A 72,089-nucleotide genomic window follows, 5' to 3' on the forward strand; every position below is an offset into this window, starting at 1 on the left:
CCAATTTCAGTGTATCATTGACTCTTGATTGTTTGATGGGTAGATTTTACAATCAAGACAAATGCAATTCACATAGATTACTTAAACTGACTTGATAATCCATACTTCACTTTAGGGACAGCAATTGGAAGAAGAAGAAGATAATTATCTTAACATGGAACCTCGTTTTCTAGTAAGTTTATATTGAATTGAAAGCCCTCTATTTCTGAGATTATTGTGGTATCTGTGTTAGAAATTACATTATATTTTTCTCACAGGACCAAGAAAAGAAAGTATTTTGGCAAGTGAATTCCAGTAAAGACTCCCATCAAACTTTTGCCAAAGAAGGTGAAGATGAAACTTCTGCTGAAGATGAGGATGATCATATAACACAGGCTGAAGATGACAATGGAAGTACCAGTGTTGAAATAGATGATCAATCATTTGTACACCCCCCACCAGTAAGTACATAGTATTCAAATGACAGGTGTCTCTTCATTGTTGTTCTTTCAGCTCATTGTATTTAATCAAACCATTTGTATTTCAGAATTTTAACTCTCCAACACATATTGAAATGCAATATGTGAAACACTACCAACGTCATAGAAAAACAACTTTCCAGCCACTGGTACCAACAGCGTCTGATCAAAATGGTCCCCTCCCACCAGTAACGAAGAGGAAGTCTTTCCGGAAAAGAAGAGTGGCACCAAATCCAACAGGAAGTCAGACTGAAGATTTTGTTGTGTCAGCTGGTCCAAGCAACAAGCAGTACATCGGTGAATCGCTCCCCATCCTTCTAGAGGGCAAGAGAGTGGAGACCCTAAATGATGGCAGAACTGAAAGCTCATCTTCCTTGAAGTCTGAACTTGCGAGTCGAGGATCACCGGATGGTAGAGAGTATAACACACAGTCTCCTATTGACCCAGATCGCTTCAATCCTCGACTGGCTTTGCATTTCGGTTCAGAGGAAGACAATTGTGATGAACAGTCCCAGGCTTAAATGAATGAATCCAATTTGTGACCATGATAAAAATTAACTATATGTGAATATACATGTATATTTGATGACTGGTCACATTTGTGTGAGAAACATTTCGTTATTTTTTTCTTCTCTCTCTTTCTTTGAAGGCATTTCGTGTATAATTAGTTCTCTATCAGTGACTGAATGTACTTTTTTTCTACCACACAATGAATTATGTAAAAAGTTTCAAAATTAAATCTAATTTTAATCTTTCACTGTATTGGTAATTTTGGGGTTTGGTGGCCATGTAAGCTAAAGAGATTTTCCCTATACATGTGTACAAGAACTGAAGGACTAAACATAGAATGTAGAGAATGTTGGTTCCCAACATTTATAATTGGAGACAGAAATTTTTTTTAAAAATTTACATATCTCATCCTAAAATTTTATTAAAATCTACTTCATTTTTCAATTGATACTGTAATGTGTCAATTACCACCAAGCCTGTGTATGCTTCCATACATAAAGAGGTATCCAGACTTTGGGGGGGGGGGGGGGGGGGGGGGGGGGGGGGGGGGGGGGGCTTTTACAAGAGTTTGACAGTTTTCTGGACTCTTTAGCTCGCAAGTGAGTTTTTCTGATTGCTGGTGGCAGCATTAACTTCTCACATTTTCATCTTCTCCATGACCACTGAGCCATTTTCAATCAATGTTGGCACAAATCCTTGCATGAGGGTGAATCTGTATCAAGAAAAGACAAAAATAAGGCAGAGTTGTTTAAAAATCTTTTCTTCAAGAACCACTTGAAATTTACATGTAGTGTAGATGCAGTTTGTTCAAATCATGCCCGCTACCTGGGATAGGGTGGAGCCACAATAGTGGATAAAATTTTAAATGCAGATATATAGGAAAATCTTCTAAGAACCATGGGGCAGAAAAGTGGAAAATTACTCTAAAGCTTTATGACAGAGAGGATTAGGATGTGGGCCACAATAGGGGATCAAAGTCTTGTATATGGAGTTTACAAAACAAATTATTTTCAAAAGTAGCAGGGTCACCCTAATGCCCTTTTTATACGGATGCGTATTAAAAGGGAGCATACCATTTGAGCTGCAAATTCTCTTTTTCCATTTTTAGCTTATCTAAGCCAAAGACTCAAGTGAGCTTTTCTGATCAATAGTCTGTTATCTGTCGGCGACGGCGTAATCTTTTCACATTTTCATCTTCTCTAGAACCACTGGGCCAATTTCAACCAAACTTGGCACAAAGCATCCTTGGATGAAGGCCAAAGGGGCTTTCAAATTTGTTAAAATGAAGGGTCATGACCCCTTCAAATGGAAGATAGTCACAAAAATAGGGTGGGGTCATTTAAAAATCTTTTCAAGAACAATTTGGCCAGACGAGCTGAAATTTACACGAAAGCTTCCTGACATAGTGCAGGTTCAAGTTTGTAAAACTTGTAATCCCTGGGGTAGGATGGAGCCACAATAGGGATTGAAGTTTTATGTACAAATATATAGGGAAAATCTTTAAAAATCCTCTACCCAAGAACCACTGGACCAGAAAAGCTGAGATTTACATGAAAGCTTCCAGACATAGTACACATTCAAATTTGAAAAAAATAATGGTCCCTGGGGGTAGGATGGGGCCATAATAGGGGATCAAAGTTTTACACACTGGTGCACGTGTGTAGAGAAAAGAAAATTAAAATCTCAAGAACCATTGGGCCAAAGAAGTTTACATTTGCATGAAAGCTTCGATCGATCCTGACATCGTGCAGATTTAAGTTTGTGAAAATCATGACTCCCGGGGGTAGGATGGGGCCACAATGGGGGATCAAAGTTTTCCAAGCAAATATATAGAGGGGAAAATCTCACAAACCAGTGGACCAGAAAACTAGAAATTTACAGGAAAGCATCCTGACATTGTAGATATTCAAGTTTGTTAAAATCATGGGGATAGGATGGGGCCACAATAGGGTATAAAAGTTATGCATTCAAATATATCGGGAGAAAGTCTTTTAAAGAACCACTGGACTTGGGAAGTACACATTTACATGAAGGCTTCCCGACATAGTGCAGATTCAAGTTCGTTAAAATCATGGCCCCGGGGGTAAGAAGGGGCACAATAGGGGATCAAAATTTTACATACAAATATATAGGGAAAATCATTAAAAATCTTCTGAAGAATTACTGGGCCAGAAAAGTTATACATGGAAGCTTCCTGACATGCAGATTCACGTTTGTAAAATTCATGGCCCCAGTAGGTAGGTTCGACTAAAGTTTTACATGCGAATATATATGGAATGTCTTTAAACCTATATGTATTCAAAAAAAATATGGCACGAGCTTTGTTTATATAACAACGAATCTCACTTGTAACTAAAAAAAACTGATATTAAAATTTTGATTGACCATTAGAAATACCTTGGTTAAGGATTGTAAACAATAAAAATGGAAAAAGGAAATTTTTAGTCCAATCGCGTCCATACCCCTTTACATGTAAATGTTACTTCCCAATAAATTTAATGCGAAGTAAATTAATGTGCATTGAATTAATTTGAATGAAAAGGCATTCACACGGCAGTAATGCAAAATAAACTTGTGATACCTTTTGTGTAAATAACAATTTTCTATTCTCAGAAGGTTTTATTTTGCAACCGGAGTCACCCTCCAACCCCCTTCCACACATGCCCACTTTGGGTGTTTCGCGTCTCGGTGAAGCATTCGGCTTCCAATTGCCTACTTGTAGGTCCCGTGGGGATCCGGGTTGAAACAGGTCCTCGGTACCCCTTGCTTGTCGTTAGAGGTGACAAAAGAGGATAGACTTAAATTTTTCAGCCCTTCACCGGCAACCGTGACGTATCCATGTGAGAGAAAGATTCTCGAGAGGGACGTTAAACAATATTCAACCAATCAATGCCTACACTTGCCAATGGAGCACAGTACGCCATTGACACGCCTCTCTAATTTTGATTAATGAGGTACTCTACACCTTCATAATGACTGACTTTCTTTTCAAACATGGATGAAAATATAAATATCGGCGATATGTGTCTATTCATTTCAAAATGCATCGCCTAGCTGAGTAGATAAGAGTCCAGCAGAGGTTTTAATTTTTTTCTTTCAAATTGCTATCTGCTAAAACTGCATGTTTGGCTGAATAAAGTAAATTTAAAAGTTTTCAATTTCAAAATATTGTACATATACTTCACTTTTAATTCACATCAAAATTCTCTGGTGTAGCATACATCCAATTAAGTAAAAGGGCACTGTTCCGTATAAAACTATATATGTAATACATTTAATTATTTGAGATGTACGAGAAAATAGATTTTTGCTTGTGTGCAACAGTATTAAATTTTGTTCGAACTTTTACATGTTTGCATGCCTCGGGTTCATCACCAGTACTGGGTGAATTTATAGGGCTTCAAAAAACGTATAGTAAGAAAAAGGACAAATAAAAATCTAAAAGTTCAAAATAAGATCTAATCCATAATTAACACCAACAACATGCGTATCCTTTTAAAAAATGTCAAACTCCGTTAAGATTACGTTTATATCTCTCCGCGACTCGTTAAAAAGTCTTGGCTTTTAAATCCAAAAAACAAACAAACAAAAAAACAAACAAACTAAGAATGCGATGCATATCGCGCAGAGAAACCTATACTGCAAGTGTAGGTATTGGTTTCTCGGATTTGACGATCTCCATTTGCCTGCTCTTAAAGCTGTATGGTCCGAATTACAATATTTTTTTCCATCTCGTAGAAACACTATTAAATCATCACACATATGTAGTTATGAGACTGTACGACATATCATAAATTATTTCACCTGTTTTAACCCAAATAATTTGATTTTAAATCGATGTTTACAAATAACCGCGTCACTCTGCCATTTCAAGTGACAATCACGTGACCAGTTCAAACTTTCAGATCATCGGTGGTCTTATCTGTGTAAAGCTGTGTATTTTGTTATAACAGTACCGTACCATAAGTTTAATAGAAATAAAAATATCAAATACCTCTTAGCAATTCGTTGTTTTACGCTCTTTCAGCTTTAAAACTAGACATTTGCGTATGAATTAATACATCATGTTGGGATTCCCCTGACGCGCGTGGGTCTATTTATAGACGTCTATTATGGGATGATTTATATATGTAGCCACTATATTTACTTTCTAAATAATATTCGCACTGTTTTCTTTTACATGCAGATGTTTTCAAGCATGTAATTAAGGGAAAGTTAATAACTTTATAAAGTAATTAATCTGCTTTAAAGTAATTATGTACAAAAATAATACATGAACATCGGGTCATACAGCTTTAATGAGATCCTAGGCTTCTGTCGGAAATTTGAATGTTTCTTTACTCGATCAAAAAACGGCTTTCGAGGAATACATTTATTATTATTATTTTTTTTTTTTAATTTTTTTTTTTTTTTTTTGCTCTAGCTGTTTCATCAGTACGAGACATGCTTCTGCAGATATTCATTTCTCACATTATCACCAGTGTGAGATCGACTTTACCCATGTGAGACAGCCATGTGAGATTTTTCTGTCTCACACTGCTGCGACGTCATTTGATTGTGACGTCATATATTTTCTATGATTTACGTTACACGGTGAAGATTTACGTTACACGGTGAAGTAAAAATATTTTGCATTGTTATCTTTAAATTTTAATGTAGTATAGCTTTCTGGTGGACAACCTTGGGGTTTTTAGTTTACACTTACAGTGTAAACCATTTTCGGGTATGCTCTTTCTGCCTATCTAATTAGTTTTTGCATCGAAGTTCAAATGAGGATTTTGATAATCTAAAATTTTCTGAAAGCTCCTAATTTTATGCACTAAACTGTAGTTAAAATGTGAGAAAAATAATCCTTCATTATTTACTCGTGTGGGATAGGGAAATTCCACCTCTGGAACAAGATTCGCTGTCTAGGACTCGGCAAAGCCTCGTCCAAGACTGCGAATCTTGTCCCCTCGGTGGAATTTCCCTATCTCACACTCGTACTAATGAAGGATTCTATTATTCTCTTTCTATGTTGATAGCTGACGTCTGAAGTGTTCATTTTCTCTTCCACAACCCTCTAGTCGACCTCGTTTTGGGTCTGGACCTTTTTATCTTAAACCATCATGGGTTATGGATTATTTTTCTTCCGAATTATGCCGCCAGTTTCCTTAAACTCAAATTTACTAACAAAGGAATAGATGACAAAAGCAACATTCGTCGTCATAAAAAAGTTCAGTCTTGTTTTTCAACATATTTCAAGTTCAAGTCTAAACCATGTATTCCTACAAATATACTTTTACCAGTGCGTCCAAACTGTCTGATTATAAATAAACTTTGCAGTGCCTAGATATTGACCATCTTATACTTAATCCACCTACGTGTTTTTGTTCTTCGTCTTCTTTCAACTACATGTATAGTCCAGCTGGACATTACTAATTCCATGTGTTGCTATACCACTTTCAAAAAGTTAAAGCTGAAGCCTTTAGTTTCACAATTAATTTGCGAAAAGTTTCTTCAAAATCTGGCCCATTTACTTGTTTGAAGAACTGAAAGAAATTTTCATGAGGTTGACCTTGAGTCTCGTATCTGGAACTTAATCTGTTAAATGCCTTCTTCAACTTCCATTACTCTCTCTATCTCTCTGGATTCCCCCCCCCCCCCTCTAAATCGCAAATTCTTTATATTTTTCATTAATTTTGTAAGTGTAGAATAGTTTCCTATACCCCTCCCACTCAATAGAGAGTATTGTTGTTGGGTTTGTTTCTCTCTCTCTCTCTCTCTCTCTCTCTCTCTCTCTCTCTCTCTCTCTCTCTCGTTACTTAGAGACTCGTGATGCCTGTATTAGGACTTGACATATTTTGCATCATTGACTGATACTGAGTTGAATGTGTATGTAATCTGAATTCGGGAAACTTTTGCAAATGTAGAAATATTATTTATATATATGAATGATTTTAATCTAGGATTTTAAAATCCAGTGTATAGAGTAGAGCAATCTTGGATGCACGTATTGAATAATAACGTAGTGGATATATGGGATTATGTGATGCAATACAAAAAGTTAATGTGGGGGTGTGTGAGAGCTGATTTAGCATCCGAACTGTGTAATCATAATAAGCAGACAACATATTGTCATCTTCAATCAATATACCGGTACATGTTACAAACGAAAAAGAAAGAATTAGAATGAAAAAGAATTTTAAAAAACCTGTAAATATGTCTGAATATTTGAGAGAGGGTTGATAGACAGATAGAGAGAGGGGGGATTAAACAACGAGAGAGAAGGAAAGGATTATACAGAGAGAATTGATTTATATCCCATTTCCCAAACAATATCTACATAAAAAATCATGACGCTGTCATAAGCAACAAAGAAGTAGTTTAAAATTTAAAAATCACAATGTGGAGTCGTTTAAGAAATTCTTAAACCCAACAAAACTATTTACGCAGTACTGAGTGGAATAAATTAAACAATAAAATTAAGTTCTACATAAAACCCTCTCAGTTGGTACACATAGCATCCATTCGGATGTGGCGATATTTTCTTCCTTTTCTTCACGGGAGGAGAGGATGACGCAGCCTAGTTAACATTACGGTAATAACCTTAGTTAACCGTGAAGCGTAACGAATGTGTACGGCATTTTACCCTCTCCTGTTTCGATAAACAAGATTATCTTTAAAAGGTTTTCGAAAACGGGTGTTGTGGGTAATTTTAGATCTATATGCATTCACAATGTGACTAAGTTCTGTTACAAAAAAAAAAAAATAATAATTAAAAAAAAATAAAAATTAAAGGAGAGTTAGCTGTCGGATATGCCCTTTCTATAAACTGTAGATAATATATGAGACAATTGTCATTCATTATAAGCTCGTTTGGGATACTGGGGTAGTGAAAGTCGTCTCCTACGAGATCGTGAATCTTGTCCCCCTCGGTGGAATTTCACAATCCTACACGTGATATATAATGCATGATTCTACGTTATCAGTCTTAGACATCAGATAATTTATATATAACTAACTACGTTCATCCTGACGGTAAGAGAGGGACTATTTTAAAGTTGTTAAAAAAATTTCTCATTCGTTTTGATTTGGTTAATAAAATATGTTCAAGGCAAAAACAACGGTAGCATATGATACGAAATTACGAAATATTTTATTTAAATTTGGTAGATTGATGACGATATACATATACAGCAGTTCTATTTCGTTGAACAATATTACTAATACCCGAGATTACTAATACCCGCATCAATCCCGTTAATATTACTAATACCCGAGATTACTAATACCCGCATCAATCCCGTTAATATTACTAATACCCGGGATTACTAATACCCGCATCAATCCCGTTTATATTACTAATACCCGCATCAATCCCGTTAAATTGCATTCAGAATGCAAATTATTTCTTTAAAAAAACACCTTTGCATTAGTATACAAATTTATAAACAGGGTTTACTGCAAAATGAAGTACAGGTACACTGAAGGTGATTGCATTTCCGACAAAACATGGTGACTGAATGTATACCGTGTGTTAAAAGAATAGAAAAACAGAAAGATCTTTTAAATTTTGCAGAGTAATTGTAGACACGACATGTCAGTATTTGTCCACGTGTTTAAAAGAATATATCACTGAAAGCACGACCTTCTGCAACAAATGGGTATTTGTAATGGGTTTATAAGGCCTAATCTTTTGAAATGGTTTACGTGATTTTGCAATAATTCTATTATGGAAAAAATAACCCCGGGATTCTTCTTATGTTTTCAGCTTAAACATTGGTAAAGAAACAAATCTAATGGCAGATCTAGAATATTTGATTCCCTTTGGCAGCATGATAGGGGGTGTAACTAGAACATTTCTTCCTGGTCTCGGGAGACATGTTGGTTCTAGTGTACTCAGCTAATTATTCTCTATTGAGTATCTCCATATATTTAAAACGCAAATATGACGTTGAACTTTTCACTGAACATGTACATTTAAACGAACACATCTTTAAATTTCCATGAGTTTATTTAAAGTCTAGGATTACTTTAAACATTTATTTTAAAGATATGATAAAACGACATTTGCCCTCTGAATTGTTTGCATGATGTATTGATATATGGCCAACAGAAGGAAGAAACTATTAGGAGAACTACAGCTTTGTAGAGATCCTCATTAGTGTCATAAACACGTCAACGGTACCTGTAGTGCCGTGACGGAGACAAATCCATAAAAAAATCAAGGGGTGACAACCTGAGATGGCAACTTTTCTTCTTCAAAACGAAATGCAGACTCCAGATTGGAATAAAATGATATGGGCCCAGATTCATAAAACATCTAATGACAAAGATCTCCGGTCTTTTAACTGTCGATAGAACTTTCTCTCTATCATAAATTCTGTCGAACATTGTCAGATGATGGGCTAAACGTGAAAAAAGAAGAATTTGATACCTTGTCAGAATGGATAGAAAGTATAAGAGGAATATTAAAAGCAAGTATTAGACACGTTAAAACAAGAGTACGTACCAGACATCATTTTGTGTATAAGTAAACCAGAAGTGTTAAAAGAATTAGCTAGGTTAAATGAGGAATATGTTTTAGTCCTAGTTATACGATGGTCATTAAAAAGGTATGTAGACTTTTGTCACAACTTTTTTTTCCTGAACGTCATATTCACCCAAAAGTGGTAGACATAATCAGACAACAAATGATTTTAATTTTACTGAAGAAAATTCAGATGCGTTACGATATATATCAGAAAATATTTCAAAAATTAGAATTGAAAAATAAGTTCACGGTGCATGATAAGATTCTGTTTACAAAAATAATCAGGTGATGGTAATTGTCATATCTCTGCAAGGTGAAGATAACGAACAGTGATCAATCTCATAACTCCTACAAGCAATACAAAATAAATAGTTGGGCAAACACGGACCCCTGGACACACCAGAGGTGGGATCAGGTGCCTAGGAGGAGTAAACATCCCCTGTTGACCGGTCACACCCGCCGTGAGCCCCAAGAAATGGCACTAAAATAATAAAATTATTACATCTCTAATGGAAACTGTTAACATGCTGGAAGAGGCGGATGATATGTCAAAAGTGAGTCGTGCTTTAGTGTATAAATGACACAGACGATTTTTTTATGGTAGAGATTCTATATTAGACGACGAACGTCCTGGTAGAAAACAAATCATTCGTGAAGAACTTGTCGAAAGGATAAGTAACGCTCTAGAAAAGGATGACCGCGTCACAGTCGCGGACTTATCAGACATCTTTGATGTTAGTACCGACACTGTTTTACTATTCTTACTGAACATTGTGAGCAAACTGGACAACATGAGAAGAGTTGCAGCCCGCTAGATACCTAGACGATAAAGCTAGAAGGCGCCACAGGCTGTGTGGGCCAGGTAGAGGAGAATATTTTGAGAAACTGTGAAACGTGATCTGTAAAGTTGGGTTTTTGACAGAACGATGGTCCATGGCTAAAGAACATAATGTTTTTAAGATATTTAATAAAACAAAATTTAATTTTATATCCCAGTCAGTGGTACGCATGGGTATCGTTAACGTACCTATAGATACATTGCTGAATCCAATAAATGTTCTACCTAGTTCCTCACATAAATATTATTAGGGGATGTGTTTGCATAGGGTCGATATTCAGCCAATAAACTTTTTATTATAATTTTCTTCTTTATATTTTACGAATTTCTAATTTTAGACGTGCTCCTTCGTTTACATTTTAGGTAGCAAACGAGGTGTTTACGTACAATATATGAGATGTTATAAATGCAAAATTACGTCAAGGGTATATAAACGGGTTGATGTATATAAATTTACCTAGATCAGGATACAAGGCTCACGGCGGGTGTGACCGGTCGACAGGGGATGCTTACTCCTCCTAGACACCTGATCTCACCTCTGGTGTGTCCAGGGGTCCGTGTTTGCCCAACTATCTATTTTGTATTGCTTGTAGAAGTTATGAGTTTGATCACTGTTCGTTATCTTCACCTTTCATGAAGAAAAATTAAAATAGGCATAGGAAAGGTGTTGATGCTTGCTACAGAGGACGGACTAATTCATATATTTCTGTATAAACATATATAAATTGACCAGTGTTTTAACGTTTGATGTCATAATTTCACAGAATGTGTATACACTTGGTCCTTCTCTTCATCTACTATCTCGCACCCCCTCCTCCAAAATACGATGCATTTCATCTAAAATATAATTATATTCGTCTACTAATTAAATTCATCAATTCTAGTGCCAGGTAGTTCACGATGAAGAATGCCAGAGCATACCTGGGCTACGTGATATTTTGTAAGGAGAAGTCTTGATAAAAGCACATTTTTATGTACTTAAGAGCAGTTTTGTGTAATAATAAATGATATCTTGTAGACGAGAGCTGCTCTATTTGTTTAGGTTGTCCTTGCGAATGCAAAGATTTAAAAAAAAAATCAATATTCCGCATGCTGTATACTTTGATCACATTGATGTATTAAAATAAATAAAGACATCAAATCGTTCGGTTGGATATTTTCTTCCTTGAATGTTGACTTGATCTGACAATACCTCACTTATAGTCCAGGGTATTTACCTGTTCAAAAAGTTATTAATTTGTTTCAGGTCAGAATGAGAGCCATGAAAGGAAATTAAAATTGAAATCATCAATCTGCAAAATTCTCTATGAATTTCTAAAATATCAACATTTACTAGTATTATACAATGAATCGTTTAATCCAACGTTTGTTCAGTTTGCAAAACAACACAACTTTTAGTCTTCTTATTTGGAATTTTCCAGACATCTATTTGAGAAGATTAGTCAATGAAATGCTTAGTATTGTGCAGTTTTTGCTTTGAATTAAAAAGAGCACCTTTCCGCTGTAATCAGTCAATACTTTTAAAGAAAAACAGCTAAAATATTATTATCATTATTATTTACATTTTTCTTTCAAGTTCTATGTACATTTATAAGCATTCTATTGTTAGGTATGATGTTCAGAAAACTATTTTTGTAGTCCATTTGACTTTGTTATTTGTAGTCCATTTAAACTTAATATTTGTAGTGCATTTGACCTTGTTATTTGTAGTCCATTTGACCTTGTTATTTGTAGCGCATTTGACCTTGTTAAGATACCAACATCCTTTATGATCACGACTTTTCCAGCTTCCAGCAAGTTATACTGATCCACGAAACTAGAGAGGAAATTTGCGGGCATCAGTTCGCATTCCAATAGCTTCAGGCCAGATAGACATTTCCATGCCAAGGTGAGTGAATAATATCAATTGTTAGGAACTGTTCCCTTTTTACTTGGCGACAATGTCGATCTTTATTTTTTAAAATTAGTTATTGATACACGTTCCCGTAAAACTATTATCTATACATTAATTGAATTATGGGGCGCATATATGCGGAACCTAAAACTGATAGACCAAGTCTTAAATGTGCATTTATAACGACACACTCAAAATATATACCTTGATATTTAGTAGATTGTGATAGAAGAAGGAAAGCATCAGGTAGCTTAGAATAAGGTGCTTGATTACTTTATAAGAAGGAAAGCATCAGGTAACTTAGAATAAGGTGCTTGATTACTTTATAAGAAGGAAAGCATCAGGTAACTTAGAATAAGGTGCTTGATTACTTTATAAGAAGGAAAGCATCAGGTAACTTAGAATAAGGTGCTTGATTACTTTATAAGAAGGAAAGCATCAGGTAACTTAGAATAAGGTGCTTGATTACTTTACAAGAAGGAAAGCATCAGGTAACTTAGAATAAGGTGCTTGATTACTTTATAAGAAGGAAAGCATCAGGTAACTTAGAATAAGGTGCTTGATTACTTTATAAGAAGGAAAGCATCAGGTAACTTAGAATAAGGTGCTTGATTACTTTATAAGAAGGAAAGCATCAGGTAACTTAGAATAAGGTGCTTGATTACTTTATAAGACTTACTTATATAGAAATAAGCGTACACGCGGTATTTAACAAAATATGTTAGGCTACAAAGCATGTCAGAACCAGGAAGATTTTTGAAGTGCTCTTTAAAATCTTAATTATTTTTAAACTTCTAGCCTTCTTATTCAGTGATCAACATGGCGATGAAGTTATGGGTTCTTCTTTTATTTGCTTCATCATGGGAAATGACATACAGTAGAAGGTAGGAAATTTGACTAAAATTACTTTTGATATATAGCTTTGTTGTCATGCTAACTGTATGAATCTTTCAATCTTTATACCGAAGTAAATATTCCTGGTCCCTTTCTATAAGAATATTGCGTATATAGTCATACCTAAGAATTTGTATCCAATATCATTTTTAAAAATCTGTAGGGAAGATGGGTCATTGCAAATGTTACCATGGTAACAAATATGTCAATCGGTTTCATTTTCATCGATGTTCATTTTAGAAATTAAAAAGAATTATTTTCCAAAACTAGATTAATTGATGATCTTTATTTTGGTTTGGTTTCCATTGGAACATGATCAGGAATTGTACGTGTCCCTCTAGCTAAAAAGAATTGTTAAACTTAAAATCTAATGAATGAACACTTGTTTGATTTGAAATTGGTCAATGAAATGAAAAAAACATCTTCATATTAACCTTGTTCATAGACTATTTACATATTTTCAGATGTTCTAACTAGGAAATAGGTTTTGTACAATTTTCAATATTTCAAAATACATGATACATGTAATCATCAATACAGCCCACAATAAAAAGGGAAGATAACGAACAAAGATCAATCTCACAAATCCTGGAAAGAATGCAAAAAATAAGAGTAAGAAAAACACGGACCCCTGGACACACCAGAGATGGGATCAGGTGCCTAGGAGGGGTAAGCATCCCCTGTCGACCGGTCACATTTACCTTGAGTCCTATATCTTGATGAGGTAAACGGAGTAATCTGTAGTCAACTCAACAGATAATGGGTAAGATGTGTCATCTAAAAGTTAAAATTTGTGAGTATGCAAAGTTAAGATGCTTTATATTACAAAATTAGCATTTCACTGGGGTGTTTGTATACATGAAAAGCCTCGAGTCTTTGTTTACATAACACAGATTTAAGGCTAAAATATTGCTATTATTCTTGCGTTCAGAAGGTAAAAAATTTGGCTGTCAGCATTAAATCAGTTATATTTTTAATGTTTAACATCAAAAATGAAAAACAAAAAATATTCAAAAATCGTGAACCAGTCCCTTTAAATACTTATTTTAACTACGGATCATCCCATTTATTTGATCAAGACGAGCAGGGTTGGTCTGCTGGGGGCTCTTGCTGCTCCGTTTACCTGATCAGGATATCTTATACGTGTCATTCATCATTTTAGTATATATATATATATTGACTGCAGATAACTCCGTTTACCTGAATAGGATATAGGGTTCATGGTGGGTGTGACCGGTCGACAGGGGATGCTTACTCCTCTTAGGCACCTCATCCCACCTCTGGTGTGTCCAGAGGTCCGTGTTTGCCCAACTATTTATTTTGTATTGCTTGTAGGAGTTATGAGATTGATCACTGTTCGTTATCTTCACCTTTCACACACACACACACACACACACACACACACACACACACACACACACACATATATATATATATATATATATATATATATATATATATATGACCTACGCCACGAACAATTAAATTAAGGATATCAAATTACAATTTTACCATATTTTCATTAGCAACCTTCAATAAATTCAATATTATACATTCTATGTTTGAAACCTACATTTTCTGTAAATTTTCCGAATCATTACCACAGTAATATTGTTACATATCAAGAAATGTGAGGAAAATAATATTTTCTGTAGCAAAAATTATTAAGCTGTATGAACTATGAAGAAAAGTTATCACTGCCCACCGGAAAGAGAAATGCATTAACTGTGTCAGTTAACTTGTTATCAAAGATACTTTTTTCTACTGTGATGTATAGAAAGGTTACTTGCAAAAATTCGATTCAGTAAATGTGTTTATAGATATTGTCTTCTGATTACAGTTGTCACGTTGAGAGATATACCTATTATACGAAAACGTATTACTACGAACGTTGTGGTTCTTGGAGAAACTGGTGGAGATGTAAAAAATCAAGGTAATGAATAGGATTATTGAATAAACTCAAATCTCTTTCATCACAGTTCTTTTTATGGAATTCTCTTCTAAAATATATACCATACATTCTAAATATTAAAAATCATCTAATTAGTCAAAACAATTTGTACTTGGAGAAAATGCACGGTTTACATGAGCTTCCAAGTACTATTCATCACAGAAAAGACATTTTATGTCATTATTTACAATTATTGACAACCCAAAGGCCATTAATTTTGTTTTAAATTTTACATCGTAGCACCGTTAAGTTGTAGGCCTTCGCTTTATGTGCGATTTTGTAATATATCAAAACTGCAGTTGCTAAATTATTACGACTATTATCAACTGATGAGCGAACACCCTTATATAAATGTGTAACCAGAACCATTCTTACTTAATGAATTCTGTTTTTCTTAAGAAATAAAGAAGTTAAAGGACAGAGGTGCGCCGCCGGATGGACCACGTATGCTGGGAACACGTGCTGTTATGGTAAAGTAAACTCTTTAATTACAGGTGTTCGATGATATAAAAGGTGAAGACAACGAACAGTGATCAATCTCATAACTCCTACAAGCAATACAAAATAGATAGTTGGGCAAACACGGACCCCTGGACACACCAGAGGTGGGATCAGGTGCCTAGGAGGAGTAAGCATCCCCTGTTGACCGGTCACACCCGCCGTGAGCCCCATGTCCTGATCAGGTAAATGGAGTTATCCGCAGTCAAAATCAGTGTGCCAAGAACGGCCTGAGAATCGGTATGAAACACGTCAGACAGCATTTGACCCAATAATAAGTTGATCGTTATAACGACCATAGAATCTGCGAAATGCTGACTTCAATCGAGACTGTTGAAACCCCTGTACCATCAACTTGTTTGTCAATGGCTACGCGTGATTTAAAAACTAACCATACACAGAACAAGCTCTTGCGTATCGAATCAGTTGAGAGATATAAACACCATATGCATGTGATAATAGAATATTGCTACATAAATATGGAAGGTCGACGATGGAGAAGCTGAAATCACCCCGTTTGTCATACAGTTGAGTTGTTAGTTTGCCGTTAATGTCTACTTTCAATAAAATATCTAAGTATGACGCAGAAGTGGACGACTGTGGTGTCTTTTATTTCGAGTTCACTAGGATATATCAAATCGACATATTGATGAAAGTTATTATTGTTAATAGACAAAACGTCGTCGATATATATATATATATATATATATATATATATATATATATATATTGAATTGAAGGCCACAGCAAGAGATTGTTTCTTCTCACGTAGAAGTTTTTGAATAAATTCTGCTTCACATGAATATAGAAACAGGTCAGCTAACAAAGCAGCACAATTCGTGCCCATGGGAATTCCAACAGACTGTTGGAAGACTTAATTACCAAAGACCACGAAGATATTGTCAACGAGGAACTCTAGCCTATTTTCTATTTCAACTTCAGAGTACTTGTTCGTGGAATGAGAGTGATGTTTAACAAAGTAATTTTTTGGATGACTGATCACAAGATATGAATATTTGCATTTTCGATTTTTGTTGAAACAAATGTCTATGATATCAAAAACTCTAGTAATTAGTTTATCTTGAGAAATAGTTGTGTAAAGTGTTGAAAAGTCATAGGTTTTGATGTTATTAATTTTGGAAATGTTTTGCAATTTTAAGTTTACTAAAAGTTCTTTAGAATTTTTTAGAATCCACATTTGCTTAACACCACTTCTGGCATATGTAGTCGCACAGTACGTTTGAAGTTTCTCTTTCACAGCTGTTAATATTCTCGTGAGGAGCAAAGAAGATTCTCTTTGATATTTATCCTATCGTCTGGAAAAATCTTCGACAAAATTCATAATAGAGATGAAGCAATTGAAAGACCAAGGTTCTTTGTATTTAGGACCTATTAGAATATTTGATTTGAGGTCCTCATTTTCAACTATATCAACATCACCAGTAATGACAAGTCCAGCTGGACTATAGTTGAAAGAAGACGACGAACGAAAACATATAGGTGGAGTAAGTATAAAATGGTCAATATCTAGGTACTGCAAAGTTTGATTATTATTAAAAGGTTTGGGTGCAATAGTAGAAGTATACTTGTAGGAAATACTAGGTATGGACTTGAAGTTGAAATAAGTTGGAATACACGACTGAACCCTTTTATGACGAAGAATGATGCTTGTGGTGACGGCATCTATTCCTTTGTTTGTAAATTTGAGCTTAAGGAACTGACGGCATGATTTGGAAGTAATATCATCCATGACCCGTGTTGTTTTAAAGGGCCTGTAATTGGCAACATCCATAATCATAGAGTTCAGTCTATATTCAGGTGTTGAAAAATCCAAGTATAGACTAGCTGTGGTTTCTTGAAATACCATGTAAAACTCTGAATAAGACTTATATTTCATTTGGTCTTTTAAATGAACGTCCATGACTGTGTGTCCGTCTTTGAATATTGGAAAAGAGTCATTCACGTTATTTCCTTGTGGACTAGTCCAATTTCCCACATTATATACATTATCATTGCATTCAGGGTCCTGATCCAGTGATTTTCTCGTTGTGTACGAAAAGGAGTGCTTAATGCTGGACTATTTGATTGATGATAGTTTTTTCCCAAACTCCTGACCTTCATGGGCAAGATGGAGTGGTCCGGTGAATTAAAATGCATGAAAGAAGTTGGTTACCAGCATTATTTATTTGACACCTGTGCCCCAATATTCTTTTATTAAGTAAATTTTTAGTTTCTCCCACATAAATCAAGCCACATAGGTTACACTGAATAGCGTAGACAACATTAGAAAATTTACAAGTCAAATGATCTTTTTATCAAATTTTTGTACAGAAACTACGTCAGGTGAGGTTAGTACTACATGAATTTCTAGTGATCAGTATATCACAAGATTTACAATTTTTTACGGAGCATTTTGAGATCGAGCACATGAGATCTGAAAAGGAATCATCAAAATATCTCTTAAATGAACATGACAATCTTTAATTTGGGTAGATATATCTTTCTCTTCCTCTCTGTTTATGTTAAAAGACTGTATTCAAGGCCAAGTAGGAGCGAAAGTGGGTATCGATGTATATATTGGTTTTTTAATAAAGCAATTTGGTCCTGGATTTTCGGAGAAAAAACCCTTAACAAATTTTGACTGCCCAAATACAAGATAACTCAACCGGTTTCATTTCAACCTCAATCGCTTAGTTACATATTTACCAACATTCTCTCAGCAGAAGGCGTGTTACGAAAGCTTCACGGAACCCTGGGTAGAGAATGATTTTATCAACAATTTACATGATCCTACTTCTGGTATATCCAGGGGTCCGTGTTTGCCCAACTTTATATTTTATATTGCTTATAGGAGTTATGAGATTGATCACTGCCCATTATCTTCATTCATTCATCAAAGGCCCCAAACTATATTTACGCCTTAATTTATTGTGACATCATGATATAACATTATGAAGTAATACGGAAAATTCAGAAAGCACAGTTGACTTCTGATCTGTGCAAGATGTAAAATATACAATATGTACAATAGTAATGGTAAGTTATATTTGACTGAAAAGACATCAAATGACCTCAAATCACATATTCTAAAAGGCGCTAAATACAGAGAACTACGGTAATTCAATTCACGACAGAGCTTCATCTCTATTATGAATTATGCCCAATGTTATGCAGGACGATGGGCTAAATTTGAAAAAAAGAATTTCATACATTGTCAGAATGGATTAAAAAGTGTAAGACGAATATTAAAATCCCGTATTGGGCATATTAAAACAAAAATACGTACCACATATCCTTCTGTGTTTAGTAAACCAGAAGTGATAAAAGAATTAGATATGTTACATGAGGAATATGATTTGGTTCCAGCTAACAAAGCTTGTAACATTTTATTTATTTGTAATGCTCATTATTACAACTGTATTTTATACGAACTTGGCATTAATTCCACTTTTCGTAATCTTACTTATACTCCAACTGCCTTTTCAAAAGATGAACATCTTCAAGACCATGCATCCCAGTCAATGGGTCGGAAGAATATGAGTTACCGTACCTATACTGGATTCCTAAACTACATAAAAGCCCTTACAAAGATACATTGCTGGGTCCAGCAAATGTTCTACCACACCCCTATCTTTGTTCCTCACGAAAATATTAACAGGTGTGAAGGAGAAACTGCAACGTACTGTGCGACTACATGTGCCATAAATGGTGTAAATCAAATGTGGATTCTAAAAAATTCTAAAGAACCTTTAGTAAACTTGAAATCGCAAAACATTTCTCAAATCAACGACCATACAACTTTGCACGACCATTCCTCACGATAAATTAAAAACTAGATTATCATCTCAGACAGTTGCTTCTGCAACAAAAACGAAAATATTAATATCTAGTGATCGGTCATGCAAAAAATCACTTCGTTAAACACCACTTTGATTCCACGCGCAAGTATTCTGAAGTTGAAAAAATATGCTAGAGTTTCTCATTGACAATATCTTTGTAGTATTCGGTGGTAAAGGTCTTCTAACAGTTTGTTGCAATCCCCATGGATACGAATTGTGTTCTTTGTTAGCTTCAAAATAAATTCAAAAAATATCTTGCTGTGGCCTTCAATTCAACATTTAGATATATCGACGACGTTTTATCCAATAAGAATAATAACTTTGATTAATATGCCGATTCGATATATCCCTGTGACCTCGAAATGAAAGACACCTCAGAGTCTTCCATTTCTGCTTCATTCTTAGACATTTTATTGAAAGTAGATATCAACGGCTAATGAACAACTCAACTTTATGGCAACCGGGATGTTTTCACCTACTCCGGGATGATTTCACCTTCTCCATAGTAAACTTCCCATATTTATGTAGCAATATTCCATTATCACCTGTGTGTCATGTTTATATCTCTCAACTGATTCCATACGCAAGAGCTTGTTCTGCGTATGCTCAGTTTTTTTTTAAATCGAGGCAAGCTAATGACAGCAGTTAGTATTTTGCAAATTCTAGGGTCATAATAACGATCTAGTTTGCCTATAAAACCTATCGTTGTATCAAATGCTGTCTGACATGTTTCATACGGATTGCTAGGCCGTTCTTGGCACACTGATTTTAACTACGGATAAATTCATTTATCTGATTAAGATATAGAGCTGACGGCGGGTGTGACCGGTCGACAGGGGATGCTTACTCCTCCTAGGCACCGATTCCATATAGGGTGCCCGTGGTTGCCCAACTATCTATTTTTTATTGCTTGTGGGAATTATGAGATTGATCACTGTTCGTTATCTTCACCTTTCACATGGTTTATTCTTCCACAAATTAGAGTTTATTTTGTCACATAAATGCAAATTAGAAACTTGCACATACTTCCTTGAATTAAGGTACACGAAAGGCTTCTTCACTGGGACATGGACAACAGTTATATGAAAGGTAAAGGTAACGAATAGTGATCAACCCCATAACTCCCACAAGCAATACAAAACAGAGAGTTGGGCAAACACGGATCCCTGTATACACCAGAGATGGAGCCAGGTGCCCAGGAGGAACAAGCACCCCTCGTAGACCGGTCACACCCACCACGAGCACAAATATCCCGATGAATTAAACTAAAGTACAAAATCATTTTCGTGCCTTTTATAAGAATAAAAAACCTTTATATCAACATTTTTAAGAACAAAAGCCCCCCCCCCCTTAAAAAAACTATCCGACATTTTACAACGTAAATCACTTTGATTCCCGGTATTTTCCACCACCACGACCAAGTTTGATGCAAATGTGGGCTCGTAAACCCAAGGGTATTGCGGATGAGAAAACCTTAGTGGACATGGCGTATGTAATATCAAGTATACCAACTAGATAATGCAATTCTGAACGGTTGAATGTACAGAGGTCGACAATAATGTAGGTAGTTGTTTTTTTGTGTGACTGATATGTATTGATATCAATTCTTTTGAATATAGCAATATGTGGCGGGAATATAACTCCCAGAGGTGCTTGTGATCAAGCACAGTATGTCGCCACGAAACATGGTCTGAAATGGATAGAATCAAACGGCGAATGTAATTATCCGGGAGTTTGTACCAAATGCAACAAATATTACTACAACAACGGCTGGAGATGTACAGGTATTATAATTTCTCATATAGATATTCTTCTTTCTTCACATCTTTTTCTCAGTGGCAAATTAAATTGTATATTAAACGATAAAACAGCAAAAAGGGATCAAACTTACTACGGAGTCTTTATCTATAATGGGATTTTTATTACATGTTGCGAAATGTTCCTTTGACAGGTTTAGTAAAACACACCTTAGTTATACTATCTGTCGTCATCATGTAACATTCAATGAATCTTTCTCTTATTTCCTTTGAAATTGTCATTGTTTTTATCCTCAAAAATGAATTCATGTTTGTTTCAAACTAGTTAGATCCAGTTTTTAATGCCATCTGTCCACGTAAATATTGATCGTGTTTAAAGTAACGAATGGGTCAACGATGTTATAATTTGGTACTTGAATCTAGTTTTTATTTTTTTAAACAGTACACAAAAATATTAACAATGAACATTATTTCTTCATTGTTTTATCGGGTGATGAAGTTAGCAATCATGGCAGACTTTTTTTGTATAACTCGCTAACGCGGATTAGTATTTTTTGCAAAGCTTGCTACCTTCATCAACCGATAAAACAAAAAACATTTCATTGTTTAAATCAAATTATATACGTCTTACATCTTATTGCTGATTTTCTCTTTCGAAAGATCTTTATTTCATGAAAAACGTACTAATGGCATGATTATTGAAATTACTTTACCATCAAGCTTGTCCATCTATACCACATTGTTTGGAAATGCACTGCGATGCCACTGCTGATTCAACAATTTGTGCCAACTGCGAAGGAGTTGTTATGGATATTCCATATCACAGAGCCTATGTTAGAACTGATGATAGAAAACAGTGTCTACGTATGTGAGAAGTATAACAAATAATGTGTAATGTTTTTCTAAACATACCAAGATTTCTTTAAGTAAGTCCAGTGACTGTATCTTTTATCTTTCCACATTAAATGAAATGAGACTTTTACATTCGCTTTAAAATATCAATTTGAATATGGTATTATTCAAAAGCTTTACATTAAGTTAAGAACTACAACTAAAAATGATAACCCTAAATATTTTTGTGAAAAATCTATTATTTCCGTCACGAAAATTTTATGCCTTTAGTAAACAAAACTATATCTGATTTTAGAGGCCTGTTCCTGGCGGACAGACAGCACCAGGTGCTACCCTGGTTACTGTGAGGGCGAGCTTGCAGACAAATGCAACTGTACTCGAGGATTTACTGGAAAGCATTGTGAACAAAGTAATCAATAGTATTTAATTAATGGCGCTAAAACAATATCAACCCAAACCTTCACAAAAGCTGCTGTGTTACAGTTCGGGTTTGATTTTTCCATCAATGATATCCCGTTATTACCAATATTGTATAATCCTGCTATATTCATGATAATTCTACACCTCTAGAATTTTATTTTTCATAATTTATAATCTGTCATATTTTTTACAGTGACAGAATATGCGGACATTCTTGATAACCTTTTCAAGCTAAGGCACAATCACTATGTGTTGACGAATCCGTCCCATTCCGTGGATCCAGGGCCTCATCCTGTTGTGTGGTCTAATTACAAAAACTGGAATCTGGCAGAAACCGAGTGGAACGCTAAATACGTAATCAAGGAACGACTACCCACAAATGAATCTCACTATATAAAACAGTTTATCTACGGCATCATAGAAGCTTCTACCACTCTTAATTATACATACACTGTTTGGGATGTCTTAAAGACTAGTGTTAATATAACAGACACAACCAACTCGTCGATAGAGTCAAATTCCACAGTGGATCCGGTTTTCAATGTGACATACGGTAATACAGCAGACTTTAATCCTGTTTTTACTCAGTTAATAATGAAATAAAAGAAATGATGGATGATGATAGAATATCAAAAATTGACCTTCTAAACATGTATTTCCATCTTGAATGCTTCAAGCTTTATTTAGTTGGCTGCCATCTTTATACTACTTTAAGCAACTACGGAATAGAAGACATGCATATTTGATTGTTATTCTATTAAAGTCAAAGTACAATAAAGAGAAAAAACCTTACAGGTTTCAAAACTTCCACCATATCAATAACTATTACAATTTCACCATGAGAAAAAAAACTGCAATTATAAAAATGATAAAGATACGAAATGTTACGCGATATGCATCATTTTTAACAGTGATAATCGAAATTGATATAATTGCAGTTCCTAGAACGAATCAGAAAATCGATCTACACGAATGTTCCCAGGCGTCCAGTGCCACACCGGCAACATCGTCTTTAGGATGTAACAAAGTATTTATTCTGGAATCTGAATCCAAACCATTCAACTTCAGCACAGGAGACACGTACGTATTCTCACCATAGTATACTGTATACTTTATAAATCGTATACCCTAAGGAATTTCTTCTATTGACAAACTATATCCAATCGAAGGCAATGAGACTGTCTGGCTTCTCTCAATCACAAGCTTATGACTACCCGGATTCCACATAATAAAACGTAGACAATGTACCGGTATATACTATTTATCTACCTTAACTAGATTCCTTTATTTGTATAATAACCATATACATTTATTTTGTTTTAGATTAACATTCACAATACAGGCCAAAATTGGAGGACATCTTGTTATGGAAAATAGGGAAAGGGAAGTGAATGAAACTCATTATTTGATTGGAACAACCAAAACTTTGCAATATGTTTTCCGTTGGGACTTTGTTGATCCTTATCATTGTGTAGAGTATGCGGAAACAAATAGCGACTGTAAAGATCCACTTTCAGTTCCTGATCTAACTGAAGATGTAAGTTTGTAGATGCCACAGTCACTCATTTAAATTGCCATTGTGCATTGCTGAAAGAGTATATATGATATAGGCACAAAAGTTGATGTGTAATGCAATGTTTGAATTACATTTTTCAAAGTTAAATTCTGGTGTGACATGTCCTAACATTAGAAATGGAAAAGGCTATTGTCGATCGTAATTTTGAACAAACGTGTTAAGTGCTTGAATTAATTTGATGCAGTACCTTATGAACAAGATGAATATCCCAACTTTGAGGTATCGTAGAACAATAGCAACCACACGAATCTGTACACAATGTCGTGATATATTTGTAGAAAGGGGAAGGGTAAAACATGATAAGCACTTTGTATTCAAAATTTGAATAATCTAGGAAATATATCATATGAACAAGTGACGATAAATGTAATCAATCTCATAAATCCATAAAAAAAATACAAAATTAAAGGATCAAACACGGACCTTTGGACATACCAGAGGTGGGATCATGTGCCTAGGAGAAGTAAGCATTCCCTGTCGATCGGTCACACCCGTCATGAGCTTTATATCTCGATCAGATAAACGAAGTAATCTGTAGTCAAAATCAATGTGCCAAGAGCAGCCTAACAATCGTCACACGGCATTTGACCCAGGTTGTATTGGTAAACTAGATGGTTATAACGACCATGGAATTTGAGAAATGCTGAATTTGAATGAGACTGTTGACTACCCTGTAACATCAACTTTTAAAAACTGATCATACGCAGAACAAACTCTTGGGTGACGAATCAATTGAGAGACATAAACACCGTACGTAGGTTAATGGAATATTTCTACATAATCGTAAATATTGGAAGTTGACGACGGAGAAACTGAAGGCATCCCATTTGTCATACAGTTGAGATGTTAGTTTACCGTTAACATCTATGTTCAATATAATATCAAAGTATGAAGCATATATGGAATACTCTATGGCGCCTTTCATTTCGAGTTCACAGGGATATATCGAATCGACATATGAATGAAAATGATTATTGTTAATAGATAGAAAGTTGCGATACGTCTGTAAATTTAAATATTGAATTGAGGGCCACAGGAAGATATTTTTCTTCTCATTTCTCATGTAGAAACTTTTTGAATGAATTCTGCTTCATAAGAATATAAAAACTGATTAGTTAATAAAGGAGCACATTAAGTGTCCATGGCAATTCCAACAAACTGTTGGAAGACCTAATCACCAAAGCGAAAATATTGTCCATGAGGACCTCTAACATATTTTTCATTTCAACTTCAGAGTACATGTGCGTGAAATCAGAGTGGTGTTTAACAAAGTACTTTTTTGAATTACTGATAACAAGATATGCCCTTCTTCCACCTTTGTTAAAGAAGCAACTGTCTATGATGTCAAAAAGCATTTCCTTTAATTTCTCATGAAGAATGGTCGTGTAAAGTGTTGAAAAGTCATACGTTTTGATTTTGTTGATTTGAGAAAAGGTTTGTGATTTCAATTGTACTAAAATTTCTTTAGAATATATATCTATCACTAAAATGACCAACGACACGAGCAATACTGAAATGTCAAATTTTCGGGACGGCCTATCCCTTCCTCAGGACGATAAGGTGGCAGGGGACAGTTCCTTTGGTTCTGAAACATGTGGATTGGGGGTATACATCAAAGTCAGATTATGACAGACTAGTGAAAAATCACATTTCCCTTTTATGTCAATACTTGTATTTCATATTGGTGTAGTTAATAAATTATGACCCTAAATTACATGTAATCTATAAATACTGGTGCTGGTGCACAAAACATGCTCTGAGCAGGTTCCCCTTTTTTGCTTTGATTTTCTCTCATTTAGGGCTAATCCGCACCACCCCTACACCATTACAGTACCAAACATGGGGATTTAGACACTGTGCACAATCAAGAACCCGATCTGCCCTTCTCAAAAATTTACCTTTCATATGGGGCCATCCACCTTCCCTCTCAGCTACAGACCTTTTGCTGGACCATGCATGTTTTCACCGGAATTTCTTCAGCAACTGACCACGTGTCTTAGTTTCCTATTTGCACCCATCTTTATGCTAGTAATCATGGTGACACCTACATGTTGTACATCAACATTTTTAATAAGCACACAGCTAAAATTATTTTATACATTTTTATACGCCCGTCTTAAAACGGGACGTATTATGGTATGACGTTCATGTCCGTCCGTCTGTCCGTCTGTCCGTCCGTCTGTTAGCTTTTTCGTGTCCGACCCGTAACTTAAATACTACAAGGCCTAGAATCATCAAACTTTGTCTGTAGATATATCTTGGGTAGAAGGTGTGTCGCACATTAAAACCAGGTCACTGTGACTTTTCATTAAGAAGATATCCGTCTGTCCGTCCGTCTGTTAGCTTTTTCGTGTCCGACCCGTAACTTAAATACTACAAGGCCTAGAATCATCAAACTTTGTCTGTAGATACATCTTGGGTAGAAGGTGTGTTGCACATTACAACCAGGTCACTGTGACTTTTCATTAAGAAGATATGGCCATATATGGCAAAAACTTGTCCGGCTCATAACTTGAAAACTATTAGACCTAGAATCACCAAAATTGGTCAACTAATGCATCTTAGGTAGAAGGTGTGTCGCATCCTACTTTAAAGTCACTGTGACATTTAATTAAGGTGATATAAAAAATGTTTTAATGGGTACAATCTATACTGTTTACAATATGTGACGGGCGTATCATGTGCCGTGGCGGTGCACTTTATTACACATGTAATATCACTTCAAATATGGGGTATTTCCATTTTTTTTAAAAAGTTGACCGGGCCTATCGTGCGAAACTGTCCCCTGCTACCTAAAGGCAAGTCTGTTCTGATCGAGTGTCATGACTGAACTGGACTAATCAATTTGCTACATAAAGATAAACTTTAAAGGCATTTAAAGGAGCCAAATGACGTCCATGTCATCTATAGTCCTTTGTAATGATTTTAAAGTTACAATTATTTTAAAAATGAATGTCAAACCCAAATCCTCTATAGTAAGAACTTTCTTAGTTTTGCATATTTGTCTGAAAAGTATTTTCTTTCAAGCTTTGTCGCAAGATTTATAAATACTGTAAATCTTCTTATTTTATCTTATAGTAAATGTTTTTAGAAACATGCATATTTTGCAAAATTAAAGTCTTATGAAATAGCAACAATGTAAGATTCGCAAAAGTTTGTCAGTAAAAAGATCAGCATAGAGTATTTGACCAAATTTATCAATAAAAAATCAGCAGTGATTAATGTCATGAAGTAAACATTTTCTAAGAAATTCATTTCCAAATTAAGGATTATCTCCCTCACGCATAGCTCTTATCCTTAGACGAATTTGACTCCACTTTTTTTGCACACTGTTTTCCCCTATAATAGCTCTTAAACTTCATTGTTATTTCGGATTTCAAACATTTCTGTTGAGCATCACTGAAGAGACATTATTTGTCGAAATGCGCATCTGGTGCATCAAAATTGGTACCGTATAAGTTTTACATATAATAAAAATCAGATTCAAACTTTTATTGAAATTATCATCTTCAGCCTTCGATTACAATAATATGGAATGATTGGCGTGATGACTTGGCAGGATTGCAGGAGTATCATTATGAGATTCAAACACTGTCCAGCAGAGGTAACATATTGCAGGAGGATGGACCTCTTAAAGAAAATGGAACTGGAATAATTTACTTAAACGAGTCATCGGTATGTATTTATGTTCAAATCTATCAATTGAATTACAATAGTGATTTCACTAGAACTATACTTTGTATCTTTGCGTTCCAGAAATCATTGAAATTACCCGGAACTGCAGGACTTTTTTCCATCCATTTGACAGCTTATGACAAAGCGGGAAATTATAAGACTACCAGACGTCTCGTTCTGTATGACAGTAATTCGCACGTGTCACACAACCCGCTACGGGTGACCCGTGTTCAAACAGGATCAGAAAAAACAAACTACACATGGATTGTTGACAACACAGCTATTGTCGATGTCCAGTGGCCGAAGAGATTTCGAAATTCATTGCATGATCATAATAAATGGCTAGATGAAGTTTCAATAAATCCTCATATTTCAGAGAAATACGACGATTATTCAGGATGGCGGCCTATCACAAAAGTAAACAATATCGCAGGTACGATTCAATATTGTATTATATAAATATTGCATGTAGTTGAGGGTAACATTGACAATTTTCAACCCGAGAAAACCATTGTCAACCGAGGCGTAGCCGAGGTTGACAATGGTTTCTCGAGGGGTGAATATTTCAATGTTACCCTCAACTACATGCAATATTTGTTTTATTATACTGAATGTTATGTAAACTGGAAAGCAGAAAAACTTACGTCTGTTGACATTTGATCAATCACTGTCATGCGATATTTCGTATTTCGATGCGGGTACTCGCGTTTATTACAAACGCTCAAACGACGTCGTCTAGCAATCTACGGCGAACCGTACGCGCATAACTTTGACGCATGTGATAATTTTTTATAATATCACCCGTTGTCAAGTACTGTTACCCGTTGCTAGATACTATCACCCTGGGGCGCGTGTTTTCTGTTCTCAGAGGGTAACAATATGTTTTTTCAAATGCTTCTCGACCAATCAGGTTCGAGTATTTTACATGAAAGTATAATAATTTACTTTATTCAATTGTAACATAGCATTCAGATCAGAATTTTTATCTAACATGTATTTTTGTAATATTACATGCATTTACAATAGTTCTAAAAAAAAACAAAAAACCACCGGTCGCTCTTAACACACAAACAGCAGACTTAAAAATAAGAATTTGATATATAATTGTAACACTTTTTTGTAGGCTGTGTTGATTTTAAGGTCGAGTTCTTTGTTTATGATGGATCAGGCGTGAGAGATTCAAGAGAGCTGACGTCAGTTAGTGATATATCCAAAGAGTCTGAGTCACTGACTTTAGATTGGTCGGATGGAGACAAAGCGGTGATAACGGTTGTAGCAGTGGACATTTTTAATAAAACTTTAAATGATACGCTTACAGTCTTCCGAGACGCTACGCCTCCCATAATAGAAAACCTGTGGTTGACACGCGGGGACAGACTGAACATCAGTGTTCACAGGCTTGAAGACTTTACGGAGATGACGTAATGAATGGCTGGTTTTAGATATGCAATAAAGAGACTATTTCTTTAAATTATATTTCATTTTTGAAATTACATGAACGTATGAACTGCTACGCTTCACACCGGCATACTCTTAATGACGTATGTTGAGGTGAAGATCGCGGTTTACACTCGTATGTATTTTCAAAAATGAAACTTAGGTCTTATATTTACATTCAACTTTCATTTTTGTGGTAATTTTCAGCCGTTAGAATACTTAGTAAACGTACTATGTTGATCAAGATTCATACGTGCATTATTTATACGTGTAACTACAGCGCTCTCATTAAGAAATTACAATTTGTGAAGATATCACAGACAAAACATATTGGTTTATTGTCAAATGTTGGTAATCTGTTTTACTTCAAAACTTAAACTTAATCGTAGCATTCGACATTTATATCTTATAATATTATTTATATTATACAGCGTTGAGTGGTTGGCGTATGATTATCACAGTGGAATTGACAGTATCTATTGGAAACTATACGATAATTTTACTGGGCAGAACATCATTCATGGTCATGAAGATTTGCTTTCTCAGGGATCTTCTCAGGTAAGCAAAGCTGGCTTATCCGGAGAACTTTTGTAAATTTCAATATACATACGTACAATCACTCATATGTACTATCTGACAGGATATGGCAGAATGCGTTCAGAATTACAGTAACTATAGCAGGGGACCTAACTGCTACCAAACCAGCCACTGGGGAGCATACCATAGACATTTTCAGGTAAAACCGGAAGTGAAAAGGGATGGTGGACTCGTTCATGGCAAAGACAGTGGCGTACATGATTCCGACTATTTCTTAGAAGTCAAAGCAACAAATAAGGCCCTCTTATCCACCGTGCTCACAAAGAAGGTATAGAACCGTTTAGAATTTACCGCTCAAGATATCCGTTGACACAAATACAAATGCACTCACACATTGTCGTTCAATTCAGATAACGATTGATTTGTCACCTCCACATACCGGAACAGTCCAAGATGGATTGAAAGGAACTGATGAGGTGGACTTTCAACAGAGTAAGACTCTGAACGCTCACTGGGACGGTTTCTTTGACAAGGAGAGTGGTGTCATGTTCTACATGTATGGCTTTAGTACTGAACCAATTCCTGCCAGTGCCTTGCAGCTGGATTCCAATAATTCAATTGTAAAGTTTTACAATACTAATGAAATGAAATATTCAGTCCGTTTTGAAAATGTTCATGTATACGTAATCTTATTGCCTAAGTATTTTAATATACATTCCCTTAAAGGTGAAAGAAACATATGCAATACATGCAACTCACATGGTGGCCACTGAGGGCACATATTATGTATGTGTTGTTGCCTACAATCGAGCTCTGGAGCCTTCGAAGCCAGTGTGTTCTGACGGGGTCACTGTAACTACCACTGTACCAACAGTGTCAGAAGTGTACATTAGTAGTGCTCACGTCAGAGAGAGTTTGGTGACAGACGTAGAGAGAACTATGTATTGGGTGGTCAGTAGAAATAGACACAGAAGATTAATAGCTGAGCCTACAGCGGATTGTGTGTAAGTAAACTTGCTTTCTTCTGGTCCCATAACAACTGCTCTCAGAAATGTAAGTTATAATTGTAATTTGATTATCAGGAGCAAGGCTGTGCCATTACCTGACGTTGACATGTTTCCGGTTGATTACTACAAGAACGGTTCTTATATTCAAGTGAATGGATCAGTGTTTTGTGTTAACACGTCAACAACGTCCGCCATTTCAAGTCCTGTTTTATCAAAATCATCACACGTATGTACAAAATGAAAGATACTAACTTTTCACTGACTAGGTATATGGATATCAATTACCTCTTTAAGATCAGTATATATAGTTTGAAATTTGAGGCGATTCTGTTGCGTTTAATGCCTTGATGATTCAAATGGTGTTATGTCTTGAATGTAAATTCGGGATGATCACCATTTTTATAAATCTTTGTATTTTTTCGTTAGTTAATACACATCCATTGGTTATGCAGTATTCCAGGTTTTAGTACTTCGAAATATATCAATGAAAATATTTGACCATGAAAGAAATTTAATAACGAATGATTAATCAAATCTATAAGCATTGCTAACACATTATCTATTTTTCCCGTACAATATTTGTAGATCATTCTCTCTTGGTCTGCAAATGAAACAATCATCCACGATTACGAAGTTGGACTAGCAACAGTGTTTGGAAGCAGAGCTCCGGATGTAATGGCTTTCAGATCTACAAACCAACATCGTCATACTCACTTGATGCACACAGATCTACCTGAGGGAGAACCTTTTTACTTCATCATTAAAACAATCAGCAAAGCAAACGTTGAGGGCATTCAGGTAATGACCGCTATACGCGCTGAGTTAAAATTCCCCTCTTTTGTCTAGGTTTTAGTACTTCGACAGATAATTTTTTCAACGTCTAGATATTTGTCGAATGACCCATTCATGTCACATATAGTGTCTCCCTAACGCATAGCTCTTATCCTTGAACGAATTTTGACTCAACTTTCTGAGCACACTGTTTCCCCTAAAATAGCTCTAAAACTTCATTGTTATTTCGGATTTCAAACATTTCGGTTGAGCATCACTGAAGAGACATTATTTGTCGAAATGCGCATCTGGTGCATCAAAATTGGTACCGTATAAATTTAACATTATGACCCCTGGGTCGAGGCCTCTGCTGATGGACTGTTAGTCCCCGAGGGTCTCTACAGCCCAGTAGCTAAGTACTTCGTTACTAACTTGAATATACGGATGTATATTTAACTACTGTTACAAAATTTAGAAATTCCTTTCAAAATTAAGGATTATTTCCCTTAGTGGAAATTGGTACCGTATAAGTTTTACTTATAGTTATATTTGTTGTATTGACACAGAAATTTAATGCATAAAATGCCTTGAAATTTTAAATGCAGAAATGACACAACTGAAACAAAATAAGATATGGTAAAACGTGTGTAATAAAGTTTGATTTATCGATCAGTCTTTAGCTTATAGAACATTTATTATGAAGATTCAATTATACTTATCATAACGTGTGTACTTTGAAAAACCTTATAGATCGGATATTTTTTGCAACAATGTCATATTCAGTGTCAGCTGTTTTTATTAGGTGGCACATACATATAGATCCATTTCCCCCCGATTTTTTTTATATAACAGATGTTAAGATGTTGAAAAAGTACTTTATATTTTATTAATGATTTTCAAACTCAGTGGCAAACAATTTTAAGATCACTTACTGCAATAAAATTTTCATTAAGTTTTAAACATCATAGATTATAAGTTTTACGATAAAGACATATAGTAAATGATATGAAGTCGATGTAAATATTTTTAATTTTGTGCAGTCTATCGGACCATGTTTCGTTGATACTACACTGCCAGCTTTTTCCCCGCCAATAAGAATCATTCATCAAAGTGGTTACCTAGTGGCCTTTTGGAGCGTTGGAAGTTTTTCTGATGTGGATGATCCATTTCCTCTTTCTCTTCAATTTGCCATTGGTAAGGAAACAAGTTTAATTCGCTTCATTATATGATTGAATTATCATTAAGTTTCTGTGTGGTTGCAATCCAACAAACTTGAAAACATAAACGCTGAATTCACCTCCATTTGCCTTCGAGTGATTATTATACAGTTTTTATTATTTTCCTGCAGGAGATGGTTGGTAAATTTTAGCTAATTCATCATACTAATCGAGAAATGTCAATAATTGTTTTATCATATAATGGAATAATGCACTACATCCAAACCGCTTCTAAAGGTCACGACACTATTTCTGGTCAGCCATCTTTGTTTACAACTGCCGTGCAAGACCTTGTGATGAGTGATTGGAGGCATCTGTTTTAATGGAATGACCAAAATGTGATATTCAATCGAATCCAATTGTTTTTGGCCCTATGTAGAAAAAAAATCAAATGCTATATTCACCTAGAACGCATCTGGAAGTTATCATTAAGTTGTACATGTATTTTGTTCGGTTTGTTGGTGATTAAAGTCCGCGACATGTTTCAAACATATGAAAAAATGTTTCTTTTTGAGAGCATCGGATAAACATGAACCAATGTTTTCTAAATTGATATGATTGGTAATCAACATTGGTAATCCAATCAAACCTCGGTTGTAGATAAAAATGACCAACCAGGTATCGTTTTGTAAGCTCTAGTGAAAAGTTCATATAATAAGAATCATTGACTTTTTTGACCAGTACCATGTTTTGCCACTTTAAAAATATAATTTTCACCTTACAGTTTATTAGAATATATACTTCGTAGCACCACATTGACACCAAATATTTCAGTAATTGTGCGATAATGAATTCCATACCTTTTTATCAAGCGAAACAGCGAAATCTTTTACACAGAACTATAATCATTTTATTCAGGTCATACTCCAAGAGGTACACAGGTACAGAAGTACAGATCGTTAATGACTGGGGTTAGCTGTGCTGATACAAAACCAGCCAACTGTACAGCGATGTCTGTGTCTGACATGGAATGGGGAATTCACGGAAACCACACGTATTACATCACAATAAAAGCTGAGAACGCGGCGGGTCTCACTACCTATGGTGTGTCAGAGCCGTATATCCATAATGTGCAGCTTCCATCAACAGGAATAGTCATGGACATAGTGGTGTGTACTATTTGGATTTAACTGCATCTTTTTCGATGAGTTCTTCAATGATGTGTGTCATTTTCAAACATTTTTGCTTTAATTGTTAGGTAGTTGTTTTTGTTTCTTCTTACAACTAGAACACGAAACCGGTACGACTGCCATTTCCATTCTAAATCCTCGTGCGAGGTGACGTAACATAAATAAGTTGGCAGTGTACCAACTATCATGGGTACCGACCTTTTGTTTATTTATGAAAGCGGCGTCTGAGCACGGAAAAGAAGTCTAGCGGCGTTTGAGCGTAATAAAAGCGTGAATGACAGCCCCTATAAAAACACTTGCGAACTCACTTTAGTGAAAAAAAGCATCTGAACTGCTGTAAGATTCGTCGTTTCAGGGATTCAATGGAGGGTCTCTTTACATCTCTACATCAATTCCAAAACATTTTTAAGTTATGTCTTTTGTACGCAATGTAAAATTTATACGGTACCAATTTTGATGCACCAGATGCGCATTTCGACAATTAACGTCTCTTCAGTGATGCTCAACCGAAATGTTTGAAATCCGAAATAACTATGAAGTTTTAGAGCTTTCACTTAGCATTTGTCTTGAAAATTAATTTCTTGTTTTCCAAATTGATTTTTTACAGCTACTCAAGGGGAGTCTATTAAATTCGGACAAGTACCCATGTCTTTGTTTTGTAATTCTATGGAATGATTTACAGTCAAGAGGACCATCTTCTTTTTTCTTTAACGATGTATAAGCCTTCAAACAATGGGAAATAATGGTGGTACCAGGGATAAAGTATTCTTGGATTCTATAAATGAATGCAGCAGCACTTCTGTCACTCACAAGCTTCCTTACAAATATCACATGTTGATGTTGACAACTTAGTTTGCCTGATCAGGATATAGGGTGACCTGCCAATAGGAGATGTTTTCTCCTCCAAGGCACCTGATCTCACCTCTCTTATGTCCGGGGATCTGTATTTGCCCATCTCTTAACTTTCTAATCTCTATATGATTTGTGAGATTGATCGTTGTTCGTTATCTTCCTCTGCTCATACCCTACTGAAGTGTCCTATTAATCCTTTTATTTGAATTCAATCAATTAAAAGCTTGTTTTTTTGCAGATTGTATTAATATAGTACATGTATAATGCAAAACTTACAAATCGTTAAATCACCTGTTTCGTGTTGGCAACTTCAAATAACGTAACTTGCCTCCTATGCAATCAACACACGTTTGAGATTTGGAGTTTTGGTACTCAAATCCTTCTTTTTGGAAACTCAACGAATTCTTATTGATAATTTCGTAGATAAGAACTAAGTTTATCAACATAGAAAATGACGAGAAAGTAAAAAGGTTATTTTAGCATTTTATTACCGTTTTCACGAAAGTGTTATAGCGACGATTGACCATATATTACAGAAAAAGTACGTACCGGTAAAGTGCATTTTTCCATATGATGCCTATTAGATATATACTATTCAATGTTTTCTATTTTAGAATGATGTGGCTTTTCATTTTATTGTAAGTATACTAGTAGAAGCAATTTGAAACTATAATATTGGACACGCATAAAACGTTCCTAATTCAGTATTATCCATTGTTATTTCTTTTGTTTCTCTGTAAAATCTTTAGCTTCTCTTCAATAACAAAGCTGTCCAGTTATGGTAGGTTAGTGGTCAGGGTGTTTGCTTTGTTGATTCCCGATCCCGACCTAAGACTTTAACATAGTAGTGACTGTTTTTGTGCTAAGCACCTGTCGTTTGATGTTAAAGTCATGGGTCATTCGGAAATGAGCTTAAAACGGATAAAGAACCATAACTGCTACAGCTCTCAGCACACGATCAAGGTCTGTTGCACGTCACCTAAAGCTGGTAACGTGATTACAGGAATTGAAACAATCGAAATGCGATGTAAAACAACATATCAATTACTATATAAAACAACTTATCACATATTCACCCCTTAATCCAGTGGATATCACTCGTACGATGAATTATTCGTATCCCAAAGTAGGTGTTCCTACACCGCGTGACGTAATGTGCGTAGGAACTGAATCAGGATGACAGAATTAGGCTACTAAAAATTTATAACAATTGATTGAAGTGGAACAGATGTTGTAAAAGTCTTTCAAATTTGAAAACATCGAATTTATAAGTGAAGTGATTAGTTACGATTGAGTGAATGGACCTGTAATATTCATTATCTAGCTTAGTTATCATCTCAAAAAAGTGAAACAGCCTGCAGCTCGACGTTGCATACAACCCCTGATCATGTTTTGTATGGATCATAAAATATTTTCAATGACCAAGGAAACAAACATGCTTTGAAAGAAAATAAAACCTCACATTAAATAACATTAACTGAAATCGTTTTTCTTAAATCTCAAAATGACAACCGTTTTATTGACCCTCTCCCTTGTCTTAACTGATCATGTCTTGGTGTGTAAATCTTTCCGAGTGTTAGAAAACACGATACATACAAGGATCTTTTATCACATATTTAACCCTTTATTTAGTGGATATCAACTTTCGAAATCCATATCCAAATGAACCCGGGATATGCCACATTCAACTGTAGACAACGCGATTCCTTCACTCTATTAAGAAACACAAAAACATCTAACAATGAAATCTCCAAGACCCTCTGATGGAAATCAATCGTCAGCATTGAACACCCAAACGAAGACCGTGCGTCATCTATGACACAGATTCGGATGACTGACATGTTCATGAACAATCACACAATTTCAAAGTAAAACGTTTTAAAATGTAAATTCTTTCCTCATCTAAAATGATTTTTTATGAATTAATCATTGTAACTGTCAAAAATTATTTTTATTTATATTTCCCAACGAACTATTTGTAGCGGCGTAATGTTAATGTTACGGATGTAGTTCGGAGGTAGGTGAACAAAACATAATATTGGGTTAGTATTATGTAAAAGTCTGCTAGGATAGAAAGAATATCCCATGGTTTGTGGCTAGATTATCAAGCCAAGGTTCGGGGATAGAAAACACACAACGAGTAATAATCATATCCAGCCACAAACCATAGGGGATCATAGCACACACGCGCGCGCGTGTGTGTGTGTGTGGAGCGAGAGAGAGAGAGAGAGAGAGAGAGAGAGAGAGAGAGAGAGAGAGAGAGAGATAGAGAACACAAATACCAACCACAATGAAACGCTATTTGCATCTTATTTTTTATTTATGTTTTAGTCTTCTGTGTATAGAAACTTTTAAAAACTGGTTTAAACTAGACATAATGGTTTGTGATTACCAGTAATAAGAATGTTAAGTATTTCATTGTTGTTGTTTTTTTTTTTTTTTTACAAATTCAGGACATAGAAGACATTGATTACACATCTGTGACAGACAGACTCTCAGCAAGATGGACAGGATTTTCTCATGCATATCTTGACATCACTTATAAATTCCGTGCGGGAACTTCACCAGGCACTGCTGACGTAATTCCTGAAAAGGATGTCGGACGAAATAAATCGCATACTGAACATGGTCTCACTTTGGCATTTTTCAAGGTATACATGAATATACTATCATCATTCCAAGTAATGATCATCCAGTAAAAATGTGCAACTTATCCGAAAAAAAATTCTTTTTATGTTAGTATACTATAGTGAGTATCTTGGAGTTCATAAAAAAATAATTGCGCAAAAAAAGAGAAGATTAGCAAAAAATCATAATACTCTTATGTACAAATTGTATTCTATTTTGAAATACAGAAAATTGGTCTATGAAATGATGAAGCAATATAATTTCGAGAAATGCCATTTCACATGCGTAATGGCTTTACTGTAAACAATAGTTATATTTGATATATCAAAACTATTGGAATTAAGACATGAAAATAAGAGTAAATGTAGCTTTACTACCAATAAGTCCAACCTCTTACATATACTTCTACTTCTACATCCTTTATCTGAGCTTTAGTGCATGTAAATTTAGGAATGAAAATCAATAAAATTGTCACAGAATATTATGTCATGTTGCCATTTTGACATGATGGTTGAAATATTAATCTCTTGTACTCGTATAACTCTTCGATCAGCATGCTAGCTAAAGGCGAAGATTATGAACAGTTTGTTAATCAAACTATAATTGTTTATCTGTAGACCTATTACGTCACCGTGACTGCTGTATCGTCTGCTGGCAGTGTTGAAATGACATCTGATGGACTGACGGTTGTCCAAGAAAATGCGTCTCTGTCTGGTATTTTTGTTTTTGATGGCGAGGAATGCGTTACAGAAGGTATGAATATCTTTCACGTCCCTTATAATTTTATTAGTTAATAAATCACAATCTAGAAATGTGTTTATTTGTCATTCTAGCATGGAATACTACCATAAACCAAATCCATCATGACTGGGTGAGTACCTTTTATAGTAACACAATGCAACCAAAAGTTTCATGTTACTCCAGTACCAAAATGAATCAAAGTCAGAAAAAAATTGCAAATGATATTTAAAGACCTTTGTTGACATATATGTATTCTGTAATGCAATGCATTTTGTCTGTCATCCATTTGTCTCTTCTGAGTAAATAGTGTTTGCTGTTGAGCAAATTTACAATTTGATTTACACTATGTTCAGATCAGGCATGTCCCAATGAAGATAAGACCTTGTATTATTAAAAGATTAGTGTAGTGATTTTAGATAGATTGACACTGCTCTTAATTGTGAGGTGTTAGACATTTGTATGTCCTGATATACAGAGTACCACACTTGATTCACTTTTACCTTACATCATATTCGCACAAAAATTAACTCTGTCCCATTGAGAGTTTTGAATACATTATTTGAAGAAGCAAAAAGCTGGTCCTGCTAGGATTTTTTGGCACCGGAGAGTGGACTGGGTACCACCGCGAGTTATGGGTGACGGTCTTTTTGAGTCGTGCCGTCAGTTTCTTGGACTTAGGGAATGGATGCCGTAACGTTGGTAATAGTTTTATTATAGAAAACTTCTGCACCCTGTTTTCCTAGATATGTGTTTCTACTGTTGCAACCAGGTGTTTTGGTTGCAGAAGGACAAAATTGCCTGGATATTGATCATCTTGCTGTAGTCCAACAGGAAATGTCGTTGCTGGAGGTATTGATATGGTTGATGTAGTTGAAAATGACTTTATGAGGTCACTTACTTTGAAAGGTCCTGGATTCAGGCCCGGTCTCTCAGTTAACAACAACGCTTCATCTCTTTTGTGAATTCTTTCGAAGATTATGTCAGACGATGGGTTAGATGTGGGGAAAGGGAACTCGATGCTTTTTCAGAGTGGATGCAGGGTGGAGGACGTATGTTGAGATTACATGTTGGACGCATCAGGACAAGATATGTACCATTCATCATTGTGTTTAGTGAGCCAGAGATGGTGGGGGAAATATGTATGTTACATGGGAAATGTGTTTTAGTTCTTGATGGAGGGGCTTGTGGTGGTATTGTCTTTGTGATGCTCATTGTTGCAGCCGCAGTTATGCTCTGGTAGGGGTTGGTGTATGTACCAAATTTGGTGGTCCTACTTGTATTTCGACTTCCCTTTCAGGAATGGGGTTCCTCGGATTCGCGCTTCGGTTTTGGACGCATTCAATGTATCGGTTAGTGGGACGGGGGAGTGTAAATTACTTAATATCCGAAAGGGGTTGATCTCTGTAATGGGTTCCAGGGGCGCAACCGGTCGCAGTAACTCAACGGTAGAGCTTTTGCGTCGTAACCTGGAGGTTGTGAGTTCGAACTCCGCTCGTTTCATGGCCATGTCATGCGTAAGACGTCAAAATAGGTAGTGTGATTGCTCCTTCGCCAAAATGCTCTGCATATAGAAGTGAGAATGACGGGTCTTTCGGATATGCCTTTAAAAAAGGAGGCCCAATGTAGCAACAGGCGTTGGCGCGATAAAGAACCCTCAGTGCTACAGCCATCGGCGCTAAGCATATGTTTAAATCTGTATTATTTCACTTACAGCTGGTGTTGTCTTAATATGAATGACAAATTCTCGACGGGACGTAAAATACTCAATCAATCAATCACAGGGCCCGTGCGGATACAGGTACATTGGTAGATTTGGTGGGTAATCAATCACAGGGCCCGTGCGGATACAGGTACATTGGTAGATTTTTTGGGTGTATTGCCGGATACTCTCTTCTCATCTCAAGATTGTGCTAGCTCCTTTGAAGAATATACTGCTAGCGTGATTTGCGGCGACATATGCCTGAGGTGGTGTGGGTCGGGTGTCGATTTTGGGGATTCTAATGAAAGTGTGGCGAGTTTGGGAGCGCAGAGATTTTCTCGGGTCGGCGTGTGACTTTCGATGCCGTGCGCATCCGTTCTTACAATTTTCATTTTTTCTTCTTCGAATATACCAGTTTCTTTTTCACAGATTATTCACCGTAATTGCACAAGAGACAGTGACTTTCAGTCGTCTACAGATACTTTGAGTGGATACTGGACAATCTCGAACGAATCATTGCCTTTCACACCAGACATGTATTATCGCATTGAAATGAAATCTCTGTATGGGGGTATGTCGTTTCAAAATATGTTAAAAAAGTCAACACGAACCTTAATGGAATCGTGTATTGACTTTCTTTATGATGTATATAAGTAATTTGATTGCACAGAAGTAATTCATACTACACGGAATCAATAAGAGAAAACTTATCTTTCCAGACGATTGGAGTGTCTATCAAAATTACAGTTACAATTACGGGAGTCGGCATGTCCACGTCACTGGACTTCTGCTGGAGCCCGGCAGACTATATCGATTTGGTGTCAAACCATGTGCAATACAGATTTGTTACCAGCCGACACATAGCAACGGTATCCTGATTCTAGCAAATCCACCAGCATCAGGTGATATAATTGTAAACCATGATAATTCGTCCTCAGAGGAAAAGGTAACTATTATGCTATCATAAAATTGACCCACCTAGTTCCCTTTCACACAACAAATACATGTGAATATACATATACGTTACGGTGTTATTTTATTCATGTAACGACTAGGACCTTTTGTGAGAGAAATTTTGTCAAATGATGCTTTTTTCACTCATATAACATATGTATTGATAAATACATGTCTCTGAGACCGTATATTTCAAATTATACAACGTGTAAGTTGAAAGATAGGATTTTCATACCACATTTAATAAACAAAACTACTCGTATAAAGAATTAATTGTGGGGATACTGCTTTGGTAAATTGAATCCCTCTGGTAATTTAAATGCCTCTAACATACTGAGAAAAGAGAACAGCCCTTCAGCAATCATTGTTATAAATGAATGTTTTCAAACCTATGCGGTGTGAACCCGTGTTAGAATAGGTACTCTATAGTCCTTGCTTGTGAGGTGGCTAAAAGGGACGGTTCTTTGGATGAGACCCATTTCACAGTAGACGTAGCACAAAAAAGATATCTCCTTGTTCAAAGGCAGAAAGCACCGATCATGGGCCGACATTTTGCAGCCCCTTCACCGGTATTGGTGACGTGTACATATGAGTAAACTATTCTCAAGTGGGACATTAAACAATATACAACCAACTAAACAATCAAACCTAAATCATGGATCATTTTGAAAACAAATATAGCACAAAACCGTTTTATTTAAAATACTAATATGGATTTCACCACCTATATTAAAATGTACTTTGATTTATTTTCAATTTAGCTTATAGTAGTCATGGATATGCTTGCGGACCCAGATATACAGATTCCAAAAGATAAATATGGAGTTATCAACAGATATGAGTGGGCCATCACGGACCAATCGGAGATTGGGAGATTACACACTCTGTGGCATGAACTGAAAGATTTCCAAGTCATACCTCATAAATACAAGGTAAATATTATATAATGTTCTCATTTTCAAATCCTAACAAAATCTCCGAATAAATAAAAAGAATACTTTTTACAGATGGAATTCACGATAACGTTGGATGGAAAAATTGACTTTTCAAAGTGCCGACGTTTCACCGTTAGGGGATACAACAAGGCTGGGGTATATTCTGCGGTTTCTACAGAAATCAGGGACTGTAGTGCATTTGACCCTCAACTCATCAAACCCAACATTGTTATTGATGCTGTAGGAACACCAGATGTCAGCAGAGGTTAATATTACAATTCTGTATTCGTAGCAAATTAGAGTATTGATGCACAGAAAACAGAGTGTTCAGACGTCTACAGTAAACTAAGCTAGATTTAGTTTCTCTATGAAACAAGAAAAACTACTTTGATTTCTACAAATTCAAATAACTTGTTGTTTGAATCATATTTATTTTATGGAAGAATACATTTTGCATATCTTGTTAACAAAGGAAACGCATGAAAGGTGGAAATAACGAACATTGGTCAATATCATAACTCCTATAAGAAATGCGAAATAGGGAGTTTAACAAACACGGACCCTTGAATACATCAGTGGGATCAGGTGTCTAGGAAGAGTATACATCCCCTGTAGACCTGGAGCACCTGCCGTGAGCCCTATATCTTGATCAATTAAACGGAGTAATCGGTAGTCAAATTCAGTGTGCCAAGAACGGCATAACAAACGTTAAGAAATAAATCAGACAGCATTTGACCTAATGATAGTTTCATAGGTTGTATGCAACGAAATGAACAAATCAGTCGAAAACATGCCCTCTTTAGGGAATAAAAACTGTGTTATTTGAGATCATACATCTTTCAGATGGACATGGAGAAGTCATTATTTTGCAAACAAATGCTAGATGGTCACATCCCGACATGGACTATACGCCAAACATGAACTATATATCCGCCGTTTGGCCTACTCTGCGCTACAATTCTTACACCGTGGCAGTCATCCGAACTCAGAATATTGATGTCGCTACTTACTATCTGCCAGCAACCAGCTTGTCCCTGAAAGATCCTTGTAGACATGCAGATGCTATAAAATGTGATAAAACAGGTTAGTGTAACGAAGTGTTTTAGACGTCTTCGCCTGTTTCTTTTATAATCTATGTACAAATAAGATTGAAACTCATAGAAAAGTTGTATCAAATCTGAGAACTGATATTTTGCAATTGAAATTCAAATCTACGAGATCGATTGTCAAAACATTTCCTTATTATTCTACACTTTTTTGGATTCAGAGCATGAATTTATCAATGTAAAATTCAATGACGGTGAGCTTGAACACGGACAACGTTATGTTGTATGTATTCACACGGAACATACGGAAATTACATACGAAAAATGGACTCAAGTTCTTCCGGAAATTAATGTTTGCAGCGATGGGATTGTGGTGGATCTCACACCTCCATCTGCAGGAAACGTTTGGATCGGGAAACAAGGACAACGATATCAGGTTTTAATCAGGAAAAAGAAAGTTGTACACTGGGAAATTTTGGCTTCTTAAAATTTGTGTATTAGTTTCGCCAATTAAACTAATGTCATTTGACTTGTTTCTAAACGTTTAAAAATGTTGAATTTTGTGAAATTGTATGTTACTTACTATGCATGTAGTTATCAAATGTACTCGTCGTTGTAGCTCAGTGATAAAGTGTTTGCATCGTAAACTGAGAATTAATTTTTAAGTCGTTAGTGCTATCACCGTTAAATCTAAGACATAAATATAGATATCCCCTTCGCCAGACGCTCAGCATAAAGAATGCAAAATTAAAAACAAGGCCAACACTAGACATAACGGAGGTGGGATCATAACCATCCCCTCTTGTCTGCTCACACCTGCCGTAAGCCCCTTTTCTTAATTCAGTAAACGGAGCAACACGTAGTCTAATTGAGTAGGAAAAGAACGGTCTAACAATTAATAACGACAGGTTCTTTTTGTTGATAAATTGTTATAAAGACCACATCATTTGCGAAATGCTACCTTAATACGAGTCTGTTAAAACAGGTCAATTTATTTGTCAGTAGCTTTCCTCGATTTAAAAATTGATGATACGTATAGAATGCTCTCGCGTATCTAATAAGGTAAAGGACATAAATCACTTATGCATATAACGTATATCTTCAGCTTGTCAACCCGAATACAAATAATAACATTTTATAAATATTATCTGAAAATTTCTTAAAGTATGGATAATTCGTCAAAGACCTTTGTTTGATATTTTCGTTTAGGTAGCACACATTTCATTTCAGATATCTGCAACTGACTTATATGTGACCTGGGATTCATTCATTGACGTAGAAGAGTTTAATATGATATCTCATTCATCTGGAATTCAGAACTATCAGTTAGGATTAGGTGAGTTCGGAGTTTGAAAAATTTGAAAGCTGTATTTCTGATCAGTGAAACATCATATCTTGTTTTTCATGTATTGCCACTAGGAACATCTGTGGGCGGAAATGACGTTGTAGCATTTTTCGATGTGGGTGTTGTCAATCACAGAGCTCTCCATGGTCTGACTCTACACAGTGGTCATAAGTACTATGCAACAATACGCGGTAATACTATATTCAATGCAGTAACTAGGACTTAAAATTTTTAAACTTGGTATATCTTAGTCACGTGATCCCACCTCTGGTATGTCCTGGGGTATTTTGTCCTACTTTGAATTCTGTATTCTTTATAAAAGCTATGGTCAGTGTTCGTTAGTTTCACTTTTTCATCATATAAAATTATTATTACATTTTCAGCGACCGATTTTGCCAATAGAACAACTATCCAAACATCGCCACCCATCATCATCGATACAAGCTCTCCTTTAAAAACTGACCAGCGAATAACTATCTCAGGGCGTCACATCATATCCAACTCTGAACTTGAAACATGGTAAGCATGTAACAATTCTGCCAAATTTCTTTCGAAATCATACAGTTGGGTATATCACTGGTAAATGTTTCAACTGCTGATGAGAACAGTCAAAGCTTGTAAATTAAAGAATAAACCAATTGTATTCTACAAATACCATCACTATGCTCGTTTCAGCTTTGTCACTAAAGGGGATAAATTCTCTGTTAAAGTTATACATTTTTCGGTTACTTTTCAGCTGGAAGGGCGTGTTCAGTGACCCGGAGAGTGGAATTGACTTTTATATGTGGTCTGTTGGTTCACAGCCCGGTCATTCCGATATCATGGAGTACACTCGAGAGGATTTTGAATGTGGAGTGAATGATAAAAATGAAAGACTAGATATCAAAGAAGGGCATGCTTACTATATATCTGTCAAGGTGAATTCTTACTAACTCACAATATAAAACCCAACAACACCCTACTTTCTTAAACTTTCAGATCTAAAAACATGCAAGGACAGAAATGAAGTTTATAAAAGCACTGAAAAGGCTACCAGAGTGTTGGTTATTTAAACCTCAAACAGTACCGACAACGTAAAATGATAATATGACTACTACATTGATCATTTGTATATTAATTGGCTGTGTTGATTTTGTATTTTAATCGTGTTCTTGTAGTAATGATGTGATTATTTTTCGTTGTCGGCACTGTTTACCATATCCGAATCCACACTGGTAGGAATTACCAAATAATTCTTATAACTTAATCACTTCAAATCATAATCTTTATTTCACAATGACGTTGTTTTTGGAAGTTTTCTTTCTAAATTTGTCTGATTTCTATAATTACGAAAAACAAATTTCTATTTTCATCCCGACTCGATGATGGTACAAACTCTTTACACCATCGTCTGTGGGCAAACTTACAACGAAACCATTTTTGTCAATTCAGTACATCAGTCAATCATTCTTGTTAAGAATGTCAATTATCAATATTTGTCGTTTTTTGTAGTGTGTGGTATTTGTTTATGTGATATATGTTTCTTGATGAAGTGTAGTCATTTTCATTTTAGATGATATGCTATATGTTTTCGTAATTCAAAGAATGCACTTATCTACTACTTACACCTAAATGTTAATCTTCTAGTTTTCTTTACATTATTCAGGCATTTAATAAAGCCCATCTAATGTCGATGGCAACCTCTTGGGCCTATACGGTTGATCTCTCTCCTCCTGTCCAAGGTCACGTTTTGGATGTTTTGCCTACAAAAAGCATTACAGTAGATATAGACTTCCAAACAGACACGGAAGCACTGGCAGTGGTCTGGTATGGGTTTCTTGATCCCCATTCTCTAATCCAAGAATATTTTATCAATATTGGAACTTGCCCTCTATGTGATGACGTCATTGGACGACAGAGTGTTGGCCTTGTGAATGGTATGGTAATTGCTAAAACAATTCACTTTGACTACCCATATAGATATTTACACATGGCGATATTGCAGTAGTTTCGTACTTTGAGCTACGATTAGTATATGAATTATTTGACTCTTATTCAGAACTTACCATAGATTTTGTCCATTTCGGATCGGGTTTGACCTACTACACTACCGTTACTGCGTGCAATTCAGCTGAGTTTTGTACCACTGCTGTCTCGGATGGCGTTATCATGGATAATAGTCCTCCAAATATGGGCGTAGTTACAGATGGTACCTCCCCTAATGACATGGAATACCAGTCAATCAGGTTACTAACATCTTATTGAAAATGTTAAGAATGCATTAGTTTTAAATACAATTTGAATGCTTTTAGGTAGATATTTCAAATTACAAACAAACTTAAAAAGAAAACAAATGGAGTTGATGAATATGATATACTGACACATAGTTAAAATTAATTACATGGAATGTATATTGTAAAACAATTCCAAATTTCCCATGAGTCTAGGAATTGGATTGGTGCCAGATGGTATGGATTCACTGACCCTCAGTCTGGGATATCTCATTATGTCTGGTGGGCTGGGACAACTCCAGGGGGGAAGGAAATTCTACCTGAGGAAACAGTTCACTTATTTGAGGAGGCATCTGCATACAACTTCTCACAGGAGTTACCCGTATCAAAGCGCATATACGTAACAGTCAGAGCATATAACAAAGCAGGTAGTCATTACTTATAAAAAGGTTTCCAAACATGGTACTGTACTTGAAAGATAAATATTCTATAATATACTTCTTGTTCATCATAAATATATTACAGGCTTGTTTGTGGATGCAGTGTCTAATGGATTTCTTGTTGACCAAACTCCGCCTGAGATCAAAAGTGGACCAAAATTCAAACGAGATTTTGGTCTGACGGAAAACACACAATTTTACAGGTCGTCTGTCAAGGTGGAGTGGGATGTGGATGATCCACAATCACACATCGAAAGGCAGTACTTTTCTGTGAAATCCCACATCGGCGGTGACTTTGACTTTTTTTCTACCCAAGTAAGTAAATTTTACGTATTGGTCTTCCTGACAAAGGTTTTTACGATTCCCACTGTTCATAATAATACGAGCATGAAAAAAATGTTTTTATGTTTTCTCTTTACAGGTAAATGGCATTGCAAGGGATTTTATTCTTAGTGGCATGAAACTGCATGATGGAGTCACCTATTATGTGACCCTACATTCATGCAATGGAGCACAAATTTGTGCTTCTAGCACCTCTTCCGGAATTCTAGTGGATAGTACGCCACCAAGCAGAGGTACCAACTATTTCTATATGTCAGAGAAATATGAAATACCAGGTTTTATTGAGATCTCGGAATAAATCTTACTTGATTTCTTTTCATTAGGTATGTTTGCGGTGCAGACTGACCATACCGTTGACGCAGACTTGAGTCGTCACGTCTCCGGGTTTATGACGTGGTGGAAGTATTCTGTAAACCTCGCCTGGTTGGGATTTGCTGACGCTCATTCGGATATCACTCATTACTTCATCAATGTGGGGTCACATTATATGGGAGCTGATTTAAATGCTGTGGGTATATAATTACAGATAGATATATTAGATATATTGGAGAGTGACATTGCATTGCCTTACTTATTATATTTTTTAAAGAAACCCGGTGTTCCTAAAAAGATTAATCATTCGACAAGGGGAGAGGATCGCTTTGATGAAGGACTAGTTCAAACATACCGAATTATAACCCAGAAACTTGTGGCCTTCGACTACCTATATATTAGTATTTGGGCAGTGAACAAAGTAAGTCAATGTCATCAATTTGGTAATGGATACTGTGCTTCGGAGAAAGAGATTTTTATGCTCTATTTCACGATTTCAGGTAGGATTATCAAGTGCCATAGTCCACTCGAAATTTAGAAAGCTTCCACAAGGAATTTTATTCTTAGTAAGACGATGTGAATCTGAAGATTGTGAGGGGCAGTGTGTCTGCGCTCCTCAGGACAAAGTTTGTCACAATAACGGTTCCTCTTGTATTGACGTCACGATAGGTAATATTGATGTGTAATAAATCATCCTAGTTTCAAGACGTTGCATATTTAAAGGCATATAATGGCTCAATGAAATATACATTGTATGCTTTCTTGACTTCAGTTTTGATTTATCTATAGGAAACACAAATAATCTCCTCCAAGTGTCTGACGTAATGTTTGGAACATCAGACATACAATTCACACCCAGTAACACGGCACTCCAAGGCAGGTGGTCAATAGTCCATAGGCAAGGCAGTCCACCTTTCATGTAAGACTTCTTTATTTGATAGAACTATATATATATATATATATATATATATATATATATGCACAAACAAACAATTATAACACCCAACCTTACGTTTACCCCTAGGATCTAAACATTACATGTGATAATCAATTAATTAATATATAAAGCACTAAATAATCACTACTAGGTACTGAAAATTTTCGCCCCAGCCCGGGGTCGAACCAGCGACGTACGCCACCCACCGCCTAGCAAGATTGTCAAACCAGTGCGTAAGTCCACTCGGCCACAAGGACTTCCCTAGAAAGGAAGTTTTGTTATGCTCCTAAAGCGCTACTTACTTGTTTAGCACGCTGTTTTTGGCTATATTTAGATCTAAAACTTCATAGTTATTTCGGATTTCAAACATTTCGGTTGAGCATCACTGAAGAGACATTATTTGTCGAAATGCGCATCTGGTGCATCAAAATTGGTACCGTATAAGTTTTACATTATACACACTGATGCAATCTCACACAGTTGCTGTGTCATTCAGTGTTTAAGATATTTTATAAGGAGAGTGGATCTCTCGATGCAATTGTATAGAATATTTAATATAAAGCACAATTATTATTATTAAAAACCCACATTCATAGACAAAAGATTCATCAGTTATGCACGTACTGTGTGCACTATATTCTATATAGCGTAATATCGGTGATCTTGAAATGTTGACATTGAAGCATATAGCATAAATTGAAAATCTGTCAAGTTTTCAAAATCCTTTTTGGAGAAAAATACACTAAATATTCCGGACACCAACATTTCCCTGTAAATGGTATTTATTGTCAAATATGTTTATTGAATGCAGTGCAAATTCAACATCACTTCATACATAAAATCGATGTTCAACCCACAAAATGTTTAAAAGATTATTAAGTATGTGTTCTACTTTCAGGTACCAATGGAGTGTTGGTTTCACAGATCATGACGCTCCAACTGGACTATTTGATTCAGAACATGATCGAGTGTGGCATGACGCGGGACAAAACAATTTTATCATCTCTACTACTATACCGGGTATATGACTGCCATCTTTACATCAAAACACACAACATTCCTATTTTTGTAGTCAATTGTCTACTAGAATAATAGAATTAAATTTCTTAGATATGTGAAAATTTTACGTACAGAGAAATAATTGCATGTCCGTCCGACCATGATGCTGTTAGAGACACAGCTGTAACAGGTGATATTCTCTCACTCCTCAGGTGTTAAGGATTTTTTCATGTATTTCAGTAAATTGTATATTGCAACATTTATTAGAGAGACAACTTCACAAAACACAGTTACCTGCATCGTTCGATAAGATCGAGCACTTCACTTAATTGATCATGCACTATATGTTTATCAATCCCTCATATATGATTGATTTAATATTGTTTAACGCCCCTCTTGAGAATATTTCACTCATATGGAGACGTCACTACTGTCCGTGAAGGACTGCAAAATTTAGACGTATACTCAGCACTTATGACCTTTGAGCAAGGAAGGATCTTTATCGTGTCACACCTGCACGGGACCCCGGTTTTTGCGGTCTCATCCGAAGGACCGCCCCATTTAGTCGCTTGTTACAACAAGCAAGCAAGGGGTACGGAGGACCTATTCTAACGCAGATCCCCAAGAGACTCAAAGTGGAGAATGTTGTGGATAAAATTGAAAAAAAAACCAATGGTATTTCTCATTGTCCTGATTCATGCAGCAATGTTTAGATCATGAAAGATATTTTGATAAAAATATGAAACAAACTACATCAATTGTTTGGATACATACATATGCTAACATATTTTTTCTCTACACCAAACCCTTGTTTATATTCTCGGTTTTTGCTTCCAACAGGACAGTATCTAGAGGAGGAAGTTTCTTATTCTGTTTTCGTCAAAGCCTGGTACAACAAAAACACATACGCAGTCTTTAAATCGAATGGAGTTATCATTGCAACAAAGAAACCCGCAACCTTAAATATTCTTGGGAGTTCGGTAAGGTCATCCAAGATATCATGCATTGACAACGATTTTCAGCACCATCCCCGTAACTGTTTCGGTGTCTTTGATATGATTCTCTCACTATCTTGTTCTTTAAATTTACACGTTTTGATCAGGTATGAAATTTGGTAGTTAAGATAATGAGAACATCAACTAGTTTCATCAATTTGGAACAAATGGGTTTTATCTTTTATGGTCAACAGATTACAGAGAAAATGATCGGCAGTGTCATGAAAGATGATGATTATATAAAGGATGGTATATCCTTAATGTTGAATTGGAGAAATAAGTTTTCCGACGGCAATACGACAATAAAATCTTACCATGTATACATCGGTACCGTACCAGGAGGTATGTTTACAAATGAATGATTGATAAGTAAAATTAGTATAAGGAATTACACCAACAGCGAATCCTTTGTTAACAGATAGAAGAACACGTTTTCTAATCGTTCTTGTCCTTGGCTGTATATTTACAAGGTCATGATGTGTGGGACAGTGGAGAAGACCTGCCTAACACAGAGACAACATACTTGGTTCACAGACTGTCTCTTTCACCAGGAGTCCAGTACTACACGAATGTTATCGCTTACGGTTTCTCTGGAATTCACCACACAGAATCATCTGACGGATTCAAAATTGACAATGTCAAACCGAGAGCAGGCATCGTGTTTGACGGAATAGGTACACACACTTCCCGACTATTGTTACTCTCTCGCTTGTTATATCCCAGTTTTTACAGAACATATTTCTCTCTATTAATACCATATTGAAAGCTGCTAAAATTACGTTTTCAGGAGTGCATGATCTAGAGTACCAGAATGCATCGGATATTATTGGAGCTAGATGGCATGCGTTTTTGGATACTGGATCTGGCATAAAGAATTACTTTTGGTGTGTCGGCAATACATCGACAATTTCATCAATTTACTCGAATACGGAATGCAGTGTAAGGAATTGGGAAAATGTTGGTATTCACATATCCGTTTCCAGACGTCTTGAGAAGGATTTCGTTGTTGGTACAGTATATTTTCATTTTACAAGTATATGTACACATCTTACAGATTTATACCTTTTTAAAACAGTGAAATACTATCCGTTTATTCATTTTGTATACCAACCATCTTGTTTGTAGGACAGCTCTTGAAATAATCTCAATACGACTCGGCCTCCGTGGCCGAGTGGTTAGAGCATCGCGCTCAAAACCACACGGCCTCTCACCACTGGTCGGCGCGGGTTCGAATCCCGCTCGCGCCTGTAAGTGAGAAAGTTTCCCAATTTACTTTCGGTGGGTCGGTGGTCTCTTCCCAGGTACATGGTATCTGGGTTCTCTCTTCCACCAATAAAAATGGGCGCCACCAGATAACTGAAAAATTGTTGGATGTGGCGGAAAACAACAATCAATCAATAAAAAAACCCATGGTAATTAACACTTAAGTTTATGCCTTAGATACCAGACTATTCATCCATATTTACATTGTTCTCACTTTATGTAGGAAGCATTTACTACAGTAAAGTGTATGCAGTAGACAACGTTGGATTTGAATCAGATATCGCCGTCTCTGATGGTGTCACAATTGACACATCTCCACCGCAACCTCAATATCTTTATCACACCGACAAAAACCTTCTGCTGAATCCTTCCTTTGAAATGTCAAACAAGTCCCTTTCAGTGGAAAATGTCGAAATTACCAACATCTGTACGCTCAGTGATAACTTTATTCCGGACCACTGGGTTCTGACCGCTCAAAGCTGTGCCTCCGTTTTGTCAGCATTGAAGAATTTAGCCAGAGATGGAAAAGCCTTTCTTTTTGTCCGAGGGAGTGTGAAGCAAGTTATTAATGGACTAAAAACTGGGGAACTTTATCGTCTTAACCTTTTCTCGAGTCACCTTTCAGGAAGAGTTGCATCCATCGCTAATAAGGAAGGGTTTGTTTCGATTGGGAAAATGAAACACGTGTTTCTTCTGTATTCAAAGGCTTACAGGAATGACGAGCACGGCTTATCTTCCTCTCGTGAGATTGTCTCCTGGCATAGACATACCTTTTATTTTACTGCAACTGATGTCACCACAGTTTTAGAGATTGGCAGTGCAGATGTCAAAACTGGTCTGTTTGTAGACCATGTGGCATTTGAACACGTAGAGAAGAATAAAAACGATAGTATAGACTCCCATGTGTCCGCCCATGTCGTTTATTTACATGAATGGGGTTCTATACACGGATCATGGAGTTTCTTCGAAGATTTCAGTCCGATAAGGGAATACCAATGGGCAATAGGTATATCAAATTTATACGATTGTATTTTGTAGGATCTTCCTATAAAATGTTCTGGTGTTGATGTTTAAGCATGTATGTTCTCTTTGGTAGGTTACACAAAAGGTGGTACACAGTTACAAGGTTTTACTAGTGTTGGACAAAATAATTTTGGAATGAATGCCAATGTTACCCTTGTCCACAACACGTTTGTTCACATAACGGTAACTTCATTAAATACTGCTGAACTCCTCGGAATATCTTATTCTGTTCCCATCATCGTTGATCTGACACCACCCATTATTTCCTATGTGTACGATGGAAGGTCATCAAGTACGTTTAAGTCCCGTATTGTAGTACTAGTGATAAAACAAATGCTGAACTTTTAGAAAGTTTAATCAAAGTCAATTTTATAATTAATCGTACTGATTTTCAATCACACAACTTAAGTTTAATTGACACATTGATGTTGATGACTATCTTGTATTTTGTTTGATATCCGACTGGTCAGAATTTTCATTCAATGTAGGTGGAGATGAGGATGCTTGGACAGATAGTGAAGTAGTCCTTAAATTTATGGTAACAGATGAAGAATCGGATGTTGATTATTGTGAATGGGCAATAGGTATAGCTTTATTTGCTTCATTAAGATATTAGTGCAATGAATGAATTTTTCCCGAGTTTATTTTAAAACAAAGCTATGAAATTTTAATTTTGATAGGCTACCAACCTCAAGGAATAGAGTTACAGACATTTGAAAGATTGATAACCAAAGAAACATTTTTTTCAAAAGACTTTGAATACAGTTTACTCGAAAATCGAACTGTATACTCGACAATCAGATGCCACAATCGTGCCGGATTATCAACCTCCAAATCGTCGGATGGAGTCAAAATTTCAATACGTTCACCATCAGTAGACCATGCAGAAGTAGTTGTTCTCCCGATGTCCATTACTGAGTACCAAGCTGGTAGTCATTATCAAAGCGTCAAAAACGGTGTTAAACTTCGGTGGTCTGGTTTTGATGACTACGTAGGAATTGAACAGTACAGGGTATATCTGAAATTAATAGTGTTTTAATTAGAGAGGTAAAATTAATTTATTTTCATCTTGCATTTCATCTGACATTTTTTTTTCAATTTCCAGATAATTTTTTCTGGTGATGGAAAGAAAATTGAAGAGAAGATGTCCTTCCCAATCGGACAAGATATGAAAACTGCAAATATCATGAATTTGGAGATGGTTGCAGGCCTGAAGAATATTACTTTTCAAGCGATCAATAAACTTCTTCTTTCAAGCAGCAACGTTCTGTACAACGTTACAGTTGTTAAAGATAAACCAGGAAAAGAAGGTGAGGGCGTTCAGATAATGGGAAAATAAAACATACTGAGATATTAAAGATGACTCCGAGTCAATCAAACGAGTATGCCATGTGTTTAACTTCTTGTGTCAGCCACTGAAGAGTTACTTATACATTTTCTTTTAATTTTCATGGTATTTGATATCGATGAACTTGTTGAAAAGTATATAAAACTCTAATTAATGTATCTGATTGTCTTTCAATATAGATGGGATACCTTTGAGAGTGACATGGCATGCCGGAAACAAAGAATTTACTGTATCCTGGGACAAAGTATTCACTTCCAAATATCCATTGTTCTACGAAGTTTCTGCGGGAACTGTTGAAGGCGGAACGAACATTTTACAATGGCAGGAGACCACACTATCCAGTATCACGTTTGATGTACCACCAACAATCACAAACCTGTCCAATTTGTCTGTCCACGTGTTTGTAAGAGCAATCAATGTCGGGGGAACTTACGAGGACATCAAGGGATTCATAAGACTTTCTAAATAATAATGTACATATTATCAAACTACTTTGAATGTTTTGTAAGACACAGGAAAACATTACTTCATACGCAACGTTTTCTCTTACAAGCTAACTGGATTTAAAAAATAGGAAATTATTTCATACAAACTCTTTCACAGGGTTTTATTGTCTTAGAAAGAATTCCAGTTTAGAGCAGAATAATAAAATTCGAAGACGTCTTCGTACCGAATTCAAAACACTAGTACGCATTTGTCTGTTTATTTTTAACTTTTGAAACGTGTTCTATTTTGTATATTAGGCGGCCTACGTTCCTAACCGATCTACTTGAACTTTATGCATGTTTTCTTAAAAACCCTTTGTATTGTTAGTATCACATGGGAATCCTTATTATATTTTTATCCTGTGAATTTAATATGTTTCGGGTTATTTTTAGTTTGCAACTTCAATTCTTTGTTGTATTCCAACAATATTTAATACTAATAGATCTAAAGATTTGCATGTATGTAATCAATGCAGCTGTGACATCAATTTTCCATTCTGTGACCTTTAAACTGTCCATGTAAACGTTTTGTAGCAACTCGGAATAAGATGGAGGTTCAAGGAATACGTGACATTTTATGAACTATCCACCATGTTACTTTGTATTATTAAATCAATACATTTATTAAAAGTATGGATATATGAAATGAAAAAGGCCTCAGAGTATCATTGGATGATTTCCTCAGCTATCTGGCTTCTAGTTATGAAAATAATTGTAGATCTTCCACTGCATAAAGTACTTTTAAATAATAAAAATCAAATACAGAAATTACAAGTTCTTGTTGTATTTGTATGATGCAAGTGTTTAAAACCTTGCTTTGGCAACATAGATTATAAGTGTTAGCATCAAAGCTCATTTCTGTCGCCTAGTGGAATCCCGACATATGTTTCCATGTACAATTTCGCGAAAGATAAACGTATGTATTCGTTTATATTGTATAAATGTAACTTGGTATGGGGGACACTCTCTTTGCAACCAAGATGGCACTGGTTTGTTTCTTTTTGAATTTTACATTGCACCATTGAGCACTTTTACGTTGATAGGCCTTCGAACTATGCCTATGAAATTGAAAATCAACGGAATTAAGTGGACGCAATAAAATACTGTATTGTCTGACAATTCCCCCATTATTTTCAAACAAAACGTAACCTTTATTTACAAGTAAAGTCCAGGGTAAAAAAAAACAAACAACCCCAATATGTACAACGATGTCATACGTGAAAGAAAAAACCGGTATATCAAGAATTTGTAAGATTTCTATTTCATTATGATTTTACTTGGGAGTTTTGCTTGATCCGCCCATCGAAGCGTAAAATGACTCTGGAATGTCTTACAAAAGATGAAGTCATGTCTCATCGATTAACATTTGGATCGTTATAATAGTTTACTGTATCGAATTCGATTGACGACAATGCTGCATGCCATATGGTAAATCATATTGTAGTTTTGAACATTTTATTAAATAAAAAATCGCAAATTTTATTGCATTTTCTTTTACATGACGCGACGTATACATGTAGTGTATGGAATCTATGCAACAAGCGCCCTTGGCAGGATTGACTTCAAAGTTGATCTTCCACTGCGAAGTGAATATCAGATCTACATAACCTACACATATCAAATTATAAGGAATGAATTTATCTTTATGGCTAATTCTATACGATGTAAAACTTATACGGTACCAATTTCGATGCACCAGATTCAAATAATTTCTCTTCAGTGATGCTCAACCGAAATTTTTGAAATCCAAAATAATAATACACGTGTAAGACTATTTTAGGGAAAACCAGAGTGCCAAAAAAAAAAGTGAAGTCCAAGGATAAGAGCTATGCATGAGGGAGATACTCCTTAATTTGGAAATGAATTTCTAAATTTTATCACAGCTATTAAGTAAACATCCGTATTTTCAAGCTAGTAACGAAGTACTTAGCTACTATACTATAGAGACCCTCGGGGACTTACAGTCCACCAGCAGAGGCCTCATCCAAGGGTGATAATGTACAGCTTATACGGTACCAATTTTGATGCACCAGATGCGCATGTAAATTGGCTTGGGACAGTTTATGCTTTTTATAGATCAAATCTTAACATACTTTATTCACTAATGCATATAAATATATGTGAATATCCAAGAACGTAGTGATGAAAACGAGTATGAAATCGGGAATTGTTAGTAAATTGCTTACATTAATCGCTGTCTAATTACTCTTTGTTTTATTGTAAGAAACTGCAATTAATGTTTGTTTCTGGATTACACAAATTATTACACATGTTACATCATTGACGTCTAGGCCGCCTGCCACTGGTTTATTTCGAAAGCAATATCAATAAAAACCATCAAATTTAGAATAAGAATCCTACTTTCTTTTAACGTAAGCACTTTTATTTTCTGCTTTTGTTTTAGATTGTGATCTACACGGCGTTAGTAAGTGGGAACATGATATCATATAGATCTTAATGTTATGAGTGCATTCTTTTAAATTTTGATTTTGTTATTAAAAGTTATAATTCAGTTTAAAGTTAGAAATTACAATATTGCATAATTCATAGATGCAAGTGGAATTATTTTCCATCTTCAAATGTGTAAATCTATAAGTAGGTAAGAACTAGGAGCACAATTCTTTGTTGTTATGAGGTCAACTTTTACTCCCAAGGTTCAAATGTGAATGAGGAAGACTAGAACAGAATATATATGCTATAGCTGTGCCTAGCTTCTACATAACCATTCTCGCAGTTTAACATGTTCAACAGCTTTTTTTCGAAAAGTGCATGGACGAAAACGACTGTATTCTTTTATGGCAAAATCCTTGTGCCGACAACAATTTACTTAAATCTCCCCCCACCTGCCTTCGAAAAATAAAAAAAAGTCCATATCCCTTCTTCTGAAAGCTAGTGCACCCTAATGCGGCACAAAACATACTAGTAGAATGTTATTTACAAGCCATTGGTGTGATGATTGGCTTGTTTGTTGATTATATTTAATCCTTTTTCAAACTGTGTTCAAATCTTCTCATTTGAAGTCAAAATCGACGTCAAAGATAATGGCGCGGAAATATCAAAAGTGAATGTGCATATCCCAAAATGTGAATTTCTTCGTTTTCGAACTCAAAAATTGTGCAATTGATTTCATTAAGAACACATTAAAGTCATTTTTAGGATGACTTTTGCGAACAAAATTTAAAAGTTTAGTAACATGCGATATGTACTTTAAAGCTGTATGATCCGATGTTTATGCCTTAACGTCTGAGTTATACACACCAAAAACTAATTAATCTGCTTTAAAGTAATTATGTACAAAAATGAAATAAGAGTGTAAAATAACTAATTACGAAGATATTTGATAATTTCATTTCTGTTAAACTTATGGCACAATCCTATTGTCAAAATTACAGATTTACACAGATACATGTATAAGTCTACACTTGACACGTGATCTAGGAATGGTCAAGCGACAGTTGCGTTTAAACATCGATTTGAAATCAAGCAATTCTGGTCAACACAAGTGAAAAAAATATGTATGTCTTAGAAGCTCATAATTACGTACATGCGATGAATTTTAAGCGTTTTTACAACGTGAAAATAAATCGTCGAAATTCGGATCCAATAACTAAGATTTGACTGAATTCTGTTTTTGTATCATGTAGTAATAAATTCCAAATAAATATAATACAATCCATCTTCATATACTATATAAATACCTCACATTGGAACTCTGCTATCATGAAATCCCTGAAACGTGGCAGCCTAGAATACAACATATAATCAAATCATGACAGAAAGAAGATCAGAAGAAACTGTGAATGTATTTTATATGTACATCCAAATAGTTTAAGGTAGCTCCATCCTTATGTGACTTATCAATATTAATGGTTAAAAGTGGAAAAACTGTATTAATTTCCACTCAGTATAGTTTAATTTAATTAATAACCAAAGAAAATATATATGTTACCACCTTTTTAAAGATTTCAGACATACAAAAACAGTAGTATACATCAACATCAGAAAATCACACATTTTTGTTAAACAGAATAATAAAAATAAATAAAAACTTGTTGAAATGACAAAATCTAAATATCAACAGTTTGAAAAAACTGATAATTCATAAATATGTATAGATTAATTGTGGATATTAGGTAAACCAATGTATAATAGACATCCAGTCGGAAATTCCAGTAGAGGAGTTATTGCCCTTGACAACATTTTTAAAATCATAATTAATTGATTATCTATAGGAAATATAAACTTTTTCAGTATTAATAGTTTACCAGATTCTTTATTATATCCAGTGAATAAAATTCCTCAGAAAGATATATTTCTATCATGCGCAAAGTTTAATTTATTAAGATTTTTGCAAAAACCTATGACATCACATGAGGATCGATAAACCTTCATTTCCCGTTTGCGTGTCATCATCGACACAGTATGTACATTACATGTTGGATTCAATTACCGATCGCTTTACTACTGTCACATTTGAATGGATCTTCAGAAATATATAAACGGGCTATTAAATTGTCATGTAAAGCAGAATACAGTCATCTCCTGTATTTAGCTACAGTGTATAGTATAAGACAGTAGGCAGAAATATCGCTGTCCAACATGTAAGTATTACAAAATGTTTTCTTTGATCGTTTCATATTTGTATAATATGTTGCTTAACTTCAAATATTCCTAGTAGTAAATCATTTTGATGAGCAATTACATGCGATGAGTGTTAAACGCTATTGATGGTCACCGTTAAACAGCACACAGTCATATCCTGTATATAGCCATGTTGTAAGTTAGTAAGGCAATAAAAGAAATATCGGTGTCGAACATATAAGTATTGCAAACGTCATTTTCTATGTTCTTTTCCTTTACCTATAATAGGTTGCTTAAAAGAAAATGATAATTCTAAATGTTTCCAGTAGTGTATTCATTTCGGGGAACTATTGCAGACCTTGAAACATGCTACTACACCAAAGGAACCGCTCCGATCTCCCGAAAAGAACCGATTATAGGTCAATAAGGCGCTTGATCGAGATAAAAGAACATCGCTCGTAATTTGACTCAATAGTGTACAAGGGTGGACAGTTCTGAAGTTCAAATCCGTTCGTGCAGTGGATATTCTTTATTTTTGTTTTATTTCATTTCACACCTCAGGTGTGAAATGAAATAAATCTACGATTGATGATTTTAGAAGATGTAAACTTTTATGAATGAAAGGCGAAGAAAACGAACAGTGATCAATCTCATAACTCCTATAAGCAATACAAAATAAAGAGTTGGGCAAACAAGGACCCTGGACACACCAGAGGTGGGACCAGGTGCCCAGGAGGAGTAAGCATCCCCTGTAGACCGGTCACACTCGCCGTGAGCTCCATATCCTGATCAGATAAACGGAGTTATCCGTAGTTAAAATCAGTGTGCCAAGAACGGCCTAACAATCGGCATGAAACACGTCGGATAGCATTTGACCCAATGATAGGTTGTAATGGCAAACTAGATCGTTATAACAACCATATAATTTGCGGAATGCTGATTTTAAACGAGACTGTTGGAACTCCTGCACCATCAACTTGTTTGTTAGTAGCCTGCTTTGATTTTCATATAGGAGTTTGATCACTGTTCGTTATCTTTGCTTTTCATCGAATCGATATATTAATGAAAATTGTATTCAATATTAAATGTACATGGTATATCCCTTATGTCAATATCCTCCGAACAGAGATCCAAGCAATAAAGTAACGGAGAATTATTGATCGTCAAGTATTTTTGGAAAAATCAATAAATGATGCGCACCGTTCTGGTAAACATGTAACATGCAATGTGGATTTCCAAGAAGTTGATTTTGTTAACAAAAATGAATGATAGACATTAAATAACCATAATACAAAAAAAGAATATATCGTTTTGCTATCAAATGAAATATGCAAACATCATCAAGTACCATTTTAACACAATTCTGGTGTGCCCAGGGGTCCGTGTTTGCCCAACTATCTATTTTGAAATTCGCGTAAATTTCATGTGAATTTCACATGAAAAGTGATTCACGTGAAATTCACGTTAAAATGTTCTCATGAATTTCACATGAATCACTTTCCACGTGAAATTCACGTTAAAATATTCACATGAATTTCACGTGAACAGCATTATATCACTTTTCACATTAATTCCTTGTGAAAATTTTAAAGTGATTTTGATTTCCGCAAGGAAATAATGTGAACGGTGATTCACATGAATTTCACGTGAAAAGATTCACACGAATTTCACGTGAAACTTCTTCATGTGAAATTCACACGAACAATTTCACACGAATTTCACGTGAAAAATTCAATTTAAAAATTTCACAAGAAAAGCGATTAAAGTGAAATATTCACACTTCTTAATATATTCAAGCGAAAAAACAATGAAATTAAGGTAAAATATAAAACGATATGGAGATTACGAAATTGAAGTTAGAGTACATTTATAAAATGTTGGCAAACGACCAATAAACTAGATCCTGCTCATGCCTCCTTCTCCTCGTTTAAATTTGCGAAATTATTAACTTGCATCGTAGTTCTGTACGCAGTATGATTACATGTACTTTCCACAACTGATTTATCTCCTTTCCCATTATTTTGTGTCTTTAGAATTAAAAAATAAATTAGATTTCCCATCACCATAGATATTAATGGAAGCACATTTTCCAACTACTTGAAGAATCACAATATTGATACAGTTAAAACATGCAACTTCAAAAACACGAAATTTTCTAAACGTGGAAAAGTACTATTTTACTGTAAAATCAGAGAGAACTATGAAATAAAACTAATAAGACCATTTGAAATTTCCAATTGTGAAAGTAGTAAGAATATTTGCCCACGCTTTAGAAATTCAAACTGGTAGATATTCAAAACCATGTATTCCGAAAGATCGTTGTTTTGGTCAGTTTTGTAAAACTACTGAAGATGAGTTACATTTTTTTTATATCGCTGCTTTATGATGTGTGTAACAGGCTACTTGTCGGAGTGCACTTGGGCTGTTTACATACATGTGATTTGAGGGTAGGATTGTGCAAGTGGGAAAAAATGTCATGGCAAATGTTTTCCGCTGTCGGTAGACAAGGCGCTGGTAACGTCATTTCAGATTTCCGTAATTTGGCATCAATTTTAATTATCCCCCCTTATATACATCGAAAATGTATTACCGGTGTAATACCCTGGAAGCTGGTGTATGCATAAAGTTAGACCTACTGGAAATTGCTGATGTAGAAATTTCTACACGCATGTAGAAACGAAAATTTTCTATCAGCCGTATTCACCATCCCGAATTTGTAGATCATCAATCGAAAGGAAAACACAGATTTCTAGCATTCGGAAGAAAGCGAAAAACATAAATAATCCTCAACATTACTGTTAGATAACTTTTAAAAATATATATATAAAGCTTTACACTACAGTCAGATTCCGGTAATATTTACAAGGCTGTGACGTCACACTCGAGTAAGCTGTCTGACGTATGCAAGACAGCGAATGTAAAAATATATAGGAACTCCATAGGTAAGATGAGATAGAGTATTGTAATCATAAATGTTCAGTGTAAATTCAAGCCATTAGGCCTATTACACTTATGTGATCTAAAGTTCCGACTGCAACCGCTTATTTCAGACTGATGAGAATTACTTTAGACGGGGTACGTCAACGAATAGGCACGACAGTGAAAATACGGAAGTCACTTCGGGGACGTGTCACAGAATTGCATAGCTCTACACGGTTTGTTAATCTTTCATTATTCATCAGAGAACATGATAATCGTAATTCAGAACACAAGTTTTATAATTTAATCGATATATATATATATATTGATTAGGGGTGCTAAGTAACGTTCTAACCTTTATAGAGGCATCATCGAGATGGGCTGAGTTTTACTAAACTTCGTAAGTTCAAGATTTCATCGTAACCTTAACTTACGATAAAAATCCGTCTTATCAAACTTCATAACTTAAGTTACGTTAAAAAAATCATCGTAACTCCACGACAGCCTATGGGCTATCTTAAGTTAACTAAATAAAAATGGCTGCCCTCATGCTGTTCGATGTTCCAGAGCATTTTGAGACAAAATGAAAACAAACCTCTGCGTCCTCGTTGAAATTTTAGCGACAGAAGCGAAGTTCTCACACTGTGACAAATATAGAACTCATTGAACGCTGGGCTATAAGTTTCCAAAAACACGTAATCACTGTGGAAATTTACCAAATTTTCACCTCCAAGAATACTTTTTAGGATACCACAGCCATATTTTGACACGGGTTTTAAATCGAGTTCATTCTCCACACAATAAATAATGACATGTGACGTCATATTCTATGTTTTGACATCATAATGCAAATGATGAAGTGGCGGATGTAATATTGAAGAAACTGTTCTGTGCAACATAAAATACAAACCGCATCTAAAATCAAAGGAGCAATATATCTCTCTCTCTGTCTCTGTCTCTGTCTCTCTCTCTCTCCCCTCTCTCTCTTTGTGTGTTACTGTTTGACTTGCCGAGCAAATAAATACACCATATCAACGAGTTGGATAAACCAAAATATCAAAACACGCAATTATAGATATCCTCTATATATATATGTGTGTTATTTTTTTGTGAAATTTACGCAAAATTGACATCATCACGTTAAAAAAAGTCATTAAAAAGTCATTAAAAAAGATATTTATTCGCGAGGCTTGCTGAGCAAATAAATACACCATATCAACGAGTTGGATAAACCAAAATATCAAAACACGCAACTATAGATGTTTTATTTATCTCATACGTCTTCTTTTCGCTGAATTTTGAGATGATCCCCAGTATGATAAAAACAGCTGATTGAATTTGTTTTGAATCCGTGGCTCAGACGTCGTGATTTATCAGGCCTCCTTACGCGAGAAAATAGTGCGCATATAATCCATCCAATACAGTACAAAAGGGCACTTTTATAAAAGGAGTCATGGATGAAAATTGTTTCAGAAGGGATTATAGTTTATAATGGTTTTGCCATTCCAACAAAATAACAACTATTGACCGAGTATTTATTTTTTGACGTAGGCCTGACCTTCTGATAAAAGTTTGATGTCAACGTCTTTTTGAAATAAACATGTATAGGCTAACAACGATCAAGGAAAGTGATATTTTAATGCAGCGTTCAACAGTTTACAATGAAAAGTAGAAGTGTTTGTGCATTTGGATTTTATTCACATGGTTTCTTTGGATCTGAGGTCGAGAGGAAATTCTGAGGCATTTTAAGCATAGTAAGTAAAGCTGTTGAGATTTATCACATTCAATATGGCTCCAGAGAAAAGAGACTGTGCTTGTGAATACTTTAGACTTGTCCAGTAGATGGTTGATTCCTTGTCGATGATAATAGTGTGGACATCTTTTTGTTTTCTGCCATTCTGGTCGTAATTTTTGAGTAGTTATTGATCGAGTTGACATTTTTATGGCCGGTAACTTGCATTATATGTCAGTGGGGGCAACATCATTTTAATTTTGCTATAAAAGAAATTCTAAATAAATTCTGAATAACAAGTTTTACACTTTATTTTATGCATCGATATACATAAACACAGAGAATATGTCATCCAAGCGGGGACAGTGTCAAAAGTAGTTCGGACCGGAAGTGCTTTATCAAACGGGCGTGTGATAAAGATAATGGTTTATCTCACTTGCAATATACACCACACGTATGAGATAAATTAATTTACGTGACCTCTCCCGGGCCCCATTTGTGTGCCTGCACGCCAAAAATGAGCCATGCTACTATACATGCTAACAAACTCTGTATATGAAATTCTACTGAGGCTTTTGAATTATAAACATGAGAGGAGGGATCCTAACATGGTAGGTCTACATATAGCAAATTATTTTTATTTTATTATACGCAAATGCTGTAATATATTTATTCATTGTATTAGATATTCGGATTTTGTGTAGTTCTAATTTGTTCTTTGAAAAATACTCCAACGCTACACTTGGATTATTTTACATTTATAAAATTTCAGGATTGCTATTAAACGGAGATTTTGACTATTTTTCCCTATATCCCAATTTAACAATAATGTGTAGGCGAGGGTCAGAACGACCGTCCCCCGAGCTTGAAATGAAGAAAATGAATAGTTATATCGGTCTACATATAGAGATAGGGATACACAATATCCACCCCCACCCCCGAGTTGGTAGAACACATAGGCCCTATTTGTCTATTTTGCATATGTACTTCCACTTTTAAAATACTAAGACACGTTTGATTTGTCTATAACGACCACACAGTGTACATCATTCCGCAACCAAGAGCAAAAATGTACATTTTCTGGTGTACATCTTCTACACCCTTTACAGGGCATGTGTTGTTAAATGCACCGAAAAATTCAATATCGCTGGAAAATGGTGAGACGGAAAATTTGCAGGTTTTTCTCTTCGTACATGTACATGTGAAGTATATATATTAAGAGGATGATTCCAGCTATGTATTTTACAGTGTATGTAGTCATTTACAATAGTTTGTTGATTGATTGTAACTTGTTTAACGTCTCTGTCGATAATTTTTCACTCATATGGAGACGTCACCAAGACCGGTGAAGGGCTTCAAATTTAAGCCTATCCTCGGCGCTTACGGCCATCGAGCAGTGATAGTTCTTTAGCGTGCCACCCTACTCTGACACGGGACATCCGTTTAAAAAATAAGGTCATCTCCGAGGACCCGTGACAATCACACCTGATGCCGAGCGTTTGGAGATGGAACTGTTACTATCTGTTTTAACGACTTAGGTCTGTCGTGGCCGGTATTCGAACCCCGACCTACCGCATGCGGGGCGAGCGCTCTACCTCTTGGCCAAAGAGGCGGTTGCAATAGTTTATGAAATTGAAGTTTCGTTTTCATATACTTTTTACAATAGTTTGAAATGTATTTTAAAAAGAATATGAGTACGATTGATATTTCGTATGCAATCATAAAAAACAAATATATTTTTGTACAAAAATATTCTTAGCTTTTAGTAATTATTTATTTTGAACTGTATTTGCTTTAAAAAATTGTTAAATCTCAAATGAGGACCTCATCAGCTGTTGAACATCCATATTGAATATAGATGTACTATGAAGTACTGAAAGCGAAAGTGACAAATGCACTTGCGCACCGTCAGATCGTAAGTTGCGAATATTTCGTAAGTTAAGCTTACGATGGAAACTTAAGTACACGTTAGTAAAACAGAAGCATCGTATCTTAAATTAAAACGTACGAAATTCTTAAGTCAGAATTTCTTGCGTAAGATAAGAAGTTTAGTAAAACTCAGCCCAGGCACGTTCGCGTTGAATGGGGGGGGGGGGGTAACAATGTCCATCGTTTGTCATATATATCGTAATGTCAATAAAATATATATTGGTTGCTCTCCCCCTTTAACAATAGTTTTAAATGAGAAGAATGTAAGCTTGAAAGCTCTGATGAAATAGTAAACCCATCTCACTTTGAAAAACGATGATAATAATTCATTTGAATACTGAATATTAAACAAGTATAATACTGTTCAGGTAATATCTAATATTACGTACAGATTTCAGAATTTGAAAACAAGATCTCTATCAATGTATGAATAATTATATGTTTCATAATATGATGCAATATATGTGGAAGCAATTAAAAAAATATTTCAGAGAAACATGGCATTTTGGCAATATCAATGTCAATCGTTTCATTTTAAGCAATGCATTTATATAGATTTAATCCAGATAATGAGGAATGCAAAGTCATTTTCAAATTTCTTCTTGACTAGAATATGACCATTTGAAAACATATTACATGACTTTCTTCTGTACCTGGTCACATGGTCATCGTATATATATAATAATTATAATATATTCTGTATCATAATATATAGAAGGTTATGTTTCTTTCAAACACAAATTATTGATAATTTTGCAACTTTTTTTCTTCGTTTCTGCTACATCTACATGCAATTTCATTCATAGTATGTGTACATAAGGATTAAGATGACTTATATATTGAACAGTCCTTCTAATACATAAATATTTCTTTTTCAGAGTTTAAAAGAAAGAAAAAAGACAATGAAGACAACCATGTAAAAACAAATCCAATCAATTAAATTATCAGCAGATTGAATACAGAGTTGTACTCCTTTTTGTGTTCATCTGAACCCGAGATTCAGGGTATCAAAATATCCATGTATGATTTAACGTTATAAAGTTTATGTTAAATGCACGTGAATTTTACGTGAAATTCATGCGGTATGAAACGCGTCAGACAACAATAAACCCAATAATAGGTTGTATTGGCAAACTAGATCGTTATAACGACCATATGATTTGCAAAATGTTGATTTCAAAACAAGCCTTTTGAAACCCCTGCACCATCAACTTGTTTGTCAGCAGCCTGCTTCAATTAATAAATGCAAGGTGAAGATAACGAACAGTGATCAATCTCATAACTCCTACAAGCAATACAAAACAGATAGTTGGGCAAACACGGACCCCTGGACACACCAGAGATGGGATCAGGTGCCTAGGAGGAGTAAGCATCCCCTGTTGATCGGTCACACCCGCCGTGAGCCCCATATCCTGATCAGGTAAACGGAATTATCCGCAGTCAAATCAGTGTGCCAAGAACGGCTCAACAATCGGTATGAAACACGTCAGACAGCATTTGACCCAATGCGAGGTTGTATTGACGAACTAGATCGTTATAACGACCATAGAACTTGCGAAATGCTGACTTCAATCGAGACTGTTGAAATCCGTGTACCATCAATTTGTTTGTCAGTAGCTTACCTCGATTTAAAAACTGACTATACCCATAACAAGCTCTTGCATATCGAATCAGTTGAGATATATAAACACCATATGCAGGTGATAATGGAATATTGCTACATAAATGTGGGAAGTAGACGATGGAGAAGCTAAAATCATAGTTGAGTTGTCAGTTTGCCGTAATGTCTACTTTCAATAAAATATCTAAGTATGAAGCAGAAGTGGACAACTTTGTGGTGTCCTTTATTCAAGCTCACAGGGATATATAAAATCGACATATGAATGAAAGCTATCATTGTTAATAGACAGAACATCATCGATATATCTGAAAGTCGAATTGAAGGTCACAGCGAGAGATTTTTTCTTCTCACGTAGAAGTTTTTGAATAAATTCTGCTTCATATGAATATAAAAACAGGTCAGCTAACAAAGGAGCACAATTCGTGCCCATGGGAATTCCAACAGAATGCTGGAAGACCTAATCACCAAAGACCACGAAGATATTGTCAATGAGGATCTCTAGCATATTTTTTATTTCAACTTCAGAGTACTTGTGCGTGGAATCAGAGTGGTGTTTAACAAAGTAAGTTTTTGAATATGTGAAGAAGTAAAGATAACGGACAATGATCGATTCGACGATCCAAGAAAGAAATACTGAATAAAAGATAAAAATAAGGGCAAGCACTGACCCCTGGAATTCGCATAGGTTGTATCGGGTGACGAGTTGAAGTAATTATCACTTGTTGACTGGTCATAGTCGCCGTAGACCACATATCTTGATCAGGTAAACGGAGTAATTCGTAGTCAAAGTCAGTGTGAAAGAACGGCCTACAATTTGATATGCAACAAATCATGCATCATTTGACCCAAGAATAGGCCGTATTGGCAGCTTCTATTTGCAAATTAGATTATCATAACTCCAAATAATTGACAAAATGTTGACTACAAGATTGTTGAAACCCCTGTGACATCCAGTTATGTTTTCAGTAGCTTACCTCGATTAAAACATTTTGCGTATCAAATCAATTGAGAGACAAAGGCACGATGTGAAAGTGATAAGGACAAGCTGAAGCCATTTGATTTGTCGTAATGTTTTGCCGTTAGTTTGAAATCTATGTTCAATAAAATATCTAAGTATGGAGATTAAGGAGGCGCTGTGTTGTACTATGTTTTATTTCTATTTCACTGGGATATATCCAGTCAACATATGAATGAAATGAGTATTGTTGATAATTAATCATGTCAATATACAGTACACTACACGAGTTTTATGCGTGTTCCACGCAACGCAGTGGAACAATTTTGTCCAAAACAGGGTATACTTTTATAATTGTTGGCACCTTTGAAGTTATATTTTTCTGAGACTTTAAAGTCTTCGGAGGATCGCCGTGGATGCCTCCGCGCATCGCCGTGGATATCACCGTGTATCTCCGTGGATGCCACCGTGTACCTCCGTGTGATAAAGATCCCACCTTGCTCAAAAGCCCCATTAAGTCGTTAAATTATGTAGAGCGAAAACAGACAACAGGGACATTTCGGGAAACAACTAGCATATATTGAAACGAGTCCGTTAATATATGACAGTCTTCAAGACTCTTCGTATTCATGTGCTATGGTAGGAAAATGTCGGGTGGTGAATATTAGTGTTTTGGATTTAACTTTTCAATGTTTATTGGACACTGGAACGATGGTTTCTACTATAACTGAAAGGTTCTACCGGAATTACATTGAACCGCTTGGGAAAAAAACTTTGAACCCGACATGTCATTTGCAACTGAAAGCTGCTAACGGAGTAACCGTTCCTTACGTTGGACACCTTGAACTACATGTTAATTTCAATGGAAATATTATACCTGAGCGTGTTTTCTTAACAGTGAATGACTCCAGTGTTGAAAATACACGTAAACGGAAGGAGGCCGTTCCGGGGATTATTGGAATGAATATAATCAGTGCATGCAGATATATTCTAGGTTATGTTGGTAGTGACAGATTTTTAAGTGAAGCATCTATGACAAAAGATGCGGGTGAGAAAAAAGTCTGTGGTTTTGCGAGAGTTCTCGGAACTGTACCAGTGTATAATCCTGCAAATACCGCTGTAGTGATACCATGCACAGGACCACATATTGACTGCAATACTTGAACTCAAATCACAAAAGGACAAATGTGAGTTCGTGCAGCTAATGTTGGTAATGAGGACATTTACGTTAAACCACGTACTATGATCGAGACAGTGTCCAATGTGAAAATGAACGTTCTGACATTGGTTTCAATCGTATAGGAAATGTAGAGGAACATTCGATGTTTTAATGGGTCATCTATGTTCTCAACTATGGACCTTACATCAGGATACAATCAGCTGTAGCTGATGAAGATAAGGAGAAAACCGCTTTCACTGCTCCTTTCGGACTATACGAATTCAACAAAATGCCCTTTGGACTTGCAAAAGCACCTGCGACATTCAAGCGTCTCATGCAACATTGTTTCAGAGAGGAAGTGTTCAACATTTTATTAGTATTTTTAGACGACATCATAGTGTATTCTAAAACGTTGTATGAACACATAGATTGCCTTGAGAAAGTGTTTGATATTCCCCGCAAGCATGGATTAAAGTTGAAAATGCGCAAGTGCAAGTTTTTGCAATCTTCTGTGAGATACTTGGGCTATGTAGTGAGTAAAGACGGAATATCCACGGACGACGATAAGATCAAATGTATTGAAAACTGGAAAGTGCCCAATACAGTGACAGAATTGAAATCATTCCTTGGCTTTGTGGGATATCATCGCCGTTTTATTCGCAACTTTCCCCAGATCGCTGAACCGTTATTGGATCTCTCTAAGAACAACATAAAACATCCGAAAACAAAGTTAGGAGATAAATGATCCAAGAAGTGTCAGAGTTCATTTGAGAAACTGAAGACCGTCTTATCTACGCCACCAATACTGGGCTATGCGGACCTCACGCTACCATTTATGATGGAAACAGACGCTAGTATACATGAACTTTGGGGATGTTATCCCAGATTCTAAATGGACGTACGGTTGTGATTGCGTATGCCAGTAGAACACTGAGACCAAATGAGCGATTAGCAAAGAACATGAGCAGTCTAAAGTTGGAATTACTAGCTCTTAAGGTGGGTCCTTAGTCCTAGATTTTTGGGGTTTAGGTAGCATTTTTTGGTTTGGAATCAATAAACTAACATTTAGAGTAATTAAAAAAGGCAAAACAGTTAAGGATTTCCATATTAATTTTCATTACATACACCACTAAAGTCATGTACCCCGATGTAGATTTTTATGAAATTCATTGGAAACAGTTATTTGTTTTTAATTTAATATAAAAACAACAAAATATTTTTTGAATTGCATTTATTTATCGGGAAACATGTCAATAACTAAAACACATGTCATTTTCAATATGTTCATCAAGTTTTAGAATAATATGTACAAAATTATTGAATTAGCGTTATTCTCCAAAATGTTAAAAAACAAACAAATGTGGACGCACTTTCCTTATAGAATGGTTTACATATCATTTTTTCTGTTTATATTAGTAGAGTTACATCTGTTATAGTTATTCATGGGAAAAAATCCATACCTTTCCTTAATAATTTCAAATCTATAGCTTCCAGATTATGTATACCCCCATCAAAAACTGAAGTATGGCACCATACAGCTGAGCTATTTAAAATCATTCGGGATTAAAATTATATGTAATTTCATGAAAAGACACAGATGATGATTCCTTATCACCTTGGTAAAATATTTGTCAAAAATAAAGGAAATCTATCGCATTATGGACTTGATAAATAATTTAATGAGAACAGAGTTATTGTCCTTGTATTCAATATTTTGAAACATATTATTAACTATTCAAATATAACTAAGACTTTTGAAATATTTTATGGCTAACAAGATTTTTTACAATAACTGTTGAAAAAGATTCCAACAAAATTTATGTTCCTATCATTATGCCGATGCATTATCGAGGAAATTAAAGTTGCACAGTCCTCGGCGATTTTTATCGAATCTGCAGATGTGTCAAAATCAGAGACTTTCCCTAGCTACTCTAACTCTGAGATGAGAGACATGCAATTGAAAGAAACCATGATCAACAAGTGCAAAGAGTTTATTGAAGGAAAGACTGTCCCGAAACCGAGTTTTTCTTCTTCAGAAAACAAAGTAAAAAAGTTCAGGTGTTAATGAGACATCTAAAACATATGGATATTATTGACGGTGTTATTCACAGGAAGATCAAAGAACCAAAATTAGGGGACTTGAAACAGATTTTACTTCCAGAAGTTTAAAAGACTTAGTGCTAGGGAGTCTTCATGACCAAAACGGACATCAAGGGATAGAGAAAACATTCAATATGATTAGACAACGATGTTATTTGCCACCGATGTTAATGGACATAAAAAAACTACTGTAAAAAGTGTGAGCACTGTATAGTTTCGAAGATTCCACCACCTAAAGTGCATACTAGTATGGGACACCTTACAACATCAGAACCATTAGAGTGTATTGCTATAGACTTCCCCGTGTTAGAAAAATCTCAGGGATTACAAAATGTGTTAGTGATCACAGACGTATTTTTAAAGTGGACCTTAGCCGTTCCTACACGAGACCAGACAGCACAGACAGTCGCCAGAGAATTAGTGAACGAATTATTCTTCAAATTTGGAGTATGTAAGCTCATTCATTCTGACCAAGGAAAGTGTTTTGAGGCGGAGATTATCGTACAACTTTGTGTTCTGTATCGTATAAAGAAGACACAAGAACGGCTTATCATCCACAGGGCAATGGACAGCACGAAAGATGGAATAAGACTCTACACGATTTACTCAGATCTCTACACCCAGCAAGAAAGAAGAGGTGGCTGGACGTCGCGTTCTCGTATAATGTTACACCTCATGCATCAACTGGATACTGGCCGTAATTTGTTATGCTAGTGGAATAAAGAATGTGAATAGGGTGAAATTAAAACCGATTTTCAAGGAC

The 72,089-nt window shown here is 35.6% G+C and overlaps 2 protein-coding genes across 2 annotated transcripts in view; both read left to right on the top strand.

The window, feature by feature from the left end:
* LOC125672755 (uncharacterized) overlaps positions 1–1,212 on the top strand; it is a 188,624-nt gene extending 187,412 nt beyond the window's left edge. Inside the window, exons 216-218 of the mRNA XM_056159795.1 lie at positions 116–172; positions 258–440; positions 527–1,212. Of these exons, the coding sequence (XP_056015770.1) occupies positions 116–172; positions 258–440; positions 527–979 (693 nt within the window). The 3' untranslated portion in view covers positions 980–1,212. The remainder of the gene's footprint in view (positions 1–115; positions 173–257; positions 441–526) is intronic.
* Positions 1,213–12,122: 10,910 nt separating this feature from the next.
* Positions 12,123–55,098, top strand: LOC125675332 (uncharacterized). Its single transcript, XM_056159797.1, has 56 exons — positions 12,123–12,209; positions 12,432–12,461; positions 13,027–13,099; positions 14,950–15,042; positions 15,460–15,530; positions 21,017–21,181; positions 21,875–22,018; positions 22,302–22,415; positions 22,620–22,979; positions 23,365–23,506; positions 23,750–23,963; positions 27,516–27,677; positions 27,759–28,110; positions 28,801–29,098; positions 29,546–29,672; positions 29,755–29,979; positions 30,062–30,271; positions 30,378–30,655; positions 30,734–30,884; positions 31,244–31,456; positions 32,470–32,623; positions 33,505–33,755; positions 35,243–35,266; positions 37,082–37,279; positions 37,874–38,009; positions 38,090–38,127; positions 40,126–40,267; positions 40,416–40,642; positions 41,412–41,582; positions 41,658–41,850; positions 42,429–42,668; positions 42,853–43,067; positions 43,862–43,967; positions 44,051–44,167; positions 44,360–44,495; positions 44,713–44,893; positions 45,622–45,892; positions 46,015–46,201; positions 46,403–46,614; positions 46,712–46,941; positions 47,048–47,201; positions 47,292–47,476; positions 47,558–47,701; positions 47,781–47,949; positions 48,070–48,199; positions 49,116–49,237; positions 50,057–50,196; positions 50,406–50,553; positions 50,682–50,885; positions 50,999–51,220; positions 51,698–52,480; positions 52,571–52,789; positions 52,986–53,081; positions 53,178–53,509; positions 53,603–53,807; positions 54,025–55,098. Exons 3-56 carry the CDS (start codon positions 13,035–13,037, stop codon positions 54,312–54,314), a joined length of 10,356 nt encoding a protein of 3,451 aa, XP_056015772.1. The 5' UTR covers positions 12,123–12,209; positions 12,432–12,461; positions 13,027–13,034; the 3' UTR covers positions 54,315–55,098.
* The last annotated feature ends 16,991 nt before the right edge of the window (positions 55,099–72,089 follow it).

The sequence above is a fragment of the Ostrea edulis genome, chromosome 3, assembly GCF_947568905.1.
Source record: "Ostrea edulis chromosome 3, xbOstEdul1.1, whole genome shotgun sequence".
Taxonomy (NCBI): Eukaryota; Metazoa; Mollusca; class Bivalvia; order Ostreida; family Ostreidae; genus Ostrea; species Ostrea edulis.

What these genes read in the sequence shown, in the direction of transcription:
- LOC125675332 (XM_056159797.1), top strand. Translation starts at nt 13,035, where the DNA reads ATGGCGATGAAGTTATGGGTTCTTCTTTTATTTGCTTCATCATGGGAA. An exon ending in AAAAGTAAACAATATCGCAG is followed by an intron (nt 28,111 to 28,800) that starts GTACGATTCAAT and finishes ACTTTTTTGTAG; the next exon opens with GCTGTGTTGATTTTAAGGTC. An exon ending in ACCAAATCCATCATGACTGG is followed by an intron (nt 38,128 to 40,125) that starts GTGAGTACCTTT and finishes TCTTTTTCACAG; the next exon opens with ATTATTCACCGTAATTGCAC.